Source organism: Pyrgilauda ruficollis, unplaced genomic scaffold (genome assembly GCF_017590135.1).
Source record: "Pyrgilauda ruficollis isolate IOZ18807 unplaced genomic scaffold, ASM1759013v1 scaffold56, whole genome shotgun sequence".
Classification (NCBI taxonomy): domain Eukaryota; kingdom Metazoa; phylum Chordata; class Aves; order Passeriformes; family Passeridae; genus Pyrgilauda; species Pyrgilauda ruficollis.
In genome coordinates, this window is record NW_024527266.1 from 3,350,645 (window position 1) to 3,416,278 (window position 65,634).

Sequence of the window (65,634 nt, forward strand, 5' to 3'; positions counted from 1 at the left end):
ACAGTTTAGTTTACAATAATGACACTGTATTTCAATACTCATCCTCATACAATTACAATACTCATCCTGCTCAGCACAAGGAGAACTCAAGCAACAACTGTGCTGAAACATACAGGTTTCTTCTAGGAAGGTGAACATCACAGAAAAAACCACCCCCACCAAACTGAGCTCAGTCCCTCACTATTCTGTATGGTTCTTGGCTCTTATAAGCACCCAGGTGAGCTGCCTTTATGTTCTCATTTCAAAATTGTAATTCTACATGCTCTCAGCTTTCCTTCCAAAGTTCTTGCCCTCATTTGTCTGGACCTTCCTTTCACCTTTCTTACCCAATATATGCACACACGTGTGGGTATTAAATGGTGATAGAAGCCACAACTACTTCACAAAGGCCTTGCTCTGAACAGCGAGTTTTTATTCCACCTTTAAGGGTGTCGACTTCCCACCCCACACTCCATTATTATCACTTTTCTTATTGCAAAAATCACTGCTTTCCAGTGCACAGACTCTGCTTTACTGAGTCTGAAAGCAACTGTTTTTATAGCATGTGTCCTGCAAGAAACAGATATTGGTTAGCTGGACTACCAAAAGATACAGCAGCACCAGAAATTTTTCTTGTCTCAAGTCACCAGATTTAACTGTGCTATTTTTCCAATTCTCATTCCAAGTGAGCAATTTTCTGGTTCACTTAAGGCAGGGTACCAGTTAAGCACTCTGGGAATGAAGTCTGTTAGATTTTTTTTTTTTCCTGGAGTACTAATACATGTACAAACAAAATCAAAATGTAGGTGATTCTCTTCTTTTCTTCTCCTTTTATCTGCCTGCCCCCCCCCCCCCTTTTTTTTTTCCTTGTCTCTATTTTTCCCTTTTAACTAAAGTCAGCATCTTAGTACATCATTAATCCAAAATTTTTCAGGAAAGCCCCAGGAAGTCCTCAACATAAGCTTTTTTAACAATGAAGCAAGTAACTTCAGATTGCTATTCTAACATGTTGGAGAATTATTTTATAGTTTAGGAGTGGCATTTTGCCTCTGTAACAGAAAAAGTGCTGGTGATACATGTTACATACCCATGCCATTCATTCAAAATACCCAAACCAACTGCCACTGCCATCTCCCATGGAATACAAGCCAGCAAGTAACACAGGGAATCTAAATTTATTCCACCATGTGCTGAAAGGGAGGGCTTTGCAATGTGCACAGAGAATCAGGATGCTGGGACTGCTACAAAGGAAGGTTTGTGAGGAGCTGCTGCTGCTGCGGAGTCAGTCCACTGTCCCTGGAGGTGTTTGAGGAAAGACTGGACATGGCACTTTAGTGTCACAGTCACGTCCACATGGTGGTGTTTGGCCAAAGACAGGACTTGAAGACCTCAGAGAGCTTTTCCAACCGAACTGACTCTGTGATTCTGTACCATTCTGCTCTCTCCAGCTCCTCAGCCATCATCCCCTGAACCCGAGCAGTCCAGGACTCCAGACCTCCTCCACTTCTTCTCCAGCGTTCAAAGCACGGAAGGGTTCTCTGCCTAATGGAGTTTAGTTATTTATCTGAAAAAAATAAACAAACAATCCCCACCAAAAACATTTTTAACAACTCTTCCAGGCGATTCGAGCATTTTAGGGAAGGTGTTAAGGAAAGCGGCGTCAATACTGCCCGAGTCTGACGCAGCCCGCGAGCAAGGCCGACCCCCAAGCCCGCCGCCCGGCACTCCGCCCCCGTCTCCCTCCAGCACAGGAGGCGGAGCGGAGCCGCGGATCCCATCGCCACGGCAACGCGGCGGCCGCAAACCGCTCCCGGGACACGCGGCGGATCCCACCGGCGGCGGACACGAGCGCCGGGAGCGGGCGCGGCCCGACGGAGAGGTGCGGCCCCCCGGAATTAAGGCGAAGCTCGATGGAACAGCCCGGCCCAACCGCCCCCGCACCGCGGGGCTGACCCTACCACTGCGGCGCGGGGGGGATGGGGGCTGGGGGGCATTCTTCATCGGCTCCGCTCTTGCCGAGCCCGCTGCTTTGGCCAGTGAGATGCCGGGAGGGAAAACAGAACAAAGGAGCATCCCGGTGGTGGCCCGTGCGGGGCATGCCGCTCCGCGGGGCCCCCTTTCCAGCTCCTCGGCGTGCCCGTGGGGTGGTACGGCCCGTGCCCCCCCGAGGTGCCGGGCCGCGCGGCGCCGGCGGTACCGGCCGGGGGCGGGGGGCGGGGGTGACACCTCGCACCGTCGTCCTCCGTCCCCGCCCGGCTCGGTCACGTGGCGCTGGAGGTGCGAGGGACGCGGCCGTGGAGGGCCGGTGCTGCCTGGTGGCGGTGGCGGGGTGGCGGCCTGGACCCCCCCAGATCGCTGTCTTGGCCTGAGAGCTGGGGGGCTCTGCCTGGGGAGAAGCTCAGTGGAGCGAATGCAGGGCTCTGCCCGGGGAGAATATGCCTGGGGAGAACAATGCTGCTCTCGGCCCACAGGCTCAGACCTGTTGTGTCTCTCCTGCTCCTTCAGGAGCCCGCCTTAGGCCTGGCCAGCAGCGTGCAATGCCTCTCTTTGGGAACTCCTTCAGCCCGAAGAAGACCCCCCCCAGGAAATGGGCCTCGCTGTCCAACCTGCACCTGGTGAGTGCCAGCACCTGCGGTTTGCTGCAGGAGCCATGTCTTGGTGGCAGGGGTGGGTGGCTCCTGCTGTGAGTGCCGTGGTCCTTACAAGGGCTCCCAGCTGCTCCTGGGGCAGGAAAAAGTTCTTCACCCAGAGGGTGATTGGGCTCTGGAACAGACTTCCCAGGGCAGTGGTCACAGCACCAAGCCTGACAGTTCAGGAAGTGTTCGCACAATACTCTCAGGCACATGGTGCAGCTCTTGGGGACTGTTCTCTGCAGGGCAAGGAGCTGGACTCAATAATCCTTGTGGGTTCTTTCCAACTCAGTATATTCTATTATTCCAACTGTGCTGCTTTCTTCCTGCAGTGCAGCACCATTCCTGATCACTGTGACTGTACATGAAGCTAGAAATGGAATAGCTCAGGGAAGAATCATCATCACCCCACCTGCAGTCCAGAACTGTGTCACTGAAAACTTCTCACCAGTGGTCTCCAAGTGCAGGGAGATGAGTGTGTAGGTGGGAGAAAGTGCAGGGATGGCAGTGAGAGGAACCAGTCCTCAACTGCAGCAGTACGTGACCAAAGTAGGGTTCCAGGCTCCAGGGCCATTTGGACCAGCATCTTCCACTGGAATGCCAGTTACTAAGAAGTGGGAGAGCAGGGGGTGGCTCTGGAATTCTGTGAAACTCTGAATGTGATCTTCTCCCTGCAGCTGGATAGATCCACCCGTGAGGTTGAGCTGGGCCTGGAATACGGCACCCCCTCAATGAACCTCGCTGGCCAGAGCCTGAAGTTCGAAAATGGCCACTGGGTTTCAGGTAGAGTACAGCTCAGCTTGCTCTGGTCTGAAGTAGCCACGGTTGGCTGACAATCTGTATTTTGACCTCCTTCTTTCCTCCAAGAATCAGGAGGCTTCGTGGGGGATCGCAGGGAACTGCAGCGCTTGCGCAAACGAAACCAGCAGCTAGAGGAAGAAAACAACCTACTTCGGCTGAAAGTGGACATCCTGCTGGACATGGTGAGCCTTTGCCCAACTCCTGCCTGCCCATAGCAGTGGGGATACCCAAGCAAAGGGTGCTGGGTCCCCTGAAAAAGGCTGTTCTCCATGCATCCACTTTCTGCTTTACCCTGTCGTGCAACACGGGTGTAATGGCCAAGTGACTGTGGGAGTAAAGCCTGATCCCCTCTGTGAAAACAGGGGAAGGTCCCCCCACATCAGAGCTTGTTGTGAACACTGTGGCTGAGGAGAGAGAAGCCCCTGCAGGTGCCATGTCTCCTGTTTCCCTTTCTGCACAGAATATGGCATTTTTCTTGCCACTCTGTCCTCTGCCCTAACTATGAAACTGAGTTACAGCCACTGTTTCTGGTCACAGAAGATTAAAGCTTCCAACTGCTGTCATGAGGGATGATACATCTATCCTATGTGTAAAACTCTGGATGAAAGAATTTCCAGGAAAATTCAGAATTTCCAGAAATTCAACCTTACCCAAAGATCACAGCTTTCATGCTTAAGATCTGGAGAGACATTCAGGGAAATAGAACACACGTCTATTCACAGTTAATAAGTGATTCGGCCTTTATGTCACTCTAAACAAATATTTTATTTCCTTACTCTTCATGTGTTTTAAAACTGGAAAATGGCTTTTGTGGCTGGAACACTTAGCAGAAGCACTAGCTGCTCTCCAGGTTTTTCACGGGATCTCAGTGAAACGTGACATGGCAGCTTCCCCTTGCTCAACAGGAACAAATTGCCTTGTGCAGGACCTTTCTTGTGGCTGTAAATCTCGGTTGTGCTGTGAAGCTGGAAAAGCCTCACAAGCTTTTAACTCCCTCCTGTTGTTGTTTGCTGTGCGTTCCAGCTCTCTGAGACCACCGCCGAGTCCCACCTCATGGAGAAGGAGCTGGAGGAGCTGAAGCAGCACAGCCGGAGGAAGAAGTGAACAAGAGATGGCCAGGCTGGTTCTGGGTCTTGGCCCACAGGATGCTGGGGCTGGCTTGGGCCTCCCAGCCATGTTGGTACGGTGTGGAGGTACTTTGTTTCACGGGACCACGAGCGCCGAGATGCCTCCAGCGTTGTGCGGTGCCGTGGGTACTTCTAATGGCTGCTTTGGCACGGCAGCGCTGTTATTAACACGAGTTTCCTCAGAGCACTTTACCTTGCTAGGTTTCCTCACCGCAGCCCAGCACGGGCGGGGCACGTCGGTCTCCTGAGGGCTCCTCCTCGCCTTCTCTGCTTACCGGAGCGGGGAGAGCCCTGCCCGCCCCCCCGGGAGCCCGCGGGTGCTTCTGCAAGCCTCACCGTCTCTGCCTTGGGCGAGCAGGATGCTGGAGTTGCTCGTTCTCGAGAGTTTTGCATATTTTATATAAAACCTTGCAATTAAAACCCGCTTTCTGAGGGTGTTTGTGACGCGTCGCGCTCTGCTGCGGGGGCCGGGGCGGAGGGCGGCCGCTGCTCCTCCGGGCCGCCAGGGGCCGCTGCCTCGCACGGGCTGGCTGGCGGGAGGGCGGCCGCGCTTCCGGCGGCGCTCTGGCCGCCGCTCCTTCCGTCCTGTCTGGTGGCGATGGCGGCCGCGGCGTCCCTGTCCCCGGAGGAGCTGCTGCCCAAGGGCGGCGCGGGCAAGGCCGAGGAGCTGGAGGACGAGCTCGACGAGGAGGAGGAGGACGACGAGGAGGTATCGGGGCAGGCGGCGGGGAAGGCCGGGCGGGCGCGGTGACCCCGCGGGGCGCGCAGGGCCGTGCGGCGGGGCCTGACGTGGTTGGTGTCGCCCGCAGCTGGACGAGACGCTGGCGGAGCGGCTGTGGGGACTCACGGAGATGTTCCCCGAGAGCGTCCGATCGGCGGCCGGGGCTACGTTCGACCTGTCGCTGACGATAGCGCAGAAGATGTACAGGTGAGGGGGCGGCGGGCCGGGCCGGAGCCCCTCGCAGCGGGCCCGGCGGGCGGAGCGGGGGCGCGGGCGGCTCCGCCGGCTTTCGCCGTGGCTTTGGCCGCTGGTAGCGCAGTGCGGGGCCTGCGGGGAGCGGCAGAATCACGGTTTTTGTTTATGGGCGGCTTGGGAAGGGCGGGGATAAGGGGACACCCCGGAGCTCGGGGTTGAATTTGGAGGCAAGCTTATGGCTGAGGCACGGAAGGGAAACGCGAGATTGTGCCAGTAAGAACTGATTCCTAGGGTTCTTTGTCCTTGACAGATTCTCTAGGGCAGCTCTGTGGATTGGGACCACCTCCTTCATGATTCTGGTTCTTCCTGTCGTCTTTGAAACCGAAAAACTGCAGATGGAGCAACAGCAGCAGCTGCAGCAGCGACAGGTGAGGCAGGAAGGCGCAGCCTGTCCCTGCGGAGCTGGCTGGCAGTGCCTGCACCTCCCGCTGGGAGCAGCGCTGGGCAGCCGGGCAGAGCGGTGCACTCTCCTAGACGCTGTGGCCTCGCTCATCCCACCAGCTTCTCTGGCTGGGTGTTCCAATTAGACAGTCCTGCTGATTCCCAGTGTTAGGCGGGTGGCAATGCCTGGCAAGCACAACCTGGCTTTTACCAGCCAAAATATGCTGTGAGGGGCTGAAACAGGCTGTGGTCGGGCACTGGCCTCGGCTGTTGCAGCAGGCGCGGGAATGGTGCTGCAAAGTGCCACCAATACCTGTGGGAGGGGGACAGCATGGCAAGAGATTTGTGTCCTTGAAACCCCTCAATCAATGGTTTTCTTTCCAGATCCTCCTCGGACCCAACACAGGGCTCTCAGGGGGAATGCCAGGGGCCCTGCCTCCGCTGTCTGGAAAAATCTAATTTGCGGAAGCTGAGTTGGATTCATATCAAGTGGGAAGACCTTGCGATTATGATATATTGAACTGTTGATTTGTTGGGCCAGGGCATTTTTTCTTTTTATTTTTGGTTCTCCTTTGGGACATTGACCTGTTCGTAACGAGGGAGGGAAGCCCCCCTATGGACCTGATGATGGCTCCTGTCTGCCCCTCTCCTTTAGAAATCATGAGTATTTCCTTTTATTCAATCACTTGCCATAACCAGTTACAGACTTGGACCGGGGGAGCTCCTCTGCCAGCTTCTTGTCCCCACAAAACACCCTGGGGCACAGGTCAGGCTTTGAAAAGCAGCAGGCAGACACAACAAATGCTTTCCTGCCTGATTTGGAGCTGAAGGACAGTGGTGGCAGGAAGTGTGACTTTCCCAGCAGAGGAAGGAGGGGTGCCGGTGGCAATCAATACCCCACGGAAAATACTCTTTGGGAAGATGCGTCTGCAGAAACACTTTCACTGCAGCTGTGTGTGTGTGAGAACCGAGGGAGCAGCAGGCCAGGTTTGAGACGATCACATCCACGCAGATTCTCTGCCTCATAAAGTAGAACAGACATCAGCTGCGTATTTTTTTGTATGGAATATTAAATAAATCCAACCTGAGCAGTGTGGTTTTAATAGATGTCCTTGAGGGAGGCTCAGTTCTTTCCGAGCTGCTGGGGATTTCTGGGTAGGGATCTCTCCATTTCATGCACAGCCTGGCAGTGCGTAAGGGACTGACATGGCCTTGTCACCTTCAGAGGGGTGGGGAAGCCGCGTTTGGCTTAAGGGAATTCTCCGGGAGGTGATCCTACCTCAGCACCGGTGTCCACCGTTCAAGGTTCTTAAGGCACAGAAACGTGGTGGTTTTATAACCAAAGAAAAAAAAATTTATTTATCCTTTACATACTTTGTTACAGAACAATTCAATTGAACATACAGAAGTGATAGGACATTTAAATGGAAACTTTTTTTTCCCATTTTTAATATTTGGTTAAACAAAATACATCTCTGTAAACAAACCCAAGACAAGGCTCTAACAAAAACCAAACAAGCAAGAAAACAAAGAGGGGCTTCCCCGCTCCCGAGCAGTGGGACTGGACCAGCTCACCCACTCCCGGGCACAGCAGCCTCACCTCCCACAGGGATGTGATCATACACTTTCCCTTTACCTGAGCAGCTGGATCACACTGTTTCTCCCCCGGGAAAGCAGCTGACGTACAAGGAGAGGAAAGCAGCCCCAAAGTATTTTAAAACATCTTTGCATATTGTGCACTGATCCATTGGCTTGCAGTTCCCATGCAAACAGGGTTTTTCTCCAAAGTGCAACTTCAATCAGCATAGAAAATGTTGCTGTTGAGATTTATATTTTCCCCTCTTGAAGAAATGGCTTCAAGTCAGGAGCAGAATGCCTGCAGGCTGAACATCCTGCCTGGAAAATGTTTAAAAACTCTGCCAGCTGGTATTGGTCATTGGAATGTGTTACGAAATAGGACTTTTTAAAACGTAAGAGCCATTTGCTCTTGACTGTGGGAGGCTGTGCTCAAAGGACTGCGAAAGTGCTTGCCAGATGTCCAGGGGTCAGCAAACACCATCGTCCTGTCGTCGTGTGGCCTGTGTTCTCTGTTGGGACGGTGCCACTTGGGTGGTCTCTGAGGTTCGAGCACCTGCTCATGCGTTTGCAGAGCTCTGAAGAGAAAAATAACTGAGAAAAGGTCATTACAATCCCTCCTTTCACCAGCTCAAACATCAGTAATGAGTTTCCTGCATGATGGAACAGGATCCTTCGAGCTCCATCAGGTCCCAGAGGTTGCTGTTCAACCAAGACATGTAAAGATGGAAGCAAACAGCAGCTCAGCCAGGAAGTGCTAAACACAACGAAGTGAGTTCCAGATTCAGCATTTCCTCCTCCTGCCATGGAAGGCATGGCTGAGCTACAGCTCTCCTGGGAGACTGGGAAACAGCTGGTGGAGATTCCTCTTAGTGTCTCTGTGTCTAGTCTCTCTTCCCCATGGAAAGCAGAAAAAAGCAATTCACCCATTAATGGAATGTTTGTTGGCCAATGCTAAAGGAGAGGTTGGTTCAGCTACCAAGCCAGGGTGTCTCCAATGCCTGGAAGTTCTGGTGGACCCTCTGCAGCTCCCACACCAGCAGATGGTAGCAATAAAAGGGCAAAACTGACTGCTATAAAGGCTTCCCTCCTCAGCCCATTTTTATTTTATAACTTGACCTCTTTCATTTCACATTACATCTGTGACTGTGGGCTGGACTTCTGGAGAGAGGAAAATAAAAGGGAATTATTTTCTTTGGAAACCTCTTCAGCTTTATTCCTCTCTCCAAGGAGCCCCGAAACTACTGAATGACCATGCAGAAAACTAAAATAACTGTTAAAAAAGAGTAAAAAAACCCCCCACCATAGCACGAAGAAACCCAAGCAGACTGTGGCCTCTCTCCAGTCCAGAAACTTGATACTCCTCCGTCATCCTGTGTTTGCTGTTTCCATGTCACCTTAGCCAGACACACGCTGCCAAACAACCACTCATCACATACATAAATCCTTGCAGACCCTGGGGAAGAATCCTCTAGCTACTACCCAAAGAATTTCTTGGAAGATGACTCTGGTTTTATTATTGTTTCCTAATTCCTGGCACAAACCAGCCCTAAGAAGCAGAGGGTCGTGCTGAGCACCGTACCATTCCTAGTGTTTTGAGTGTCCTGAGAGACCCTTAGGAATTGCAAATGTCTTCACAACAACTTGTTTTGGAGGGAGAGAACTGTAAAGAGGTGGCAGCGTGCTCAGTCCCTGCTCCTTCCTGACAATCCCTGGAGGGAGCAGCATCCCACCACACACAGCCTTGAACCACGTGGGGAAATGGAGACCCAGGGTTTCCAGGCACTCTTTCTCCCCAGCCCAGTTTTTCAAGAGTGTGATGCCTTCCAGCTGGCCAAAGGGCACTGCAGCTCATCCACCTTGCAATTAAAGTGATTGGCTTCCAGTTTCCTCTGCTCTGCCCGCAGTTCTTCCCCACCCACCACCCCCAATGTCCTGTGCCATTGCCCTATTGCACCAAGGAAGGAAGAGAAGAGCCTAACAAAGGGAATTCCAGACAAAGAGAGTTGGGGCACCCATTATCCAGGTTTTAGGACATCAGGAATTTGGTAAAGGGGAAGAACTGTAGTGGGAGGACAGAGATGACCCAGGTCACACGTCAGCTCTCCAGGTCTGATGTGCTTCCACCTCCTCTGGCACCACCAATAGGAGTTCACAGTTCTTTCCTCTCAGCTGGTGTTTCAAAAATTTCCTGTCATAAAGAGAAATAGAAACAAATGCTACTGAATGTAGAACTTTATCATCTACAACAACAATTAAATATTATCTTAATCTCAGCAGAGATGAGTCTATATAGATGCCACTTTCTTACTTTCCAAGGTAAGAAAAACAGAATTAAAACCAAATTTAGTTTCTTCATATTTCCAAGATCAAGAATCCCACCTTAACTTTAAATAATTCCAACAAATCTGAGGGGGAAAAAAAAAAAAATTATTCTAAAAACAGAACACCCCATCATACAGATGTCCTTAGCAGCAGTGTACCACTTGATCATTTGACATGTTTTTTTAGCCCTTTTCTGCATGTAAGCTTTTTCTAATACCAGACTTGGATTACTTATAATAAATATGAAAAAAATCAACATTTTCTTCAATATATTTTGGTCCAATTTCCAAAACTCCCAGCAAAGACAGCCCTAATTTATTGCTGAAGAATGATACACTTAGGATAAAATCCACCAGAACCTCTGCACCGTAGTTTCACAACTACTTTACCCTGGAAATTTACCAAAACTTCAATGGCACGGCTGGCTCTGCAAACACTGCACATGTGCAATCCCTATCTCAGAACAAGACTAGTCAAGGAAGCAAAGCTGCTAGGAGGATTTACAGCACGATGGAATGGAAGCTAAACAGCAATCAAGAGCAGGTGAAACTTTTACAAAGTAATGACCTTCTTGTGTTAAGACTGAAGAGGGAAGGGGAGCCAAGCCAGAAGGGCAGGATATGCTTACATAGGAAACGTGATTCCTAACAAACAGCTCTTACTGCTCTTAGGGATAAGGCTGCACTTTTAGTCTGGAAAGCCTTTTGTTGGAGACATACAGACTGTTACTAAAGAGGCAAAGAATGCTGGTGCTGCCATGTTCGAGGAGGGAGCGGGGCACAGCACATGGTGTTGCAGGTGTCACCCACTAATACCAGAGATAACCTCTACCTTTGCCACAGACAGAGCCAGACACGTAAGAGGCCAAGTTCAGCTCTCCTGAGCTGATAGAGACACCACTGCCAAAAGCACTTCCCTAGCTTTGCACAAACGGGGCATATATCCAAGTGGAGGCAGAAGAACCTTATTATTCTCCAATTTTTACAACTGAAAGTCAGCCATACATGTTTCAATCACCTACTGTTTAAGGACAGACTTCTTACCTCCAACAGGGACAGATTAGAGGAAATCCTACCTGAGCTCACTTTCACCTCCAATCCACTCGGGCACCTTGAGCTTGGAATCGAGGTTGTAGTAGGTGCCTCCCACCTCCCGGACACAGATCCAGTGCTGTCGCTTGAGGGGGAGCTTCAAGGGGCCCCAGCAAAGGCTGGAGGGCAGATTCATGATGAAGCCCATCACGTTAGACAGGGCAATGGCGTTAACATCTCTGAAAGAATGCAGAACATCAACCAGATTATGTTCTGGTGCTTTCACTTCAATCTCTTTCTCATTTTTACAAAGAGTAGCCACCTCCAGAATTACACAACTTCTCAGTACCTGCGCTTATCCCACCAAACCGCCTCATAGCCTTTGGTCTGAAGTGCTGCCATAATCACGTTCACATCATAGTTCCCATTCCCCAGCATGCTCTTCTTGTGGGGGGTCACCATGGTGTTGGGAGACAGCCTGCAAACAGAAGAGGAGACTGCTCTAGCAGATGTTTGCTGAACCTGTATTCCACAACCTGCTATATAACTTGAAGTCCATTTCCAGGGGTTTTGTGTTTAAACACAAACTATTCCATCGCCCCCTTATCCCTCATCAAATGGGCTGAGGGAACTAAGTAATGCATTAAGAATAACTTTGATGTACAAAGCCTACAAAAATCCTGCCTTTGATGCAAAAGAAATCACAAAGATCTTCCTCCCTGACCCCTTGAACTGGTACTTCTGAAGGATGCCTCAATTATGATTCTTCCTCAATTTACAGCTGGAGTAAATGCCACTTTGCTATTTAGGACAGCGGCTATTACAATTTCAAGAGTCCAACAGTCAACACCAGTCTTGAAGACCGGATGAGAAGAAGAGGCACGGGAGGTTGGCTGCAGGAAAGGTTGTTTTTCCTCCTCCTCCACTGGTAAGTTTGCTTAGACATCAACTGCACTACTACAGCATCTAAAAATACAGAACCACAGTCCATTACATTCATACAGTCGCAGAATATCCTGAGTTGGAAGGGATCCACATGGAGTCCACTCCTGGTCCCAGAAAGGACAGCCCCAAGGATCACATCATGATCTTGACAGCATTGTCCAAACTCCTCTTTAACTCTGTCAGTCTTGGTGCTGTGACCACTTCCCTGGGGAGCTTGTTCCAGTGCCCAACCACCTTTTCACCAAAAACCTTTTCCTAATATCCAAACTAAACCTCCTCTGACAGTGCCTCATGTCATTCCTTCAGGTCCTGTTACTGGTCACCAGAGAGGAGAGATCAATGCCTGCCCCTCCACCTCCTCTTGTGAGGAAGCTGTGGGCTGCTATGAGGTTACATGCCAAAAATATATAACAGACTTTGCACAAGTTCAGATAACGGATGGGACACAACATGGAGATGTGTGGTAAAAAAGCCTGTTAGCCACTTTTATGGCTTTATGTTTCCCCCCTCTGCCTAAGAAATTTTGTAAGGAGGGAAAACAGCAGGATGTACTATTATGAAGATGACAGCGGGAAAAGCAAGCATGGCGGAAACTGGGAGCAGAAAACAACAAAGTCACGTAATGCCAATCCAAAGAAAGTCAAGCCTCAGATGAGTTCTGTTGTGATGAGTTATCTTTCCATTGGTAAGGACTCTATTAATTCTGCTGGTGCAAAGTTCAGATTTCATATCATCCAAACATCTGTATTGTACCTGCCTCCTCCTCTTGTCAACTCATCCCCAAAATCCTAATGATCCTGCAAATTTTTCGCTCAGCCTTTACCACACTGCATATTTTGCAGGCATATTTCACCACTGGAAATCCCTCAGCCCTGCTGCATTCCTGCCCATCTTACCCAACAAATTATATTTCTTTAAAAAGGCGTCTGTGCAGCAGTGGCAGAAGATGTGGAAAATTCTTTTTAACTTTAGTACAATAGTGTTTGATCCCCATATCTGTGATTAATGCTCAGTTTTGTACCCTATAGTACCTTGTACAAATGCCAGAGATTAATGTGGCTTTGTGTTAATTCCATACATCCGTGACTAATAGTCTTGTATCAGCTAGCGCTTCCTTATTTACCTATATCAGCCATTGGGATGTACTAGCAGATGTCTTAGTTTTGAGAACAAAGATAGAGTGCCAGGGCAAAGAATGATAAGAGAAGTGCATCGTGACCTGACATCATACTTGAGATAGTCTCAAGGTGAAAAGATTCATTAGAGGATCCAGAACAATAAAGGGAAAGTTTGGGGAATGGGATGTTCCCAAATGACCCTCAAAAGATCCTTACTGACATCCAAATAAATCCATGGAAACAATTAACATATATGCATGTATTCAGGAAATATAATGCATTTGTAATAGAAGTGCAGTGAATATATACTGCTTTCATGCATATAGCCTGGTCTGGTTATATGACTACTAGACTGCTGGGTGCACATGTTAGGTGGAGTGATCCCCATGCACCCAGCATGCTGAATAAAGGAATCTCAGCTTTCTTACTTAACCAGCTGTGGAGAGTTTATTTCCCCGTTTTCAGTGACACCATGACAGCGTAAGGCATTTGACAAGAAAGCAGTGGACTGAGCAGGGAGTTTCAGAGCAACCAAGGCTGGAGAGGCTACAGGCAGGTAGCCTTTGTCTTCAGATGTGAGTTTTTCTGCAGTGGAGCAGTCTGCAGCAGAACAGTCTGGGAAGCATGTTCACTACAGAAGGGAGAGGAGTCCAGTACCATGGTAAGAGGAAAAGCTGTTAATACCCACCATGGGGGTGTATTTTACTAATCACAGAGACAGAACCTGCAGCTTGTCACAGCTCTCCCAGCATCTCCATAAAGCAAGATCACTTGGCTATCCCTAATTCCTCAAGATCATTGCTTCAACCTACCAACTCTCCTAAGTGCCAGCGAGCAAGGAAAACCTTACAATGCAGAGAGCCCTTTGGGCTGCAGAAGCACCCTCTCATGGCACCATTTTCCAGACAAGTTTATTCAAGAGCTGAAAGAACACATTTATCTTTGTTCTTTCACATAACTTCCAGAGCCCCAAAAATGCAATGAGGTGACCAGCGCGGGCAACAAAAAACTGGCTTCTGTGAACAAACTTTCCCCAAGAGCCACCTCAACATCTTGACCCACACATACCTAAGCAGGGTCCACAATCATCAGCTGAAGGATTCTGACCAGGCAAGGAATTAAATTGTTGTTTTGGTATTTTTTATGTAGCCACTGAGCTGAGGAAGACTGACAAAGCTGGACAGAAATCCAGGTAAATAATCCTCCTGATCCTTCTATCAGAAACTTTCATCAACATGTTGTCTTAACACAAGGGGCTCCAAGATTCCTGCATGCAGTTGTCTTTCCTAATCAGGTCTCAATATGCAGACTCCAGTGAAGCAAAGAGATTTTGTTTGTATCTCCATGCAACATTTGAAACATGCAATCATACTTCCTGCAACAAAAGCCAGGGGAACACCAAGAAGGTATTTCTCGCTTTAGAGGAAAGAAGAGGGAAAGACTACACAATCAGAGGGGTGCCCAGACCAAGTTTCAGCATATGCTTGAGATGTTACCCTGGCCTTACACAACAGGATGCAGCAAAAGGGAAGCTAATGATTAAGCAATGTGGTTCAATCATTTTCCAAGGAATGTGGTAAAAGCTAGAGAGCTTAAGTTTATTTGTGATTTTGTTACCTTGTCAATACCAGGTTTAAAAATCAGACCTCAACATTTTTGCAGGTTATTAAAAATATTCATCCATCCTTTATCAATACATAGAATGTGAGTAGACACAGAAAAAGACAAGTGACATAAAAAGGGGAACTAAATTCACGCTTCTTAAAGGCAAGTCAAAGAGCTACACACAAGTAGGCACTCAACAGAAATAGAAAGGTAGTGGCAATTCTTTTGTATAACTTATAGCTCATCCCTTTCCAAGAGCAATATCCATGTGTATTTCCATACTATCATGGGGATGAATCAATCTCTGTATCTTGATCTGAATATTAGGATGGAACAACTCCAGGTTGGAATAAAAGACAAACTCTCCTTTCTAGGGAAAGAGGTCCAACAAGATTAATATCCAGTCTTTTTCTGAGAAGTTTCATGCTGCACACTAATTCTGTCTCACCAAACACAATGAAAGCCAACTAATTAGATCATCACACTCCTTCTACCACATGAACTGCCTTTGTTTGCTTCAGGCCAAGAGCAATCCAGCTGTGATTAAGATTCTGACAATTGCTGCTCTGGAACAAAACCACAGTGTGTTTACGCCGGACAAAGAGTGCCTTGAGCCTGCCATGGGCCATCTCCACTCCACCAGCAGGAGTTTCACCTACAATGCTATATAATAAATAGCATTTCAATCTGATACTTGTTATTGTCCTTCACCACATTCTTTTGCCAAAGACAGGCATGAGTTTGATGAGTCAAGCACCAGTTTCATAAATTTGCCAGTTTTCAGGAGAGCAGCAACAGCTCCCTACTCATCAGCACAGGGTACCACAACAGCCTCATCCCACAGCACGTGCTGCCATGATGTGCGATCTCCTGCTTGTCACAAACACGAGATGCTGGCAACTGCTGGTAACAGGCATTCAACCATAACTTGCAGCATCTTTACAACATCTGCAGGTTGAGTATCACAGGAGAGCCCTTTTCCATAATTTCCTTTATCATCACTTAGATTCATCAGTGGTGGGTCACCAGAATTATAAAGGCCCACACAGGAGAATTTCCATAAAGCATCAAAACACAATAAAATAAACACTGAGCAAAATATGAGCTATTGCATAGGCCACGTTAATAATTTATATTCATCCCTGTAAAACTCAAACCCACTTTATTAATCATCTGAAGCTCCTGGGAAACATTTAGCAATGCCACAGGAAACAGGCATCCAGCTACTGAAATTAAATCTAGTTTGAGAGAGTACAGAGAGTCTTGCTGCATGGAAAAAAAAAGCCCATAATATTTGAAGAACTTCACTGAACCTTTTGAATATGGAATCACTCATTTGGCAAAACTCCTAATTTCTAAAAAACTTACAAGTGTTGCAGTAATAAGTCAAGAAGTCATTCCTGCTACCTTCATTCTCCCAAGGCAATCCCCAAATATATTATTAACATCTAGGTAATTTATCTACACAAGTCAGGGGCAAAAATATGGAAGACATGTAGAAGAGGCTTTAAGGTGAGAAGAGAGGAAGACAGCAGTCCAACCACAACAGCATCTACAATAAAACCCTTGGACCCAAAGCTGGCAGTCAGAACAGGTTAAGAAACAAGTAAAATGAGAAAGAATTTCTGCATGTAGGGGAAAAAAAAAAAGGCTGGGGTTAAAAAAACCAAGATACATTCAGTTCAAAGCAGTGGCACAGTCTGAATCCCTCCTTTTCTTTCTACTTCCCCCCAGATAACACCCCAAAATTCCTCCAGTTAGCAGAGGACAAGGGGAAGCTAATGCCAGTACAGAGAGCATCCTACCTCTGGAAAATCTCCTGCAGGGTTTCCCTAGTGAAGGCGTTGCTGTCCTGGAAGACATTGTTGAGGGCATGGAGGGCGCACAGCTCCCTGCGCTGTTTCTCATGGTAAATGTGCTGTGGCGGTAGCTGGGATGGCTCGGGAGATTCCGATTTGGTCTTGTCACCTTTCCATGGCACACAACTCATTTTCTCGACGGGTGGATGGGGAGTAGGTGGTGAAAAATGAAGGAGGCTGAAGTTTCTGCCTCCACAGTCACAACAACAGCCCACTGCCCCTTCCTTTTGTGGGCTAGCGCTGCTTCCAGCTTGCGAATCCTCCTCTTGTGCTTCAGTCTATTCAGTAATTGCCTCTGACAGCTGGCTTTAAAAACCACATGAAGATCTGCAACCTCCCTCCTCCCATACCCCACAAAATGTAGTATTTCCCTCCCCTCCACAGGAAAAAAAAACAACAAAAAAAGTCAAAATATAGGATTCTCCTTAGTGTCAAGGTACCAGCTGGAATTTATCACATCGCTCCTTTTCTTCCATCTCCTTTGGTCTACAGTGCCACTAAAAAAGTACCCAGACCAGGTATCAAGGAGAGGTCCACCCCCAAAGTGCCAAAAGGAAGAAGATGAAGCAAGTGCCTGGTACTGCCTATAGAGTACAGGGTGGTTAAGCACTCATCAGCTGCATTCCTCCATTCCTTTGGGAACGACTGAATCCTGGCAGAAAGATGCCAACAGCTCGGGAAAGGAAACCACTTCTTGCTAGGCCACGAGAAACCCAAGTCCAGGCTGCGGGGAAGGCGATTCCTCACAGGTCACCCTGCGCTCCGACAAAGGGAAGTCTCCGTTAGCAACCACAGGCAGCTCAAAGCCCGTGGGAGCGAGGGTAGGGCAGGCGGGACCAGCCCCACGGCCTGCCTCGCACCTTTCCACCCCGCCCTTCCCCACCCCACGCCCTCACAACCACCACCACCACCACCAAAACAACAACAACAACAGCAACCCAGGCGGGAGCCGCTTCCCACGACCAAGGCCCAGCGACCCCCGCAGCCCACCGCGCTGAGGAGAGGCCCCCGTCTAACCCCCACCCAGCCCTTCGGGGCTCGCTGCTGGGCCGAGGCGCCCGCCCTTGCCCTCGGGAGGGTCGGAGGGGCCCCGCCGGGCCGGGCCGGGCCGGGCCGGGCCAGGCCGGTCGGGTCTCGCGCACGCACGCACACACACACGCGCGCGCGCGGCCCCCCGCCCCCCGCACGCGCCGACGTCGGCCCCGCCCCCTCTGACGTCAGCGGCAAAACGAGCAGGGACAGAAGCGAAAGCGGTCTGGCCGCCCGCTGAATAAACAAACGTCATTCCTCCCCCGGCTGCCTTCTGTGCCACAGGTTGGCGCCTGTGGCGGTGGTGCCGCAGGCGTGCGTGGGGCTGGGCAGAGGAGCAGGACAGGCAGCTTTCCCCGCCGCTCTGCAGGGGTCACCTGCCGTCCGCAGAGCCCCTCAGCCAGAGGGGTTTCCTCCTTGGCGCTGGCGGCCCCTGCCGGCGGTCTGAACACTGTGGGCTCGCATGGCGAGCAGGCGTAGGGGTTTTCTGTAGGGAGCCCGAGGCGGTAGGAGCGGCGGGGTGCTCTGCGAACCCCGGGAGCTGGCGGCACGACGCGCCGGGACAGGAGGACCCGCGGACTGCAGGGACACCAGGCGCCCTCCCACCCTGCTCCATTGGCTGACACAGTTATCAGTAAAAAAATCCCCTCTTTCTCATTGGCTAATCCTAGAGAATGCCCTCCCACCAGGGCGGGCTCTGTTGCAGCACTTAGTCCCACCCATACCTTTGGGATCGCTTAGTCGATTGGCTGTCAAGGTTGTTTGTCAGGAAGCCCAGCTCTCCTATTGGACAGTCGACCCCGGACACGTCGAGCGGCTCTGTTGTGTGTGTGTATGTGTAGAAAACAAGCCGAGCTGGCAGTGCGTCTCCCATTGGCTTCGCGCGCTTCGAGAGGGCGTGGCCTCTCCTCATGAATAACCACTACGCCACCCACTGTCGCCATGGCAACATGCAAATTTAGCCGCTGCGCCGCCGGTGATTGGCGGGCGCCGCCTTGGCGGGCCCGGGGGCGGCGACGGGGCGGAGAGCCGGGCAGGGAAGGGAAGATGGCGGCGGCGGAGCGGAGCAGATCCCCGGTTCCCGGGGGGTCCCCGGTGCCGGCCTGTATGTTCGCCCCGGAGCCCGGCTCCCCGGGCGGACGGCCTCGCGTGGCGGCGGCCGCCTGTCCCCTCCGCGCAGCCTTCGACGGCGAGGACGGCGAGGCGCTCAACGGCGAGCCCGAGATCGACCTCACCAGTAAGGTAGGCCCGGCGGGGGGGCGGGCGGCGGCGAGCGCCATCACCCCGCCAGGCCCCGCTGCTCTCCTCCCTGCCGGTCGGCCGTGCGCGGGGGGCTGCCCCGAAGCTGACCGCTCCCCCGCACCTGTCGCAGGAGAGCGAAAGGCTGGGGCCCGCCTGCCTCCGCCGGGACGGGAGGCTCCCCTGAGCGCTCCCCCGGCCCCAGCATCACCTGTGCGGGCGGCAGAGCCAGAGGTGCCGTGTGGAGGCGGTCGGGAGAGGCGCAGTCAAGTTGTCCCGTAGGCCGGCCGGGACAGGAGGTGCTGGCGGGCTGCTCCGCCCTGCGCCTTCCCCGGCTCGGCTGCTCGGGGGGAACGCCGGCCCGGCGCCGGTGTGGCAGCTCAGGAAGCGCAGGGTTTGGAGCTGTCAGCTGCTGCAACGTCCCGCTGACGTTTGCTCTCCGCGCTGGGGCTCTGTAGTTATCTCTGCTGCCAGTTGTACTAGTTCCTGGGACTTTCTCCACAATCTTAAAAGGAGGTCAGAGCTTGTGACTTTTGAGCACAAGAGCCCAGTGACGAGGGTGCTCTGCTCTTGCAAACAGGGTTAAGTCAACGCAGAAAGGGCTTGTTTACCTTGTGCAGCTCCTTTCTAGGATCCCAGTGACAAAACTATGTGGTGGTCTTATTTCTGTCAGAACCAGTTCTCGCTTCCATCCTGCAGGAAGGTACATTGTAGTAATATGTGTGTACCAGAGCCTGCCACAGACTTAGTTGCCTTCTGTCACTGTCTTCTATTTTTTTTTCCCAATTGACTGATCTCTTTAACTGTATGCCTTTTGCTGCCACGGCTTTGGTGTACTGTGGTGCTATCTCCCACTCTAAAGTCTCCTGAAAACTTCATTCAGTCCACTTGTATTTATGTGATCCAGAAGTTAGCATAGCTGTTGTTTCCTCCTAGTTTTCTGTCATCCCCCCTCTTCATGCTTCGAGCTTAAGCTGTTCCAGAGTCCTGGACTTTCTTGCCCTCTCTGTGCAGAGAAGGAAAGAGGAATTGTGTCTGTGGACATGGAAACCTTTTCCTTTTTAATGGATTTTTTTTTACAATGTGGTACTGTATTAAAACAAATGTTACAAAGATGTCTTGTAAGGTAGTAAAGAACAGAAATCAAACCTGTAGTATCTATTGATTGTGCCTTAATGAGCTGGACAAGATTTTTATACAGGATGCCAATATTGATCTGTCCTTTGTCTTGGACGTGACTGCTGTGGAAGAGAGCCAAGGAGGATGCCAAGGACTGCATCACTGATTCTTGACAGCCAGGAACCTGACCAAAACTCCGACAAAGAGAGAAGAGTGCTTTTCTTCCACAAACTCCCATTTGTAGTGTCAGTCTGTCTTCCATTCCTGGAAATCTGGAGGTGCTGTGGAGGTGGTAGGTAAGCATTTTTTTGACCTTTATTACAATTTACTTTTCCATACAGCATTGTGCACCTGCTGTCTTTTCCCTGGACTTTTCATTCATCCCCACCTTGGATGAGAGCTGAAATTGTGAGCTCTGCTCCATCTTTCTGAGTTAATCTCCCACTGTGTGCTCAAAAGAGCAGTCTCATATGGTGAGAATGCAGTAGCTAACCTGTGCTTCCCTCACCTCCCCACCCCCGCAACTTTTCTCCAGTTGAATTGTTCCACTCCAATCCCTACTTAAAATGGGGGTTCCCACTGCAATCAGTTTGTTTGATAGTTGCTGGTTCTGTCCTGGTCCCTCTGACCCACCCCTTGGCTGTGTTAATACTTTCCCCTGATCATTTCCCTCTGCGTAAGGTGAGCTCTTTTTAGAGAGGAACACTTTGGGATTCTGTTATCAAGTGCACCTTGTCTGCTGGTCAGGGAAACAGTTCCTTTCATCAGCACAAATTCATTACCATGTTGATCTTAATGGGTGTTTGTTTTCCCTTCAGTGCCAGCACACGGCAGCAGTAATCAACTTTCAGGTCAAAAACCATAGCACACAAGGCTGCTAGTGAAGCTGATACTCATATTAGATCTACATTGACAACAGAACATAATAGCACCTGAACAATGTATGTCTACAGGGCATAGAAAACAAAATGTGACACTACAGAAGGTGCCTTTCCGCCAGCTCCTCGATGGCTGATGGTGGCTTTCCAGCTGTGCAAAATGGCAGGCTCTGTTTTTCCAGCAAAGAGCTGCACTGTGTACCACATAGTATTTGGTTTGCCCCTAATACTTACAGTTTGTCTGCCTCATGGAGGCAGGCAAAGCCACCTCTCCTCCCCAGAGACTGGGAAGGGACTTGAGAGATGGTATTTTGAACCTGTGAGATGTTTCCTTTTGCTGTCTTAAGAATAAAACAATAACTGGTTGTCACTTTTTTTTCCTATAGGAAACCTGAGGTTGCTAGACCTGCATGGCTCCTACTGATAACTGCTCAGTGCCTGACAAAGTGGAAAGGACAAAAGTGAACATTTTTGACTTTGTGAAAGCCTCTTAAAAACATGCATTTGCAGTGCAGCCATGGAGGGGTTGCTCGAAGGTGAAGAGCAAAAAAAGCAGAGGAGCCAAAACGGAGCGCTTGTCTTTGACCAAGGAGATAGCAGAGGACAGGAAACTAAAGAGATCTTCAAAACAGCACATCACATCTTGCAATGATCCAGGAAACCACACAACTGGCTGGGGCTGTGACTGCAGAAGTAGTTATCAGAAACGCTGAGTGGCATTGGAAGGTGTGATCTGTGAACGCTGCTGTTTTATCTACAGATACTTCTCTTGATGTCCTGCTGTGTCATATGAGCTGTAAGCTCCATCGGCCACGGAGTAAACTTTGGAAGCAGTCTGCTACTGGAACACCCTTCAGGAGTGCCTTTGCATGGCAGTGAAAGCAGCAGTGTGGGGGAACAGTGTTGTGGGCTGATGTGAGCCTGTGCTGTTTGAGGCCCCCAGCCCTCCTGCTGGCAGCGTGAGGAAAGGGTACAATGAGCTGCTGAGTGCCTTGGTGCTTGTTACAGCACCCTGCCTGCTCACACTGCTGAAGCACTTGGACTCAGAAGAACAAAGCTGGTGATGAGACTTGAAGAAACTGAAGTTAGTTTGCCCTGTACTGGTGGCCCCTGCTATGTTATTGATCTTTGTGTGTGTTACAGCCTGTGTTACAGCCTGTTACAGCTCAGATCTTCTTGAGTCCCTGGCTTGTGCTGGTGCACTGGCCTAAAGAATGAGCTTGTCTGCTGTGCATCTGGGTATTCCTGAAAGTATTTGCAGGGCAAAATGAGCCCTACACATCAAAACACAGCCTTCCATTCCTGCCCAGATTGAGCCTCTCAACAGCTGTTGATTTCACTCTCAGTGCATTTACATCCAGTGGTTTCCCTCAAGAAGAAAATGAAACTAAAAGTAAAACAGAACTGAAAGAAAAACTAATAAAAGCAAAACTCATTCTTTTATGGCATGAAATAGAAAGACTGTGACCTTGCAGAGCAGAGTGCTTTGGTACACTTTGCAGACCACTTTGCCAAGTAGTTGAAAGGCTTAGGTAGGGCATGTGTCCAAAAGGGGCATGTGAGGGTGATTGTATCTCTTGTAGCTGTCTGGCCCTTGCAGACACATCCCTGCTGCCTGGGACCCTTAACATCTGTGGAAAAAGTTGCTTTGGCAGCCTTAATCCTTCTAACTAGCACCTGCTGTCTGTGCTTCAGTGTCCCAGCATGCATCTCTATGGTTTTGAAAGCTGCTTAAACATTGTTTGTGGGGGTTTGGGTTCCTTTACATTCTAGATTTCCAAAAAAGGCCTTCATCAAGTGTGTAATAGTGGTAGTAATAGTAGTGCTAAAGGTAGTTTCTCCTTGAAAACACATTGTGTTGACTGTGCTGAGCAAGTCAGGCTGTGGTAGAGAATGCTGGGCAGACTGGAGGATGTTATTGTCAACGGCTCTAAACCATATGTTTTAGGCAAACATCTAATTTAGCACAGTTTTCAGTCTCAGTGCATAGTGAAGGAAAGTGCTTCTTTCTGGGTGTGATTTTTGTGTATGTAGGGACAACTGTGGATGTCACTGAGTGTTGGCACAGGTGTGCCTACCCTTAGGTGGGTGTCAACCTTTAATAACTGTTACTTAAAGTGCCTTTTTCACAGAAATGGGTATCAATTGCTACAGCTATCAGGCTGCTGTACAGGGATGCTCAGCCACCAACAGATTTGTAACCATGGAGGCAGCCAGAGAGCAGGTAGAGTGCTGATGGAGGTCTCCTTGGTCTGTCACTGCCATGCCACCATTGTGGCTGCCCTGTGCAGGTGTCTTCAGCTCTGCTGTGTGAGCAGTGCAGGTTTCTGCCAGAAATGGTGCTATTTCATTCTAGGAAAAATCATTCCTGACGCATTCTCTTCTCCTCATTTCCTGCTTTGTTTTTGTTTTATTTTTTCATTCTCTTGATGTTCCTGCAGGGAAGGGCAAAGGAAGTTTGATTATTGCAATTGCTGCAGTCAAAGTTTGTTGGTGGAACAGCTGCTGGCCTACAAAACTGCAGCTCTCCACTGCTGAAACCTCTAGATGTGCTTATATAAATTGCTTTGCATGTCTGCCCCTCGGCACCATTGTTTAAAGTACCTAAAATTTGAAAATAATGCTTATTTGTGTTCTCTCCTTTCCTTCTGCCCCCTCAGAAAACAGAAGGGACATCAAATACGTGAAAGACTTAAAAGATGCTCTGGATTTTGGTGCCCAGATGCTCTCTGCAGTGAGGTCTGGTTGGCTTTCTCTGGCTGTCCAGTCATGTTTCAGGGGAGCAGCAGCACTCTTTGCAGCAGAGACTGTGGAGTACCCAGCTAAGGAATTTCTGTGGAGAAAAATCTGCCCTTTCTGTTTTCCTTGAATGAAAACATATTGGAGTGTTCACTTAAATGTGGCTTTTAAACATTGGTTACATCAAAATAAGATGCTTGGTATTCTTACTTGCTTTGAAGTGTATTTTCTTGCATAAATGAACTCTGAGCTCAGACAAACAACCTTGTGCTGTGTCACAAGGAAGTAGCTGTCAGCAGAACTGGTTTAAAAAACAAAACAAAACCACCACAAAGCGGTCCTGGAAAAAGAGTCCTTCTCTTTCAATAAAGCACATAGATTGATTGTGCTTGTAACTGAAGCTGGTTTTGGAATTGTTTGCCTGACATCTGCAAATAGGTATTCAATCTTTTTTCCAGCTGGTGATGGTGAGTCCAACTTCAGAGCAGTATGACAGTTTGCTCCAGCAGATGTCAGAGAGGATTGATGAGGGATGTGGAGAGACCATCTATGTCATTGGACAAGGATCAGGTGAGTATAGCTTCTCCAGCAAAACAACAACAAATTATTAAAATTATAAGAAAAACCTCGTTCGTCTAACTAGACTGCTGCTGAAGTTAATGCTTACTTTTCCAGAATGACTTGAAAATGTCCATAAAATATAACAGAATATGTGGGACAGATTCTTTTGTTTTATTCCTGCCAACAACTGTTTCATGTAATGGAGCTAAATACATTTTTTTAATAAAATCATGCAAGTTCTTATATGGAAATAAGGCATATCTTGTCTAAGCACACCAAGAAAAGACAAAGAATCTAAAATGATAACAGCTTTAGTACAGATGTCCTCGATGTCTGTGAAGGTCTTGTTCTCTTTGATTTGGTTCACTGCTCCATTGGAAATAACATATTTTTACCCACAGGAATTTATTATAGATACTTGACATAGCCAAAATATATGCTGCTTTGACTTGACTTTCTGTGGTAGTATGTTTCTGCTAGGAAGGGAAAGGTTTTCCTTTGCTCAGCATGAGACCTTTATTGTCACATTAATTTGCTTGTGATTGCAGTCATTTGCCTTTGCAGATTTTAGCAGTTAGCATGGATTACATTTTTGTTCTTTTTGACAATTTGAGTATTTGCATCTGATGCTGGTAAATGCTGGTAAAGGGCAAAGCATGCCCTTGCTTTGAAATAGAAATTTCTGGATATAAAATAATTGTCTATGGTTATCAACAGGTGAAATGCATATTTCAGGTATGCTGGATATCTGCTGAATATGAAGTTGTCATGATGAGGCATTTGCTGTGTTTGAGGAGGAAAATTGAAACCCTGCCAGGACTGGCTAAAATAATGGAGGGAGGGAGCTGTGTGCTTTTTGGGTTTTTTTTTTTGGTTTTTTTTGGTTTTTTTGGAGTTTTGTGAAGCAGCCAACATAGAGGAGAAGCCAGAATTAGATGGGCAGTGTCCATGCAGCCAGGGATCATGCTCTTGCCTCCAAGCAAGCTTCCCAGTGTAGTCTGTATCCTTGGTGTTTGGGATAAGCACATCTGCAGTGGAGATCTAGCTAGTCAGGCTAGTACCTGCTTTCTCTTCTAGGGTACCTTGTGAGAGTGTTAACTGGTAGTTGTTGCAGTGATTTACTTAGAAATAGGCGTTTGTTTCTTAAAATATGAGGTTAAACTTTTGACTTCATTTTGGGTTGCAGTGTAGTCGAGGAGGATGGGGATATTTTCAACAGAGAAAGGATCTTGCTGTCCCTGCCACTGTCTCTCCTTCTCATTCCCTTTCAAGCATGTGTGATTTTGATCATCCCAGATACCCAACTCAGCTGACTGAGAAGCAATTGAAGACTGCCACAGGAAGATTATTAGTTCACCAGTAGTGACCTTTCCCTTTCTCCCTTGGGTCTTGCCATCTCCTGTCCCCTACTTCTCGTTCCCCTCCTGTAACCCAAGGCTTGTTTTAGTATTCCTCAGTCTCAGCCAGCTTATGAGCAAGGTTGGAAATTGCCCAGTAACTCTGCTAGTTTTAGAGCTGGGCAGTAATTAAAATGCTGATAAGTTCATGCAAACTGCAGTTCCTGCTTAGCAGCCGATGAGTCAGCCATGCATACGAACATGTACACATGGCAATAACTTTGGTCATCTGGGTGCAGTGTGGCTCTCCACCTTTGTTTGTTGTTTTGTGGGCTTTTTTTATCCACGGAGGAGATTCTGGGGTCAAATCTGTGCGTCTTCACAGCACCTGGTTTGGGAAAGAGACAGTGGTGGCCTTGACCCTGTCTAGATAGTTGCCACTGTCAGCTCTTTTGCTTGGGTGAGCTGCTCAGAGGAAGCAGTACCACATTTACTGGCTAATTGTGATGATGCTTTACTCAGAGCTTCCCTTTTGTTAATGCTTTACCTCTTCTTGCAATATGAGAGGAGATACTTTATCTCACTAAAGGACACAAAGTACCTTCAGCAGGTGAAGTAAGGGAATTAGAAATGTGTCTTTGTTGCCAATCCCTATGTATTTGCTTGTAAAGATTGTGAAGAAAACTCCTCTAGATGAAAGATGGTGGTTTTCTAGTGTCTCTTAAGACTTAGAGCGAAGACCATCCCTTTTTATTTTGGGCCAAGGGTGTTTATTCTGTGTACACGGCTGACACCTCCAGTCCACATATAAATCCTGATGTGTGTGAAGGTCCCAGGCAGGATGACAATGCTGCTGCCTGTTGCGAGGTGGTGCTCACTGACTGCCCTTTGTCTCCTCCACACCACACCAGATGGGACTGAGTACGGGCTGAGTGAGGCAGACATGGAGGCGTCCTACGCCACGTTGAAGAGCATGGCAGAGCAGATCGAGGCCGACGTGATCCTCCTGAGGGAGCACCAGGAGGCCGGGGGCAAGGTGCGCGACTACCTGGTTCGGAAACGTGTGGGTGACAACGACTTCCTGGAGGTCAGGTGAGGAGCCGGGTGGAGACAGGGTTAGTCAGCAGCTCAGCTGCATTTTTACCGTGTGAGCAGTGCGTGGTGCTGAGCCAGCAACGCCGCTTCGGGTCGGGGTGTTGGAGCTGCCCAACAAAGGGAGTCGAGCTTCACCCCTCCTTGCTGATGAAATTGCCTTTTTGTTGTTGTTGCTGTCTCTTTTGTGAGCGAACTGTTGGTGGAAATTTGCCTGTGTTTAGCAGAGGGCTGTTGCTCTCTGGGTGACAGCCTCACAGCTGGGGGCATCTTTTTGTATGCTGGGTTGCTAGAGGGGAGTCACCTGTGCACATGTGGCTGTGTGTGTGTGTATATGTGCACACTGCTGGAACACAATACTTTTGACAAAGGATCCGGTTCTGTTCCGAGACTGTGATGATCCAAGTCACCTTTTAATGGACTTATATACTTGCTTATATAACATGACTTGAGAGTCTGCCCAGACCTGGATGGAGAGGATTTCCAACATTTGCCAACAGCCATAATAGCCACATTGATCAAAGAAGGAACTTGCTGTAGGACATGGCTTTCTCCTAAAAGATTTCACTTTTTTTTTAGCTTATCCTTTTCTAGGAACAACAGTTTTAATTTTTGTGCTCTTCTTAGCGCTTGGTGCTGTTGCAACATAAGAAATGTGAGAAAGGCAGAGGTGTTCTAGACCAGCTTGGGATTTAGTCTTCTTTTTGAGTTGCCACAGTGTTTATGTTGGATTGTGGAGACAAGGAGTTGGAATAGAGACACTCTGTGTGGCATCAAGCAGCGTCAGGTTCAGTTGACTATGTTATGGACACCCGTGACAGTGTTTCCAGTCTTCCACATCCCAGTCCACAGAGTCTGAGATCTCCTCTCTTAATTAATAACTATAAAAGAATCTCCGCTTTGCTTGTGAAGCTCTAACATTTTTTAATCTCTGTTTGAAGGATAGGGATCAAAAGCCAGTTATTTGCAGGAGCAGTGATATTTTGGGTTTTTTTGATCACTTGCTCATTTCTTCAGGTACCATATTTTACCAGGCTCCTTTTCCTTTCCCCTGCAGGGTAGCAGTGGTTGGCAATGTGGACGCAGGGAAGAGCACCTTGCTGGGCGTCTTGACTCACGGCGAGTTAGACAATGGCCGGGGCTTTGCTCGGCAAAAGCTCTTCCGCCACAAGCACGAGATTGAGTCAGGCCGCACCAGCAGTGTGGGCAATGACATTCTGGGCTTCGACAGCGAGGGCAACGTGGTGAACAAACCTGACAGCCACGGTGGCAGCTTGGAATGGACAAAGATCTGCGAGAAATCCACCAAGGTCATTACTTTCATTGACCTGGCTGGTCACGAAAAATACCTGAAAACCACCGTCTTTGGCATGACCGGCCACTTGCCTGACTTCTGCATGCTTATGGTAGGTAGCAAGAAAGATGGGCCATACCAGCTGGAGTGGAGCTCTTCACAGCTTTAACAGCCTCGGCTTCTTTTCTGTTGCAAAGTGTCTGTGGGGTTTTGGAGGGAGGCAGCATCTCATAGTGCAGGAGAGCAGAAGCCTCTGTGGCTGTCTGTCCTGTATTGTGAGGCAAGTGCCCCAGGACTGTCCGTGTCAGACAGGCCCAAGGTTTGTGATTCTTGAAAATGGAAGGATTTCTGCATTTTAGGAAACCTTGTTAAAACTGGGGAGAAATGAGTCGGTCCTTTGCCAGTGTGCAGCGACATCTGAGATGAGCTGGGTCTGGTCATATGGTCCCAGTGGCACATCTACAACTTAACCACAGTCTACTGTATGTCTGATACAAGTCCTTCTCTGTAATCCAGCTTACTGCAGAAGAAGCATTGACATCCCTGTATTTTATATCTCTGATGTAGGTTGGGAGTAATGCTGGGATTGTTGGAATGACCAAGGAGCACTTAGGCCTGGCGCTTGCACTTAACGTTCCTGTCTTTGTTGTGGTGACCAAGATTGACATGTGCCCTGCCAACATCCTGCAAGGTGAGTCTTACAGGCTCTCTCCAGGGCTGTTTCTTACCTCTGTATGTGTTGCTGTCCTCTGCTTGGGTTCAGGAATTACTGCTGGAAGAAAGCTGCTTAATCTGGTTCTGACTGCCTCCTAAACACCTTCCAGAAATCTATCCTTTTCTCTTGCTCATTTTGACTTATACTCACCATGTCGAACTTACCCATGCTGGGGACTCAGCTTAGCAGCCCAAAAGTGTTTGCTACAGGGTTCTGCTTAATTGAGCTCTAAGAGGAGCAGCATACAGTTGATGTTTGGGCTTTGCTTTCTCTCTGGCTATTTAAACCTGGAGGAAAAGACTGGAAGTTCTTTTGGAACCTGCTTTCCTCCCTGCCCACAGTTTGAGTGTGATCTTAAGCTGTGATTGGACTTGATCTCCCCCTGCTGTTAGTGAAGGGGCAGCTGCTTGTTACCTCCTGCTCACCTGGGCACTTCTCAGATATGCTGGCATAACTACAGCAACCCCTTCCTATTGTCTAAACAACCAACCAGCACTTAATAAATCATGGTTTAAAGCAGCTACATATGTAGGCTATGGTAGCAGGATGGGAGGCAGGACTAGACACAAGCAGGGATGGCAATAAGTAGCATGGGCTAGTGATTTTTTTCTCAGCAGAGTTAAAGAAGCACCTCTAACCCCAGCAGTGTCCCATTAACCCATGCATGATGTTTTTTCAGGCTGTGACCTATTCTCACTTTTAAAATTGTCTTTAAGCATTTCTCAGGCCTTCAGAAACGTGCTGTGGTTGATTGGAGCAATGGGGTTTTTTGGTAATCAGTCCTAAGAATCAGAGAAATGAATGCTCCTGGTACTGTCTGTAGTTCAGTGCATTACTACAAAAATCCTAAATATGTTTCAGACAAATAGATGCATGTGATCAGAAGATAATCTGTATACCTCTATACTAGATGTTTGGCAAATAAATGTAAGGCCTGACCATAAGATAATAACTGGGAAGGAAGGAGAACCTTTGGCTCAGCATGAGGAGAGAAGAGCTGCTCTAGGGAGAAGCTACTCCTGTGACATGCTCTGTTTAAAGTAAATAGACTCAAGATTTGACTCAAGTATTTCTGTGAAGAGCAGATGGCCTGATTAGATGTTTGTGTTTCTGTATCCAAAATGTTACTTTCCCATAGGCAACCATTTGTTTACAAAAACCTGTCTAATTGGATGACAATTGTAGAACATAAATTATTTGCTCTTTTAAGCCCTTAGTATCCTTTTCTGTTTTTTCTTTATTTATTGTCAGGCACTTTGTAGGAGGTTGATACTGGTGCATCAGGTAATGTCCCTACTGGCTGCTGGATATGAGGCTTAAAAAAATAAGTTGAAAAGAAGCAAAAGCTGAAAATTGGGAGTCATGAGATTTGTCCCAAAATATTGATTTCTGAATATGGTCCACCCACATTGTCCTAGTCTGTGATGATAATCGTTACCTCTTTCATGCTTCTCCAGCTTCCTATGGCAAGTTGACTGCCAGGGAAAATATATTGAGGTTTGTTTGGTCAAAATTGCTTTGCAATTAGCATATTCTCAAATATTTCTGTCACTGAGTCCTGATTTTCAATTAATTCACTAGGAAAAATACTTTCTAGAAAGAGGAAATACCTTGTAACTGCTTAAAGCTACTAATAGACAGCTACAAAATGTCTACTTCACAGCATTGCAAACTTGTCTGTCCATGTATGGTGTGGCTTGGCAGCAGGCTAGCTGGCATGAAATGGAAGATGGAATGGCTCCTAAGTCCTACCTGGGCTGCAGCAAACTCACAGTCTCATCTTTAGCCATCTTCTCCTGTCTTATCTGTGGCCAGAGCACCCATCTCCCTGTGGGGAAGAGACCCCACAAAAGTGATTTGTGAAGAGGGGAGATGCTGCCCTAACAATATTCATTTCACCCTTTAAGAAACCCTGAAGCTGTTACAGCGACTGCTGAAGTCCCCAGGGTGCAGGAAGATTCCCGTGCTGGTTCAGAGCAAGGATGATGTCATTGTAACAGCCTCCAACTTCAGCTCAGAGAGGTAACGGGACTAGAGGAGAATCATTTCTCTTTCAATCCTATGTGGAGACTGGGTGAGGAGATTCAGAGAGTCCCATTGTCTAGATGTGTGAAGGTTGCATCTGCCATGTGGAGTGTGTTCCATAAGAGTGTGTTGATTTTGAGGTTGACCTGCTTGTGTTCCCCTCTCTGAGGCAGAAATGAGAGGCTGCTTCTGGGCAGTCTGCAGAATACTGCAGGGCATTCGGCTTTCTTCAGTCCTTTCTTCAGAACCTTACACCTTTTCCCAAATGTCATTGGAAGGCAGAGGCAATGTTGCAGGTTTTCAAACGTGGGGTGTTGTGCATCTGACTGCTTGCCAGGCTCTCCCTTCAGTATATTGAATTAGTCCCAAGATTTTGGATGTCTCCCTACATGTGGAAGGCCAGGTAGGAAGGTGAACTAACTCCATTTTCATCAATTTCCCTTTACAGGATGTGCCCAATTTTCCAGATTTCAAATGTTACTGGGGAGAATCTAGATTTGCTGAAGATGTTTCTTAATCTCTTGTCTCCACGGACCAGTTACAGGGAAGAAGAACCAGCAGAATTCCAGATAGATGATACTTACTCTGTCCCGGTAAGGGGTCTGGTATTTGGAAGAATATTGTGTTCCCTCTTTTAGGCTGAAGAAGGTATCTTCTCTAGAGAGGAGAGTTCTAGAGCTCTTCCGCTGGCCTGGTAGAGTAACCACAATTACTGTTTTTTCATTTTTGGCGTAGGGTGTAGGAACAGTTGTCTCTGGGACGACACTGAGAGGCCTAATCAAGCTAAATGACACCCTGCTGCTGGGGCCAGATCCCCTTGGCAACTTCCTCCCTATTGCTGTCAAGTCCATCCACCGCAAGAGGATGCCCGTCAAGGAGGTGCGGGGAGGCCAGACTGCCTCCTTTGCCTTGAAGAAGGTGAGATGATCTCTTCCTGTTCCTCCAGGACAGAAACTGCCCTCTTTCAAGTGTTCTCGGAGTTCAGCTGCAGTCAGGCTGTTTCTACAAGCATCAGCTGCCTCACGTTGCAGTGGAATGGAATCCCATGGAACCTCTCTGATTCACATCCTGGTTTTTCCTCCTAGGAGCATAGCCAGGGGATAGCAATGCCACTAGATAATGATGTTGGAGATATATAATAAAGTGGAGGCATTGCAAGAAAAGTCTCCTTTTGTGCTGGAACTGCATTAGTAGCCTGGACAGTGTATTTACACTACTCCTCTTGGCTTGTAGGACCAGCTGCATGATTTGGGATTTAAAAATCAGCAAAATTTGATATGACTTCTCTTGCAAAAGATTGCTGTCAAAAGAAGCTGCACTGATTTTAAGGGAATATAGTTTAAGCTACACCATACTTCATGTCTTCAGGCTTATCAAGTTATATTAACAGACATCATGATTTAGGAGAGGTCATTTTCTTGGATAATGTGCAACCAGGATGTATGTTTTGCTTTTGAAGGATCAGTGAGGTAAATGTGTCAAGTGCCCAGCATTTCCAGTACTCTAAAGCTTCCTTATAAACTTCAGCTGAATTTGATTTTTACAACCTTTACATAATATCCTATACATAACATACAACTATGCAGCTCTTGCTTTGCCTTTTGCTGGGCGTGAGGTAGTATCTGTTAAATTCCTTAGGATTCTGCTGGGTGCAGTCAGCCAGAGCAGCAGATTTCTTCCCTGGAGAATCACGCTAAGGTTTTTTGTGTCTCTGCTTTTCAGATCAAGCGTTCTTCCATCCGGAAAGGCATGGTAATGGTGTCACCCCGCCTGAATCCACAAGCGTCGTGGGAGTTCGAAGCAGAGATTCTGGTGCTCCATCACCCCACCACCATCAGCCCACGATACCAGGCCATGGGTATGTGTGTCAGTGCTGGATTGTCTTTGTTTCCCAGTGGTGGCATTTTGTATCAGATCTAGCCTAAGATAATTTTGCTCCTGATGTCTCTGCCAACCTGAATATACGCCATAGTTCTTGGTTTTGCCTTTCCCAGCATTGTGGAAGAGAGTGGAAGGGAGGGAGAGGGAAGGGAGCTTATGGAGGAGAGTTATGCTTATGGGAGAGTTATGCTTATAAGTTATAGTTATGGGGGGCCTATAAGGCATAAAGGAGATGTGTGCTTGGAACCTGCCTGTGCTATGTCTCTGTAGTGCAAAGATTCTCCACTTTCAAATGCTGATGGAAATACTCATTTTGGGTCCTGCCCTCTAGCCCAGCTGCTTGGTGTGTAGGATTCTGTTGAGGGTGCTTCAGGACAGGCAGGATTTGAAGGCATCTGTTCTAGCTTATGTGCATGTTCTTTTTGGGATGGAACAAAGGCAGCTGCGTGACCCGTACGACCCTTGCTGTAGGGTGAGGAGCTGCCTAGATGTGTCGCTGAAGCTCGTTCCACTAATGGGCCTGGCTGCTGAAAGCCTCTGTGCTTTACATTCACAGTGCATTGTGGCAGCATCCGTCAGACAGCCACGATTCTCAGCATGGACAAGGACTGCCTGCGGACAGGGGACAAAGCCACGGTGCACTTCCGCTTCATCAAAACCCCGGAATATTTACACATAGACCAGCGGCTGGTCTTCCGGGAAGGCCGCACCAAAGCTGTGGGTACCATCACTAAGGTAAAGGCTGCCGAGTCCCACTTGCTTTTGCCCATTAGCTACTTCTTGCACTGAGAAGCCAGCAGGAGAATCAAGATAGCTTTGGAAGATGGAGGGAAGAGGCTGTGCTTCAACCATATGCATCAGGCCTGACATGGGTCGAGGATGACTGATGTGCTTTGTCGTGTGGTGGGTCTTTAGCTGGTGTGAATGAGGGAATGTAAAGGGAGGGGCTGAGCCATATGCTGCTGGTTCTTAAGGCTCGGTCTCTTTCTGACATCTTGTAGCTGCTCCGTTTGAGTCATGTTGTGGAGTTTAGAGTGTCACCTCAGCCAAGTGGCCCTTTCCAAGGCTGGAAGATCAGAGGTCTAGGTTTCTTTGAACAGCTGCTGCTGCTGCATTCTTCTCCTTATGGTTATTTTTACAAATTCTCCTGAGGCTTTTTGTTAAAAAGCAGCATTAAACCTCGCCAGATCATCCTGGCTATTTTAATGCTGAGTTTGGCCTCTCCCTTTGCAATTTGCAGCTGCTCCAGACCACCAATAACTCACCAATGAACTCCAAGCCACAGCAGATCAAGATGCAGTCAACGAAGAAGGGAGCTGTTACGAAACGAGAGGATGGTGTTCCTGCCGCTGGGGCGGCAGCTGGAGGCCCAGCAGCTGGGGATGAGGCCCCCTCAACAGCTGCAGCACCACTGACACCTACTGCCCTGCAACCATTGGTAAGTGAGGAAAATACCATGTCTGTCCTAGCTGTTTGTGTCATGGTTTCACCTGTTGGAGGAAGGGCACTCTAAAGCACAAGTATTATCCCCTCATACCTTGAACGCACCTTGCCACAGAAACAAATCGAAATATAAGTAGTCTTGCATCAGGAATCATAATTCTCTGATGACTGGATGACTCCATGGCTGACCTTCGAGCAGACAGCAGCTCAGGGTACTGGAACAATTCAAGTTGGACCTCAGGAAGTGTCTAGTCTAACCTTCTGCTCTAAATAGGATTAGCTGTGAGGTCAGACCAGGTTGCTCAGGGTTTTATCCAGTCATGTCTTAAAAACCTCTCAAGGAGGAAGACTGCACAACCTCCCTTGGCAACCTGTTTCACTGCTTTGACCATGTGCACAGTGAAGAAGTGTCTCTATATACCCAACAGATGAACTAGTGAAACATATAACAACCAGTCACAGGACAAGTCTTCAGTGTCTGAATGAAAGGTAGAATATCGCTACCCTAGAGAAATTACAACTTGAGTATTAGGCTCAGGTCATCTACCCTGTTGAAAAGTAAAGATGGGGACATCCAAGGAGAAGGAAAGGCTTTAAATTTCTCTTTAGGGAAATTTATCCAGGTTGTTTTGTTGGTTAGGACTTCTCAGTTCAGCTTGTCCATGGAGGATGCCTGGTCTTTCTGGCCTGAAAGGAATGGAAACTCAATTCTCACTGGAGACCAACTGATCAGTTTTATTACTGATAGAAGAAAGGTCTTCTCTTTGTAGGGTACCTCCTCAGGAAGTGAAGGGTTCAGGAACTAACTCTGTCAAGTGACAAGGTGTTCCCCTTCTTAATGCTAGCTACATTAGTTGCCATGGTCAAATCTCACCCTTTTGAGCCAGACTGCTCATCAAACGAGGCCCTCTCGCAGGGGTTCTCTGCCTCTGCATGTGCCTGGGGCTTCACACCAGTCCTCCATATCGTCCTTGTCTTTTTGTAGCGTCAGTGTGGTTGTAAGTAGTGGTCCCAGCTTGCTCTTTGTTTCATCCCTCCCCCTGAGGCTCTGGGGTTGCTTTTGTTCTTGCTTACGTCTTCCTCTCTCTCCTTGCTGCGTCCCCTCAGCCTGCACTGGATGAAGAGCCCCACATCCGTGAGGGCAATAAGGTATTTGGCTGCTCTCAAAGAGAAACAGTGGGTTTGCTGAGGTTGGGAAAAGTCAGGTGAGCCTGAGAGCCGTGGTGGGAAGTGGGAGGTTCTCCTTCAATCCAAAAATACAAAGTCAAGGGAACCTGAGGCTTGGATTTCCTGTATGCTGAGCCCCATGGCACTTGCTGGCTCTCATGGGAGTGAAGCATTTAGAAACTTGGGAAATCAAAGTCTTCCCAGCTTGAAGGGCAAAACTTCCTGGTGCATCTGTCTCTCCTCCTTCCCTCATGGTGTGTCTGTCTCCCTCCTGCCTTATCTCCTTCCTGCAGTGGTAGAAAGCTGATCAGTCACAACTGCCCTGCTGCTGTCTGAATGTGTGTGTGATCCATCTGAATTCCTGCTGTGTTGATATCCCAGCTGAGGGGCTGCTTTGTACTAAAGTCAGTCTTGTTTTTCAGTCAAAAGTCGGAGGAGGAGGCCGTCGACGTGGGGGTCAGCGCCATAAAGTGAAATCTCAGGGAGCCTGTGTGACTCCTGCCAGTGGCTGCTGAATTTCTTATTCCTCCTCTCTCTGAAGAATTCCTCCCCATCCCTTCATTTCTTATCCAAAAGATCCAGAGCAGCGTAAACCAAAACCCATCCCAGCTGATTGGCTGCAGAAGAATCGTCCCTCCTCCCTGCAGAAAGCGATGGAGAGGAGCATAATTTATAAGCTAATGAAGGTGATAAGACAGAGAACTGAGTAACTGACACCTTCCTCCTCCCCCTGTCGACACATTTTTGTACATCATGGGCTTAGTTTTTATTCTTATTAGTTTTTATTATATTTTGTGTGCATGAAGATGAGAGGAGTCTGGATAGAGCTGCAAAGAGCCAGTTAGTTGCCTCCCTCCTCCCTCACCCCTTTCTGTCCACAGGACTTGCTGCTCTCCCCTATTTGCTGTCTCAGATCCAGGGGTTATCAGATGCCTGAAATTTCAGACTTGCAAAGGTTAAAACAGGTTGTTTAGGATGGCTCCATGGAGCATCGTTTCATCACCACTGTGGCCTTGTGCCAAATATGTTTTGGATTCCCTCCCTCTTAAACTATTTCTAAGTGGATTTAATTTAATGTTGTAATGACTGAAGTTTGAAGGAGATGGTGAGAAAGTTCCTTAGTTGGAGATCTAAGAGGGAAACAAATTGGAAAGCAGTTGTAGATGTTAAGTTCAGGGATCCTATGCTCAATATCCTCAAATAATGTTGAAAGCACTTAAAATTTTAACTGGCGACAGAGTTAAATGGGCAGACATTTACCCACCCAATTCCCCTTCCCATCGTGCTGCTTTTCCCAGTGTTTGTTCAGTGCACATTGGAGCAAATCTAAGGTGCCTCCCAAGGCTGCAGCAGCTCCACTGACAGTATTAAGAACAGTGCAGGAGCACTCAGTCCGTCCCTTGAGCCAGAGAAAGCCTTCTCACCTCGACGGACAGAGGTCACAGGTGGTAAGATACCTTTGGAACAGAGACACCAAGCTAACATGACCTCCCCTTGATTTTGTTTACTCCAAGATTTCCAAAACCTTTTTGGAACTCACTGGCCAAACTTTGCCATGGCAGAAGCAGGATTTGTCTTCTCCCCTCTTGGCCAAAGAGGGCAGTGACAAATTGGTACCAAATTTACAGGTGTGCTTTCAAGGTTGGAAGTACATGGTAATTTTTCTGACTTAAACTGATTTTTTTTTTTAAGATTTTATTTTTCTTAATGAGAAATTGTGGCTTCTCCAAGAAGGCCCTGCAAGGACAGTTTACAAATTACTGTTAGAATGGGTTTTTTAACCATTTAATGAGTTTTTAAAGTGATTGATACCCTGCTTATTTTGATCTCTTTTCTTCTAACCCTGCCTCTTCCCTTGGCTCCGGTGAGGACAGGAATTATCCTCTGCCAGCTTGTGGTGAGCTCTGGGAGCATGGTGGCATTTTGAGGAGGAGGTGGCATCCTCAGCAAATCATGGCTCCCCCCAGCAGGCACGGTCAGGCTCGGTTTCTCTGAGGGCTTCTTCCTCCAATGAAGGACTTTTATTTTAATCAGAGAGAGACTGCAAAGTTTCTGTCCCTCCTTAGCGGGTTGTTCCTGTTCCTCACTCTGTGTCACCTGTGTGGAGTTCATTCCAGCTCACCTTGTGACTCGGGGTAGGTCTCCAGGCCGGCTGAGAGGCAAAGCGCATCTCCCGCTGCCAACACCAGCACTCCAAGAGCATTAAGTGGCACGGGAGAGGCAAGAAACGTGGTTTGGAGACCAGGGCTCTTTGCCTTAGAGACTGCAGTGGGTGGAAGGGGGAGGTCAGACGGTCCTTTTCCAAGCTTTGTGCCTAAATACCAGCACTCTCCTGGCCAGGGAGGAACTATAGGCGGCTACAACACTAATAGCACCCGCATTGTGAGGGGGTGTGAGGTGTGGCTAAGCAGGGCACGAGGGCTTGGCTTGTTTGTCTTCTGGCCCTGTAGCAGCATCAAACTGCATCTGATTTCACTGCCCTCTGCTTCTGAGGGGAGCAGGGAGCTCCAGGCGGTTTTCTCTTTCTCCATTCCTTGTGCTCCAAATGAAGGAGACTGCCGAGACTGAAAGAAGGTTCACTTCAATTTGTGCAAAGGAGGTGGTGTGATCTCTCTTTTGTGACCAGCATTTACAGATCACTCAGGCTGGTGTGATCTATAAAATAAATTTTAAAAAAGTTTGTTCCAAGTAAAAGTGTGTCTTCTTGATTTTTGTCCTTCTGGAAAACCAGGCTGAAAGCCAGAGGAAGCAGGTTTGCCTGGCACCAGGCTCCTTTGCTGGCTACAAGAGGGGGCTGTGCTCATAGTGACAGCAGGACAGGGCATGGCAGCACAGGAGAGCTGCTGCTGAGCCTCTGCACAGCCCTGACAGCTTTTACTCTGGCCAAAATGAAGTGCACCTCGGTGGCAGAGTGGTAAAATGAGAACACGGGCGTGGTGCGAGCTGTGTGCGATGTGAGTGGGTGTAGAGCAGCCCTAGCAAAACACTTGGGGCCGGCCCCACGAGAGAAACTCTGCTAGAGGATGCAGCATTAGCACAGCACTTGCAGTGCCTGCCTGCTGTGCTTCCTGGGACATGCACCTCACCTGTTTCTGCAAATACAGTGGGACTCTCCAGGGTTTGCAAGGAGCCTTTTTCTGTCTCCTCAGTTGATCTCAGAGGTTCACAAAGGCTTTTTCTGCTCTGCACAGCCCTTTCATAGGTAAGTGTTGGGCTGTGGTAGCTGGAGTTGAGGCCCACACAGCCCTTCTCCTCCTGGAGAGGGATGGTCCAGGGCCAGCAGAGAGCAAGCCTGGCCCTAGCGTGGTCTTCCGGGAGGAGCTGCATGGCTATTCCTCAACAGAAGCCTTCCTCCAAGCCCAGGTTAAGCAGACAAAGTTGTGACTCTCCTCAAGCCAGTTCAGTTTCCCATTTTCAGCCTTTTTTTAATGTATTAACTTCCTCACGCTAAGGAAAATTAAGTATCTCCTTTCTGCTAGCTTTGTAGCTGATGAGTAGTTAACAGCCTATGTGAAGGAAAAGAGGAGCAAGCAGATCCCCTGCACTGGGCTTTGTGTCAGGCTTTGCCCCCGCTAACCCAGCCTCCCTTGCTGCTCTTGGGGCCAAGCTGGGCTCTGCTCATGGTAAGGCAGAGGATGGGAAGGCGTGGGAGGTGACTGCAGAAGGAGGACAGCCATGATATCAGACTTAAATCTAGTAGAAGTTTTTAGTCCCAAGGAATTAGAGGTTTTAGGAGTAAGTCTTGTTCTCAGCATTGTTTCAAGCAGTTTTTGCATCCTCAAGCCTGCCCAACGACAAGGTGATAACTTTGTTAACTGGCCCTAGAGTTAGTACATCAGGCTGGAAAATAAGGATTTGCCATAAAACTACATAGAAGAAGAGCTCCAAGAATAGCTTTGTCTATCTACTAGCTGTGCATGATTCCCAACAGCAAATTCAGTTACAAAACATCCAAACCACTCTGGGCAGTTTTGATATAATTTATGTCTTGGTCTTTTTTTTTTTCTCTTGCATAGGCATAAATTACAATCTGTTGATTAAAAAACAAAAGGAACAAAACAGTGCAGCATTTGCAACAGGCTACAGCATCAAACACAAACTCCTGTCTGTAACCATCTGTTTCTGCAGGGCTAATTCGTAACACGTGTGTAGGGCAAACTGAGAAGGAGGGAGAATAGAGGAGGGAAATGGAGTAAATAAGAGAAATCTGCTCCCACAGCTGTTCTGCATTTCTCCTGCCTCACCAGGCTCATCTTCGGCATCAGCTCTAGGATTAAATACCCCTGGGCAGAGAAGCACATGCTGAAGCAGCAGTTTTCTGTGCCCTCTTCTTTGGCAGCTCTGGGAAGCGCTGCAGAATTGCTGCAGGCTACAATCTCGAGAGCCAGCGGCTTCTGGCACTTGGCACAGGGGCTCGGGCTGCAGCCCAGCACTGATGCTGAATTTGGGGGCTGAAAACCCACACGTAGCCTCAGCATATGTTCCTGGGAATCCTCACACAGATGGCATGGTGAGGCCTCTAAAGCCAGCGAGAAAAGAGCATGAAGCCCCAGGATGAGCTCTCACTGGTGGCTCCAGGGAGTTTTACTTCAAGCAGCAAAGATTTTCATGTCCAAAGGACAGGGAAAGCTTCCACTGTAAAGCCAAATGCTCCCTAACCCAGACACAGCAGTTAACACCCATGAGGAAGGAGCAGAGATCCCACTACAACTCCATTTTCAGGGGAAGAGGTCACCTTTCCTGCCTCTCACCAGCATGCCTGATTTACCACAAAACCATTTCTTTCTTGGGCAAAGACCTTGTCTGTTCTTACAGTCCAAGCCAGAAAGCAGGGAGCCAGAAGGAACGTAAGGAAAGGGGTTTTCCCAGGCTCATGGTTATAGCTCTTGCTCCAGGAACCAGAGAAAGGTGAGAAAAAGGGAGAGCTTCATCTCTGCTTTCTCTTTATGATTCAAATAAATACAGGAGCTGGTCTGCCAAGCCCAGAACAGGTCTAGGCATTCATAAAAGCACAGCTCCATGTGCTCAGTGCACTCATGGACAGGACTCCAAGGCAAACGGGCAGCTGTAGACAAGTTTAAAATAACTTTGGCTGTGGATGCCAAGAATTAAGACTACGCTCAATATAGGAGAGAATTTATAGTCCCTGGCTCTGGCTCCAGGTCAGCTTTCTCCCTGCAGCAGGGCCTCCCAGCTCTGCAAGAGGCTCCACAGGGTAATTTTAACCTGGACACAGGACTGTGCCCTCTGAGCTCGGCTCTGCCTGATGCCCAGCAGGGGATGCTGAAAGGAGACACTTCTTCAGCCCCTCGTCCTCCTCTGTGCCTACAGTGCTTCAAGCAGAGACCAGCAGAGTGGGAATCAATACATGGTGCTCTCATGGTGTCAGGGAAAGGATGGACAGGGCTGCAGGATGACAGCATTGGACAGGGCTGAAACACTGACCCATGAGCCCTTAAGCTTTTCTTTCAATGAAACACACCACAAACCTGGAGGCTGGTAACACCATCCAATACCATAAGCCAAGCTGTGTGACGCAGGCAGCCAGGAGGTGGAAGGGCCACATGGCCCTAGCACCCCTCAGCCGGGGGAAGGTCCCTGTGCATCCTTCCTGCAAACCCCTGCTGTGCCTCCACCCATCCCAGCAGTACAGGCAAGATGTACATGCCCACTGCAGGCAGAACTCCCCCTCCTGCTCCAGCCCAGTCCTCCCACAGCCAGGGCTCAGAGAACAGTGCAATGCCAGTAAGGAGAGGTAGGAGGAAAAGGGAGCCCTTCCAAGAGAAAGGAGGTCAGCCTGCACCAGCCATCTGCCATCGAGGACCCGAGAGCTGAGGGAGCCCTGCAGGCGGGGTGGCTCTGCATGCTGGCACCTGCCAGCCCCCCGGCGCCCTGCAGAGCGGGGACAGCAGCTCCACTTGCTGCTAACAGTCAAGTATACACAGATGCAGCTCGGGCCAGAGGCCACAGCCACGCATTGCAGTCTCAGAGCACATCCAGAGCAAGGAGGGCAGGAATGCCTCCAGCACCCCACCAGCAGCAGTGCACAGAGGACCCAAGCTACCAAGTCTAGCTTCCAAGTCTAGCTACCAAGCCACCAACAACGTGAGGCCTGTATTTTAAACAGCTCTGCTCATCTTATTCTAGCTTATCCTACTGTGTATGCTATTCTACTAAACAAAGCTCTAGCCCTCTCTAAGCCACTCATCCAAGTGGCACCGTGTAACATTCTCTGGTTAAGTACAAATTGCATGGAAAAAGTATTTTTTCCCTTTGTTACTACAAACCCCCCCACACACAAAAAAAACCAACCCCAACTGGAAAATAGCTCCCCTCCCCACCCCTCTTTAAAAAAAAATATCAGAACAAACCCCAAAGGAAAAGCAGGCAACAGGAATTTTCAATAGCATCATCAAGCTTAACACTGGGGAGGCAGCCAGCCAGGGAGGCCAACAGCATTGGTGTGACCCAACTCAGCTCCTGTCAGCAGGAGGGCTTGAGTGGATGGATGGCAGCACCAAGGTGGGCTCTGCCACCAACATGTGCCACGCTCCTCTTCTCCTGCTGCCTCAAACCGTTAGTTTTATGTTAATACTTCATTAATACTGTCTTATTTCCTCTCTGCCGGCCCAGCGTTGGACGGCTGGAGATCTTTACCCAAACCAACACCAAGGCAAGAGAAGTGACCCTGTGTGGAGGGGACTTGGTGGCCACGACCAGTGGCTCCCAGCTACTCCGGCAGCACCGAGTCAGGCACCGTGGTCCCACACGCCGATCTCCTGCACCCAAGCCCGCATGAAGCACATCACAAAATGACACACCCCTTCCCCAAGCCCTGGCCATGCTAGAAAGGAGTGGGACAACAGGGAAGAGGGGCAGCGCAAACCCGATACAAAGTTAGCTTAAAAAGTTAAAATGTCCCATACGCACTGAAAACAAGCCAGGCTGCGCTAGGACCCACGTGGGATGCTCTCGCCTCACCACCCCAGTCCTTGGAAGAGTGAAAGCCTCACCCCTTCAACACCAGCTCTTCTCCTCCCCCCAGGGGAGCAGCTTCCAGGGGCGGCTGCTGGCACGTGCCAGGATTTGTAGGTGCGAAGCAGTGAACCAGACGCGTCCCCTCCCGCCGGCAGCATCCTCGCGGGGCCGGGGGTCAGTGCGCCGGCTCCCCGTGCACACGGAAGCGGTAGATGCAGGTGTATTCGGGGTGGCCCCAGTTGCTCAGCACCCGGAGCTCCACCAGCTGGTATGTGCCCATGGAGTCACCCTTGGGGGAGGAAGGAAAAGAAAAACCCGAGACCTTGAGGGCTCTCTACGGCTCAGAAACCCCAGAGGCCCCATTTTCTTCTCAGGGGTCAGGTGCTCCAGGGGCAAAGCATTTACCTCCAAGTAAAATGTTTGGATGGGGTCACCATCATGGTTGTAGGTGAACTGTCCAAGGAGAAGGCCCTCCTCCTCTCCTTCTTCCTTTAAGCCCTATGGACGGGTAGGGAGGCAGAAAGGGAGAATCAGGGGTCACCAGAGAGGGAGACCAGAGGTGATGCACACATCCAGGGCAGAAGAGGGAGAGGGAGACGCAAGTGTGCTCGGCCCCCGCTCCTGCTCTTCCAGGTCAAAATAGACAAATGGGAACAGGGACCAGTGAGGAAGGATGAAGGGGGAGAAGACCAAAAGTTACACCTACTCAAGCCCCTTTGTCCCTGTGTCTCCCACAAACTCTTTCTGACACCCGGTGCTGCCCCTCTCCCCACCAGTATTGCTTCTTCACCTTCTTCAGGGTAAGATCACCCCCCCAGAGCACCCCACAGCCAGGTATGGGGTTTGTTAGCCATCCCTTCCAGTGCCCTCCCTCCGTGCTCCCCACTCCCCTCAGGTCTGGGTGAGGGCACTCACATAGACAGCAAAGTCCCTGGGGGCACTGGGGATGGTCCCCTGCGGTGAGAGGGCTTTTGGGATGTGCTCCAGCGTCACGGCCGTGGGGCGGATAATGCCAGAGAGGCGGATGACAGCAAAGCCCTGGGAGCCACGAAATGCCCAGCAGTTCCCAGGGTTGACATCTGGCTACGAGCATGGAAGTGAAAGACAGCAATGTTACCACCATCAGAGTAATTTTTCCTCCCACCAGCCTGGCTGCTGGCTTGGAGCAACAGGCAAAGCCCAAAAAAAGCCCCATGAGGACCAGCCCAGCCCTCCCACCCGGCGCCCACCTGCAGGATGGCACGGGGGGACTGCGAGTGGTACCACAGGGGGATGCCGAACAAGCTCAGCAGCGCCGTCCGCGTCTCGTAGGTCTCTGAGCAGCGAGTGTTGATGACGCTGGCCCCTGGCAGGAGGGGATGGCAGCAGGTGAGCTGCAGCCAGCCCCTGTGGTCACCTCCCCAGGACAGCTGGCTCGTCCTGACCACCTACCTGCTGACTCCAGGGCATAGTCAACCATCCCCACACGGTCCTCGCTGTAGCGCTTCAGGGCCTGGCCCACGATGAGATGCACTTGCTGCAGAGGGAGCAGAGGGCACAGGAGGGTGACAAACTGGGCCAGGCATTCTGCCCCCCACCTGCCTGCCCCTGCAGGGACAGAGGGTGCAAGGACCTTCCCACAAAACAGCCACGGGATAGAACAGCCAGGGGATGAATCACCGTGGCAAAAATAAGAGGACACGCATTTGGCTGGGAAACCTCATTAGAGGTTGCTAAAAATACCCCAGGGGAGAGGAGCTGTGCATTGAAGGGGCAGCACCCAGGCATGCTGCACTTGCCTGTCCCCAGGAGGGGCTGGCACAGAGGGAGGAGAGGTGGCACCAGACACAACTCGACAGACCACCCAGAATCATCTGCTCGTCCCTCCTGCCCTGTCCCACAGGACTGATGGGAGCTCTCCCTCTCCAGAAAAGGAGGAGATGGCTGGAGCATCCATCTGGAGCCAAAGCCAGCCTCAGGAGCTAGGACCCTGCAGCACCACTTTGGGTCTAAACTTTATGGAGTGCATAAAGCTCACACAGACTATAGGGACTGCTAATCCCAGCTTGATCCCTCCCTCCACAGGGAATTGCCAGCAACTCTTTCCAAAGCAAGCAGGCTCATTTTTTCCCCTTGGTGTCATTCTGCTGAAATGCTTTGCACCAAACAACTCCGCAGCACTGCGGAAGAATGGGGATAAGCAAGATGCTCCACCCACGGAAGCCTTGATGGCACCTCTCCCACGTTCTGGGTGAAGGATGCACGAGCAGAAGCTTGGATTTTAAGACAGTACGTGTGAATGCTGAGAACCGGTCAGAGAAGAAATCAGATAAACTTTGCCAGACATTCCTCTGGGAAGTTTTGAGAAAGTTCAGAGAAAGAATTAAAACAATCCTGCAGCTGATGTTTTGAACTTGTTAATTGTAAGAGCTTTACAAGAAGGGTGTTGTTCCTAATTACTCAGGGGTGTGAGGGATATTGATTAAGGACCAACCAGGTCCACCTTTATCATAACTGTCTATAAAAGGAACTTGTGGTTTCTAAAAACTCGGCTTTTGCCTTCTGAGAAGTCTGAGGAGTCGTGTTGCTTTATTCACCCGTCCTCAATACAACAGGGACAAGTAAGAGCCTTACAGGGCTGCAGGTAGTAGCACCTGTGACCCCTTCCAGAGCACAGAGCAAGCACAAACTGAGAAGGGAGTGACAGAGAAGGAGTTTCAAGTTGCATCCTCTGTGCCCAGGATCTATCCCAGCTGTGGGGCTGTCCCAATGCCTCTGCCATCTGCCAGGCACACATGCCAGCCCCCTGCACACACGAAGCGGGGCACAGTCCCCAACCCTGTGGTCACCTCATGTCCCTGGGGCTCAGGCCAGTACTCACCTCCTCTGTCACTCCTGCAGCCCCTCCTTGCCGCAGGGCCACTCCAATACCAGCCTGAGCATCCCGTGCTGACAGTCTCCGGTCCTCCAGGACTTTTGCAAGGATCTTGCGCTCCAGAGCCTGGAGCTCTGCTTGCAAGTCTTCCCGCTGGAGGATGAAGGCAGCAGCACCATCCTGCTGGGACTGTGACAGGAACCTGTTGATCCACACTGGGAACTGTGCTTCCACCTGGAATGGTGCAGACAGAGCTCAGCCCCGGAGCAGGGACCCTTACTTGCCCTTCTGCCAAACAGGCTGGGGACCAGGGACTCACATCAGCCCTCACTGTCTTCAGCTGCTCCAGTATCCCCTTCACGTGCTTCCCCATCACCTCCTGGTCTGACTTGAGGCTTGCCAGCTCCCTCCTCAGCACTGCCACCTCCTGCTCCAGCTTGCCCACCTCCTGCTGGAAGGTCCCTCGCAGGCTCTCCTGTACCGAGCTGTGCGAAAGAAAGGTAACAAAACCTTGTGTCACTGTGATATTGTTATGAAAAATCCCTTTGACGGGATTTCTTCTCCTGAGAAGCTGAGAAGCCTCAGAAAAGAAATGTAAACAATAATTATCTGATGCTTTGGAATGTGGCAGGGGCATTTTTGATTGCTTCCATGTGAACTGTTTTTACTTAATGACTAATCCCAGTCCAGCTGTGTCAGGACTCTGGTCTTTATCACTCATTTCTTTCCTAGCCTTCTGATGTATTCTCTCTATAGTTTAGTATAGCTTTAGTATAGCACTTTGTAATATAATAAATCAGCCTTCTAAGAAATATGGAGTCAGATTCATCTCTTCCCTCGTCCTGGAACCCGCAAACACAGCAACAATCTCGTGCCAATAGGCCCAGTTCCCCTCTGCAAACTGGAGGAAGAGGTTCATCCCACATCACCTATGCTCAACCCCATCTCCAGACCCAGTTTTAATTCCAGTGGCAGTGACCTCTTCTACTGCATCCCATGGGAAAGCATCCTCAGCTCACCCCTCGGCTGAAGGACCACATTCACAGTGATGCAGGACAGTGCAAAGGTGATTTCCTGCCATTGCTCTTGGAGCCCTGCTACCAGCCACAGAACAGGTCAGGTTGGAACAGACCACAGTGGGTCATTTGGTCCAACCTCCCTGCTCTAGCAGGATCATCCCAGAGCACATGGCACAGGACTTCATCCGGACAGTTCTGGAATATCTCCAGTGAGGGAGACTCCACAACCTCTCTGGGTAATCTGCTCCAGTGTGTGGTCACTGCACAGTAAAGAAGTTCTTCCTCAATTTCAGGTGGAACTTCCTGTGCATCAGTTTCAGCCCATTGCCTCTCATCCTATTGCTTGGCACCACTGAGAAGAGCCTGGATCCAACCTCTTGCCACTTCCCTTCAGCCACTGTCACTGATGAGGTTCCCTCTCAGTTGTCTCTTTTCAAGGCTGAACAGGCCCAGCTCCTTCAGCCCTTCATAAGAGAGATTCCCCAGTCCCTTCATCACCTCCACAGCCCCCTGCTGGACCCACCCCAGGAGCTCCATGGCTCCCTTGTACTGCTGAGGAGCCCAGAATTGGACACAGCACACCAGAGGTGGCCTCACTAGGGCTGGGTAGAGGGACAAGATCACGTCCCTCAACCTACTGACAATGCCCTTCCTAATGCCACCCTAGGACACCACTGGCCATTTTGGCCAGAAGGGCACAGTGGTGGCTCCCACAGGCACCCACATATGTATCCTTCCTTCCTTTCCCCCCCAGACTATGCCTCTTGATCTCTCCTTTGTCCCCAGCCAGGCCTGCAAATCCCTCCTAAGCCTGGCTGAGGGAATTCACCCAGCTACCTGCCTGCCCCTGACAGAGCAATGGCCCTGCCCCACAGCCAGTGTTACCTCTGCCACTCCGAGTTCAGCTCCAGCAAGCGCGCTTCCATCTCCTGCCAGGAAAAGGGGAAGGGGTGAGACCCGTGGCACCACTGCTGAGGGTGTCCTGTCCAGGTCCCACCACACCCTCGCCACTTACCTGGGAAGCTTTTGCCATCTTGCCCAGGCGCCCGTCTAAATCCCTCTGCACCTGGGCTCGGAGCACATCCAGCTCACCCTGCAGGATGAGGAACAGGGTGGAATATCAGAGCCTGGCCCTGCCCACGCCCACCTTCCTGCACTGCCCGTGTCACTCACCTGGAGGTGGTTGGCCATGTCGGTGCGGAGATGCTCCTTCAGCCCCGCGTCCCGGCGGCTCACCAGCCCCTCCAGCAGCGCAAGGATGTCCCCCGGGGGTGGTTCTCCCCCTGCTGTCACTGCTGCCGCCCCCCGACGCAGCTCCCACCGCGACAGCTCGGCCTCCAGTGCCTCAAAGCGCTTCTCCAGGGACTGGAAGCGAGCCAGGAGTCGGTGTCCCCCCTGCAGTGACAAAAACAGGGTGTGATGCAGCCCCCCAGGGAAGTGTCTGCTCCACAGGACCCCTGTGAAAGGGGACCCTGACCACCCATTCCCCAGGATCAGTAGCATCTTATTCATCTGCTGCTTCCCAGGAGAAGGCAGATGTTCCCCCTGCTCCATCCCAGGGACACCCCAAGAGTGAGATGGCCACAAGCTGGGGGAGCCAGTGTGGAGCCATCATCTGCCCTGTCCTCCACCATTCCTCACACCCTGGAAGCAATTGTTCAGCCACAGATCACACCATCCCAGCTCTCCCTGCAAGGCACTCATCCCACCTGGGCCACCATCATGCTTTTGCTGAAGCTTACCTGGTCCAGCGTGGTCAGGTCCCCGGCCCCAGGAACGTCAGAGGAGGAGGAAAGCTTTCCAGCTCCCCACCACGGGAAGGAAGGCAGGCTGAGTGTCGACAGCCCATACGGGTAGAAGTACCAAGCTCCTGAACACAGAAGGAGGAGATGGTCAAAACCACAGGCTGGTAATGGCCACAGTAGTGGACAGGGTGGACTTGCAGAAGCTCAGCCATCAGCATCTCCAGGGATTACCAGGAGACACTGGCACAAGGATGCTGATGGAGCAGGTTACCAGAAGCCATGAGCTCTGAGCTCCAGGCCAGCCCAGCCCCCAGCTACGGCAGTGGGATGCTCTGCACTGCCCCAGATCTCAGGGCGGCACATCAAGGGAGGTGGCTCACCGTAGGCGGCAGCAGCGAGGAGCAGCAGGAGCAGCAGCAGCAGCAGGGACCTCTTCAGACGTGGGTAGCGCCTGGAGCACGGAGAAGAGAGAGGGCCTGAAGGACTGCAGCCACCTTCCATCACCTTTGGATGGGGCCAGAGGGAAAGCAAAGACACCCACCATCCCAAATGAGCCTTCCCTTTCCAGGGTCTGCAGGTTTTCCCCACGCCTCCCCCACCCTGGTGTCCCCCCCCAGCACACTCACCTGGAGAAAGGGACATTGTCCAGGTGGGAAGCTGTGCCGGTGAGGCGGCGCCAGGCCCCTGCCAGCCCTGAGAACAGCCAACCCATGAACTGAACTGCCAGGAGAAAAAACAAGCCTCAGGAGGGGTCCTGACAGAGATGTCCCCTCCATGCCCAAGGGTGGCACCACAAGGGGGTAAAACCCCTCCACCCAAACAGGGGACAGCACACACACCACCTGGAGAGCAGAGGTGCTGCTAGAAGTGCCAGGCCTCCACTCACCTGGGGAGGTGAACACCTGCCAGAGGAAGGAGCCCACCCGGGAGGCTGCAGTTCTCAGACCTGACCCGGAGCTACTCTGGCCTGAGTAATAGTGACCTGGAAAGGAAGCAGTGAGTCACCAATGCAGACAGCACTTCAGTGCATTGCCCACAGCAAAGGAACTGGGGGTGGCATTTAGTGGGGACTGGCAGCACACTGGGTACAGCCAGGCCCTGGGCTGGTCCCCCCAGGGATGCTTCCCCTGCATTCCTGCCACTACAGACAGACCAGTGCATCCCTACCAGCGTAGTCGTCCTCCGAGGAGTACCCAGATGAAGATGTGTAGGTGTCGTACGTCTTGCTCTCTAGCACCCCATTGATCTTACTGGACTCGGTGTCCCCTGTGCCTCTTCTCCTCCTGGTGGAGAGCTCTCCACCTGCCCCAAAACACAGAGTTCCACTGAAAAATCACCCACCATCACTTCCACAAGAGGCACCCCAGTCAGCCAGCCTGGGCAGTTGCCCCAACACTCTCCAGCAGCCAGGGAGGTCCCCAGCTGCCCTAGGAGAGTGGGAGAGCTCACCCCAGTAGGTGCTGCTGTCCAGGTCATCATCCAGCATGGAGCTACCCAGGGCAGCAAGGCCCCGGCTGCCCCCCAGGTAGGACTCGCTCATCATGGACTCGCTATAGTAGGAGGTTTGGGTGCTGGGGGCAGGAGAGAGGCGCTTTGTGCTACTCGATTTCCTCCGGATCGTCCTGCGGGAGGCGAGAACAGGCTCATCAGACACGTGTGGTTACAGGGTGGGGGGTCACAGTGCACTCATGGGGGGAAATGGGGAATTCACCCCAATCCCTCGGCCAGCATCACTTCCCTGCACACCGGATGGCGGCAGCTTTCGGAGGCTGCAGCCGCTGCTTTGCAGAGGCCTCCCGCCCGTCCCGGGCATCGCTTCCGCTCGCACCGCTGCGGTTTTCCGGCCGGCTCTCGCGGCGCACCTCCCTCCCTCCTCCCTCCCTCCCTCCTCCCTGTCGCCATCCAGCTGCAGCTGGGAGCTGGCACCGGGCCACCCACGGCAGGCTCCTGTGCCGGGCCCGCGGGGCCGCAGGGGTGCCTGCGCTGGGAGCGCGGCGCTTCGGCTGCGGCAGGGGCACAGCCGGTGCCAAGGCGGCCATGCCGGAACGCGCCGGGCTCACCCTCGTGCTCCTTCTGCAAGCTATCCCCACACCCCACGCAGGAAGGTGCCCGCTCCCTGGTGTGGGATGGAATGCCCCGCCCGTGTCAGATTTGGGCAGGGGGAAGCCCCAGTGGTGCCCCCGCTAACCTGCCGGTGGTCTCCTTGAAGGGGAGCTGCGTCCCGCCCAGCAGAGATGTGCTGCTGCTGCTGGTCGTGGCATCATCGTCCCCGGGGTAATAGCGGCTGGTGACAAGGCGCTGGCTGCGGCGGGACATGGCGGCAGCACGGAGGGGAGCTGGGCTCACCTGGGGGTGGGGAGAGGGCGGGGGAGAGAGGGAAGTGTCAGTGGCAGGATCCCTGCAGAGACGCACCCAGCGGGATCCCCCTGGCGGGGACCCCGCCCCTGTGGCAGGGGTCCGGGCCCACACCGAGCCCCGTCCCGAGCTGGCGGCCGTGGGGTGCCCCGGGATGGAGCCGCCCCCCGTACAGGCCGATGAACCCTTCTCTTTTCCCTCCGCGGACCGCCCGCGCCTGGAGCGGCTGCCCCCGGCCCCTCCGGCCCCACACATTCTCCCCCAGGCCCGGTACGGAGCCGGCCGGCCGGCCCGCAAGCCCCCGGCTTTGCCCCCGGCTTTGCCCCCGGCGTCCCCCTCGCAAACCCACCAGCAAGTGCCGCGCAGCGGGGAACGATCCCCTCCGTCCTGCCCGGCCGCTCTCGCCGCCGCCGCTCCCTTTTGTTTTGCGGGGGAAGGCGGCACCCGCCTCCCGCCCTCCCCCCGGACGCCGCCGCCCCGCCCCGCCGCCGTCGGCAGAGGGGGGCAGCCCCCGCTCCCCCGGCCTCTGGGGACCTCTTCTTTATCATCACAATTATTGCTATTTATTATTATCACCGCCACAAGCATATTCTTTTTATTTCGTTTTCTTTTATTTTCATCATTTGGGGGGGGGGGCCGACGACGAGGGCCCATCCGCACTGCCCACCGGGACCGGTCCCCAAACACCTCAGCCCTGGGGTTCGGCCGCCATGCCCAGCACGGGCAGCAGCCAGCCCACGCTGCCAGCCAAGGGCGTGGGTGATGCCAGCCCCAAATGGGAGCTCCCAGGTGCAGGGCTGCACCCCAGCCCCGCGTTTGGGCTTTTTTTGGGGCGGCTGTTTTGCTGGTCCTGCTGGGGTGAGAAATCCCCGCACCCCACGCCACGGCGACACGGCCGAACCGATCCCTGGATCGACACCCGTGTGCCCACGGCGCCGGGAGCGGGCGGGCGTGTTCTGCTGCTCCCGGGCCGCTGGCACCGGCACCCGCGGCCACCGCTCTGCCCCACGGGCGGCTGGGCAGGCTCCTCAGCGCCGGGTGAGCCAAAGCGGGCTGCTCCCCTGGGACCTTGAACGGACCTTGTGCAAACTCACCAGGCTGAAAAAAAACAGCCACCACCCCCACACCTCGCGTTTCAAATCTGACGGCGCCTCGGAAAAAGATTTGCCTGGGGGAGCTCCGAGACTCAGAGCAACCGGCCACCTGTGTCTGGATGCGATTGTTTAGGCTGTTTCTGTGGGCAGGAATGGTCCCCCTGGCTTTGCATATAGGGCAAAAAGGTATTTATATAAAGAGTCAAAAAAACTACGAGGCTGGCAGAAGGGAAGGAACCTATTGCAAAACAGCCGTGAAACCTCTTCCTCCGTGTGCTGGGCTTTGGGGCGCAAGCCAGGGCAGTGGCAGGAGGACGTGCTGTCAGCATTGGGGGGGCACGCCACAACAAACCCCGATTCAGCATCCCCAGCCCCGTTGTGTAACGCAGACAGATCCTCTTTGTCTCCCTTTTCTTTTTTTTTTTTTTTCCTGCCTTTTGAGCCCATTTTTTGTTTCAGCCAAAATCTCTGCCTAGCTTTTCCAGCTCCATCTCCCACTGTGCCAGCTGCCCTTTTTCACCCTTTCCCGTGGCTTCCCATCCCTTTGCAAGTGTCTGGCTGGGACAGAGGACATCTCCCCTCCCCAGTGGCACCTTTAACTCTGGCCGTGCAGACGGCAATCCCGTGTCCCAACCTGGGTACGCTGGCAGTGGCTGTCACAATGGCACCTGCTCCAGCTGACGTAACCCTGCGTGGATTAACCCCCCCGGGAGGCTCAGGGGATAAGCTGGGTGCTGAGCCACCAGGCACTAAGCAGGGTACACAGCCCCAGGTCAATCCAGCCCCTCCTCAGGAGACACTTTTTTGGGTGTGAAGGGAGTCAGTGGCAGTTCCTGGAGAATTTGGGAAGATGTTCTCAAGGGAGTGGGGTTTGTCCTTGCTGCATCCCTGGTCCTGTGGAGGAGGTGGTGATGTCAGAGCCATGGGAGTTTTTGAGTGGGTGTGGGAAGATTGGGGCAAAGATAAGCGGTGTGTAGCTGGGAGCCTCTGCCTCATTTTCCCCACACCAGCAGTGGGGAGTCTCAGCTCTCTTTTTGGGGGTCAGCAGGGCATCACTGTGCTGGGGGTGGGGGTGGGGAAGAAGGGGTGGGCCAGCTATTCCAGTTTGGCAGTTCTTGCTGGGGAAAGGCAGGAAAAATCCCTACCCTTTCCTAAAAGGCTTTGGAGGGCTGAAGTGACACGTCCGGGCATGCAAGGACAGGCCAGGGCTAGGAAAGCAGCCTTGGTGGGGAAGATCACAGCTTGGGTCCTCTCCACTAGGCCAACCTTTTTATTTAAATTCCCTCCCTGTCCCACCTATCCTTACAACTTGCTTTCCTGGTTCATCACACCACCAGCTCGGGCACCACCAAAAGCTGACGCTACACGGAATCAGAGCTGCACATCGATCCCCACATCACCCTCAGCAGCACGCCACAACAGCCCAATCCAGCAGGGTACCCAGCCCCCATCACACCCACGACCCCACATCGTCCACCAGCACCTTTTCCTGGTGGGCTGCCCTGGCCAGGCAGTGTCCCACCGCCACCAGCACCTTCCCCAGGCGCCGGTCCAGTGCCTGCAGGTGGGGCTCAGCCAGCACAGGGGCCAGTGGATCTGCGGCCAGCGCCTCCCGCAGCACGTCACTCAGGCGGTAGGGCTGCGTGGCCAGCAGCTGCAGCCGCAGGTAAGTCGACTTCTTGATGCTGGATGAGGAGGGAGAGGTCTCAGTAGGAGGAGCCTCTCCCCAGCAGCAGATGCGGGGTGGGGGCAGCCCCTCACCTGCAGCATTGCTGGAGAGGGGCCAGGATGGACGGTTCATCGCGCGAGTGTGTGCCGAAGCTGGGGGCGGGAAGAAGCCCTTAAGGATGTGTCAGGGTGGCATTTTGGCATGACTGGAGGTCTCCCCCCACCCCTTTGCTGTGATTGCTCCCCCCTACTCCCCAACTTTACCCGCGACCGTTGTCCAGGTGGAGCAGGAAAGTGTCATTCCCAAATTTCTCAAAGGTCTCATAGTGGTGCCGGTCCATGTTGCCTGTGGGGCCAACAAATTTGGCATCAGGCTGTGGGCTGGAAAGTGGGAGCAAAGACACAGAGCACTCTTCTGGTGTGAGACTGAAACCCAGAGCCTGGGGAAAAGGGTTGGAGGCACCTCTAAGTTGTCCATCTGGAGGCCATGGCCGTGCAGGGGAACTGAGCAGACCCCACGGCCTCCCCTTCTCATCCCAGCAGCCTCACAGAGGGACAACAGTGGCAAATGGAGCAGAAGTAATGGCAAAGGCATGGCTGGGTGGTCAGGAATGAGGAGATGGGAAATTCTCCCAGTCAGATGCCGGTGAGGGGACAGTGCAGGGAGGAAGAAGTGGCCCAGGGACAGGAGAGGCAGCAAGAGCCCTGGGCAGCATCATCTCCACCTCTGGCTCTGCAGGGACTGCATGTGAGAGCGTGCTGGAAGGCGTTCCCCATGTCCAGGGTATTGAGCTGGGATCTCCCTGGAATCTCTTGACCTTCAACTTCTGCCTGGGAAATGCCCTAGTGGCACAGCCCTGTGCTCTCATTGTGAGTAAGACTGTGGCTCACTGCAGCCTGAACAACAGTCTGGCCAACAAATCTCGCAGGGCATAGTACCACGGAGCCATTTGGGCCTCCAGGTCCTAGGGACCTGCACAGCCCTCAGCACGGGCACGGGGAGGCTCACCCATGAGGAAGTCGAGGATGGCCATGTCGATGAGGTCGAGGAGCCGATGGCCCCTGTCGTAGGGCGGCGTCTCTCGCACCTGAGCGCAGTAGTTGGGGTTCAGCTCCCACCTGGTGGCAGAGGCCGGGGAGGGCAATGGGGCCATGAGGGCGGCTGTGGAGAAGCCCCCTCCCATCCCATGGCTCTGCTGGCCCATGTCCCCACACCCCCCATGCCCCGTCTCACTCAGCCTTCTTGCTCTTGTGGTAGGAGCGGCGCCAGGGGCTGCGCCAGGAGCGGCGCTTGGCCAGGGTCTTGTCAGGGAGCAGGGCAGCCATGGAGCCCTCCAGCTGGTCCGGTTTGCCGCAGAGGGCGTGCTCGGTGGAGCAGTAGTAGGAGCACTCCCCGTAGAAGCAGACGTTACCCGCTGGCCAGGTGACAAAACAAAGGTTGACAAAGAGAAGGAAGGCACCCCCAGGCAGAGCGGTCCAGCAAACTGCCAGGGAAGGATGCTCCATGCACTCTGGCCATGTGCCACCAGCAAAGCAATGGCAAGGGAGGCTGTGAGGAGCAAAGGCCTGTGGCAGGGTACCCTTGGGAGCTGGAACAGCCCCCAGCGGGATAGTTTGTCTGAGTGCGGGGGGAGCCAGGGAGCAGCAGCCAGCACCAGGTGAGCTCCATCCAGGTCGCCACAGGAGAGGACGGAGAGCATGAAAGCTCACCTGGGGAGATGAAGAAAGTCTTGGCCAGTTTCTTGTCTGTGGTGATATCCCGAATTTCCTTTGTTATGTTGACCAAACGGCCAGAAACGGGGGGGATTCGCCGGAAATCCAGGATCCTGAAACACAGAACTTGGAACGATTTCTTACTGACCTCAGCTGGTTTAATAACAGTGAGTTATTAAAACTGACAGGAGACACAGGTATCCTCACAACAGGGAGCGAGAGGTGGGATGAAGGAGGAGTTTCTCTGGTGCTTTGCCAGTATGGCAAGGGCAAGCTTGGATGCAAAGCTTATGCTCACCTGTCCAGGTGGAAGGCTGCAATCTCTGCATTGTGCCGCTCAAAGTCTGAGAAGTAGAAGAAATCAATGGGGGTCTCCTGCTCCCGGGTCTGCCTGGAACGAGAGGGGACAGTAGGGGCAAGCATCATGGATGGGGTCACTCCAAACGTGGGATTAGTTCCAAACCACCACTCACCTTGTGTCCCCTTGTGACACTGGAGACACAGCCAGACCCATCTCCTCCAGTCACTTCCTGACGGGTGGGTGGCTCCAAGCCCCCTACCCAGGCTCCCAACTCAAGGGGTGGGGAAGCCCTCATGGACTGGAGGTTCCTGGATGGGCCTCATGGACCACCTTCTTCTTTCCACCACTGGAGGTCACTACCCCATCACAAGCTGCATCCAGTTTGCAGCAAGCACCACCAGAGAAGGCAAGGGAAACAGGACCATTCTGCTCCTCTCAGTTTTGGGATGGAGGTGCTGGAGCGAGGCAGCACATGAAGCATTGCTCCATTTTTCCCTGCATGGTCCCCTCTGGCCACTCCATGCTACCTAACAGGACCGTGTGGGTGAGGTATAGGGTTGTCCCAGGCTCTACTCACTTCATGGGCTTGAAGAGGGCCTGCCCGTAGTTTGGGAACGTCATGATGAGCTTGAGCTGGGTCCCGCCGGACTTCTGGACTGAAAGGAGGCACATGGGGATCAGGGAGGCAGGCAGCAGGTAGCAGGGTGAGCAGGGCTACAGGCAGGGAGGTGGTACCTGAGCTGATGATCCTTTGCGTGGCCAGGTCCCGGAGGAGCACGGGCAACAAGGGGTCCCGGCGGGGGTACAGCTCATAGCGGTTGATGCCGATGTGGAATTTGAGCCAGGTGGGATAGGTGTCATAGGCTGTCTTCCCTGTCGGGAGGAGCGTCTCGGCTTTACTGCTGCTGACCCTGCAGCCCGAGAGCCACCACCGCCCCAACAACAATGACAGCTTTTAGTTGGGACAGGATGGGTCCCGTGTCCCCGGGCCCTTCCTGGGAGCCAGTGCATGGAGGGTGAGGTGGGGAGAAAGGCCAGAGCAAGCCCTGGATTGGTTCCAGGTTTCATGGTGGCAGAACTGCCTGCCCCATACGGCCTCCATGGGGCTCTTGGCACCTGGCAGATCCCACCCAAAGCTGGTGGCCAGGAAGACCCACCAGCATGGCTGGTTGGACACAGTGTTTTCCCTCCATCCCCCATGGAAAAACCCTGGGTTGATCTTGTTTCTCTCATCCATGCATTTATTTCCCTGCTGGAACAGATTATCTCACTGTTTTTCCCTAAGGGATTGGCTCCCAGGAGTACAGTCTGCTACACTCCTCCATGTGCCTACTGGGGACACACGTGTGTACACTGAACAAGGGTGAGAAGCATGGGCTTCCCAGCCATCCCCAGCACTGACCTGAACTCCCATCCTCCACAACCTATTCCCCTTGGGTGGGTTTCCCCAGGGAGGTAAGTTTGGGTTAGCACTATCCCTGCCTCTGTGCATCCTGCAAATTTGCAGTTTGCTGGCATTCAAGGGAGCCCCTGGGGGTATCTGCCCCACCTCTGTGCTAGCACACACTGGCACTGCAATGGGACAGTTAGCCCAAGGCACCTGTAACCCAAATCCACGTCTCTCTCTAGGAAAACACAGACTGTGCACTGATTTAATAAAACCAGACCCAAGGTGGTCCTCAGAGATAAGGCAAATACCCAATTGTGGAAACCAGCTCTTAAGCCAGCTTTTATTTTCTCCCAGTTCTAGCAGGCACCACTTTGGAAGGTGTGCTTTCTGTAAGGAAGCTGCTATGTGTTACAATGCTAAAGCTTCTAATATCTTCCCTTCTAATTAGAGGTTAGTAGTCCAAAGATAAAAATAGACAGCTGTCAGCAGTGAGCTCACCATATGGGCAAGCCTAACAAGGTCAGGCAATATCCTGCAAAATGCAGGACAGGAATGGTCTCATGGTTAGAGGCAGCCTAAACTGCAAGCTTTGCATCTCCAACATACCGAGAGAGGGGGATAAAACTGGTTAGAAATCTGGAGTGGGGACTTGTCATATACAGAGATACTAAGGTCTAGTCTGCATTGGGGAAGGGAAGGAGCTGAGGAGATCACCTAATAGATATCCATAATGCAATGAATAATTCAAGAGTCTCCTTTAACTTTGCTGTATGCTACAACCTTATGGGTAGCAGCCCAAAAATTCAGGGCTAGGAGAGGATTTGAGATATGAGAAGAGCATGCTCAGTAATGGGGGCCCCTCTGGGGAAGGATACTGATCTACAGAAGGGAGCTACATTTGGTCCCTGCTGCTTGTTCCCTCTAATCCACACATCCCCCAAATGCAAGCTAGGGTCGAGCTGGCTCCTCACCATTCATCACTCCCGCTGCTGCGCAGGCTGAACTTCTCCATGGGGTTGACGATAAACAGCTTGTCTTTCTCTGTCACCTCTGGGACTGGGATGTTGTAAAGAGGGTGCTCGAAGAGTGCTGCCAGCTTTGATCCCTTGGTCCACCCTGCATTCGCCTCTTCATGCTGCTGCTGGACCCCTGGCTCTCCAGCCCTTAAGTGCAGCCCCGCTCTCTCTGGCTGGGAACTTTTCTCCAAGGAGCCGTTGCTTCCACTGAAATCCTGAAGGATTCGCAGGCTCAGCTTTTTGATGCTGCCCGGCATGGGGCTGCCTGACGGGACACCCACAGCTTCTGATGCTTTAGTATTGCAGCCACAGGACCTGCGGGTTGTGGGGAGAGCAAAATCCACCACCAGGTGCACGAGAAGGGCCAAGAACAGAAGAAAGAGAAAGCTGATTTTAAATTTCCTCTGGAAGAGCATTTGCAGCCGGCACCGCATCCTTCCTCACACAAAACACTCAGCAAGGGATGGGCACGAACACAGGGTTAAAAATGTTGGTGTGGCTGCAGCCTCTGTGCAAAAATAGGAGAGAGGTTTCCTGGATTTAGAGCATCGCAGCAAAAGACCAATTGGTGCACGGGCAGAGTGGCAGGAAAGATCTGTCACCACAGCACCTCACAGTGTGACACCACCAGGATGGGACAGGAGGTTGTGGCAGGGTTTATCAGGGCTGATTAGGGTCAAGCTGGCATTGCCAAGGTTAGAGTGAACGGGGCAAGTTCCAAATCAATAGCTGCAATGCTGGCTCAGGGACAGCAATGGCTGCAGGTGACTCCCCACTGTCCTGTCACCTGCACAGGGCTGCAGAACATTTCTTTGAATACAGGGCATTAAAATGGTTGGGCCCCTCTGCAGCACACACCCTGCCAAGCACTACGTAGCCCCATTCCCCATGTTCATCATAGCTGCACTCTCAGAATCCAGAGGAATTTTTTTCCCATTGCTTGGCCATATCAATTTTATCACCCTCCCTGATCAACTGAAAATCAGTTGTACTCAAGCCCCCTTTCAAAAGTCACTGAAACTGGATAAAATGAAGGTGATGTGAATATCAGCATTGCTGTGAGGGGAAATGCTGGGCTGGCAGTGTAAGGAAGGGCTACCAGGCAGGTGAGTTTCAGGGGCAAGGATGTTCCCAGGGCCTCTAAAGCAGGTAGGGGAGGCAGGCAGTCAGGAGTGGGGATACTGCCTTGGGCATTGGCACAGAGGGGCAGTGGGACCCACCAAGTCCTGGGGAGGACTGGCAGTTTGTGGAAGGGAAGAACATTTCTTTTTACAAAAAATTCATTTTTGCAGTGACACCATGGACACAGAGCTGGGATGCATGTACAAAAATAGTTCATGACTTGTAGGGATGGACCTTTGTATTTGATAAGGGACAGACAAGCACAGGACCACCTGCAATACGTCTGGGGGCTGTGGTACAGTCTGGCACAATGTTTATTTTCTCTTTGCTCTTCCAAAGGATGCAGAAGGCATGTGAAATCCCATACATCATCTAGTTCTTCCTTGTTGCAAGATGCACCAGCAGCCAGCTTGGGAATGCTCGCTCCCAGCCAGGGAGGGTATGATGATCAGTGGGCAGGGGGGCCATTCTGGAGACCCCCTCCTCTGCTGCCATCCCTGCGCTGCCCGCTCTCACCGTCCTGTGCCGGCTCCTTCCGTGTGTGCTCGGTCCCCTCCCAGGCGGCGCGCTGGGAACGCGCTGTCCCGGTGTTCTTGGCTCGCGTGTCCCACGGCGCGACAGTTGCCTGGAAACCGCCTCCGGCTGACACCATCACCGCCCCAGATTCAGCCGGCCCCGCGTTCCCGAGCCTTCTGCTGGCAAGATGGCCGAGGAGAGCCGGGGCAAGCGAGGAGGAGGAGGAGAGCTTTCCAGCCCGGCTGGCGAGCTCGAAGCCCCGCAGAAGGAGCTGGTGGAGGGGAGCAGATGGCTTCCCTGGGTGGAGGAACACGGCGTCCTGCTCCGGGAAGTTTGCTGAATTCAGTCCGGACACAGGTTTCAGACAGAAGGCCTCTAGGAGGGGCTGTAGCTGGAACATGGGATCATTAGGTCATGGCTCAGAAAAACAGCAACCAACCAACCAAAACACCAACTCTGTGTACTAACTGATAACATCAAAGGAGCTGGGCTCGGCTCCCGGAGCACGGTCATAGGTTTCATTAATCCAGAGCCAGCCCTGAAGAGAGGGACGCCTCCTCATTCCAGTGCCCCAAACCTGCTCCAAATAGGGCTGGAGGGGATAGAAACCTCTTTCTCCTGTCCTGGAGTCAGATGGGCACAGGGACCCTGTGGGCTGAAGCCACCCTGCTGACTGTTAGTCCCATTCCCAGATAATGAAACTTGCAATCCTACCTGCTCACCCTGATTCAGCATCCCATTGCAAAGCAAAGGCAGGGGGCTTAGGTGAGGCATTTGCCACCCTTAGCACTTCAATGCTGGCATTAAATATTAACCAAAAGGTATTTCAGCGAGTCAGACGTGAGCCTGCCGCGACAGAGAAGGGCTGGAGACCTTCAAAGTCTGCCCTGATCACCTGACTTGTTGCCATGACATCATCATAGAGACAGGGTTGAATTTGCACCTCTTTCTTCTCATGTCCCCCCTCCAGCTCTTCCTCCGTCTTCCCAGCAGGTTCAAGTCACCCTTGGGGCGGAGGAGGAGCCCTACATCCGAGGACATTTTCACTGCTGGCTCCAAATCAGGACTCATCAGCAGCCGATAATGATGTTCCCATCTCCCCTCAGCAGGGAGGGATGAAGTCATGAGGCACAGCCTCTGAGCTAATATCGCAGCTTTAGGGGACGGGTGGATAGAAAGAGTCATTTTGGCTGCCACCCATCCATCACCCTGCGTTTTCCATCTCATTTTCTACATCTGACTCAGCCTGATGCTTTGATGGGTAATGGCAGCAATATGCAGGGGGGCAAGAAATGAGAGGGAAACACAATAGCAAGCAAACTGTTGCCAAATTTCCCAGCTTTCCACTGAAAATCCATAAGGAAAAATCCTCCAGCAACTGAGAGCAGTTTTATAGTAAAAAGTAGAGAGGCCTTAGAGGTTCTAAAGCCTCACAGAATCATAGTTTGGGTTGGAAGGGACCTTTAGGGGTCACCCAGTCCAATGTCCTTGCAATGACCAGGGGCACGTTGAACTAGATTGTATTGCTCAGAGCCTCATCCAACCTATCCCTGAATACTTCCAGGGGTCTGGCACCCACCACCTCTAGGCAGCCTGTTCCAGTGTTTCACACCCTCATCCTAAAACACTTCCCTTCCCTTATATCCAATCTAGAACAAACCTCCTTTAGTCTAACCCTTGTCCTATCACAACAGGCCCTGCCAAAAAGTCCCTCTCCAGCTTTCCTGTTGGCATCCTTTAGGTACTGTATAAGGTCTCTCCAGAGCCTTCTCTTCTCCAGGCTGGACAACTACAAACCTCTCAGCCTGTCTTCATCACAGAGGTGCTTCAGCCCTCTCATCATCTTCGTGGCCTCCTTTGGACTGGATCCAGCAGGTTAATCAGCCACAGAGGTGTCTCTTGTGGGAAAAGACAGGACAAGGTTCCACCTCTGATCCATAAACCTTAATCCTCTGAAAATTACAGGTATGTCCAAAGATGTTCCAGTTGCATGGCAAAAGGAGGGTGAAGTCTTTTTTCTAACACACAGAGGCCAGCAAAGGATGGCTCAACATGCAACAGGCAGGACAATGGATCTGACACACAGCCACATTTTGGGAGGCTGAGGCTTGTACTTTCAGGTACAATGCCAATGACAGGAATGCAAACCAGCTAACAAGGGTTTGCCTCAAGGTGACTTCCTGTAGGAAAGCTGTTACCCTTGTGAATAAAAATAGCCTGCCACTCTCCTGTGAGCACCTTGCACTTACCTGGTGAGAACGGCAGTGTGGGAGCTGACTTGCTGCACATTCACACCTAGCTCACCTCAATCTGTTTGCACACTCAGGCTTTGAGAAGGCTGGGGAGCACTCACCCTTCCCTTGCTGCCGGTGCAGGTCACAGAGACATCAGCTTTGATCAGCTGGTGGCCAAGAAGATAAACAGGCAGCAAGTCCAAGAGACTGTGTGCTGATGTCAGCAGCTCCCTGTGGTCATCTGCAGGTCACCCCAACCTTGCAGAGATGCCCATGACCAGCGTGTCTGTGCATATGCACAGAGCAGTTAATTATTCATTAGTGTGAAAGAGGCACAATTAAAGTGACCGTGGTATTGCTGAAGGGATCATCCCACTCCAGCTTGGGGCATTTCAAAGACTTTACCTCTTGCTCTGAATTTAGAAGAGACAGGAAGTTGCAGAAGAGGAAATAATCTTTTCCACCTGCCAGCTGTAGAAAGTGTTGTCAATAGCACTATCTTCACATAAAGGCAGCAGCTGGAGGGACACAGAGCAACTGCACAATGAGAGCTCAGAGGATTGGGCTCTTACACACAGCACAGCAATCCTGATCATGGGGCAGGAATCATGGTACCAACCTACCCTGGCCCAGCCAAGCACCGATGGTCCAAATTTGAAATAATTCTTAGTTATCTTCATATTGCTCCAACTCCTGGCTCCCTGACACAATGAAATTGAGAAAGGACATCTCTAGCATAACACTTGAGGTTCAGAAAAAGGAACAAAAGGAATTGTAAGACCAGGTTGATCCACCACAGGCATTAATGCAGAAAGATCCTTCAGATTTAACTATGGACTAGAAGTGTCAGCTGGCAACATTCTGAGAGCAAATCTGAAAATTAAGGAAGGCACAAATACAAGACTCCAACAGTCAGAGCTGAGGCACACTGGTGAAGCAGCAGACAGTTACATTCCCTCGCTACTGCTGCTGCTTAGGCAGCTGCCTGTCAGACAGGACAGAGGGATGTGGTCAGCAGCACCATGGGCCTGGCAACCCTCCTCACCACCGTGGCTTGCACTGGTAAATGGAACTGAACAGGGAGGATGAGAGTCACACAGGAAACCAGCAGGATGGAACTCTGTCACTGGCCTCTGCCTGTGCCACACCATGGCTTACTTATTTGCATGTTTCTTGAACTACTCTGCCTACATAAACACACGCAAAGACATTTTACGAAACTTTTATTGTAAAAACACAGTTCCCCAGGTTTTATAAATAAGCCATACATGTAACATAGTTACGCTCATTCGATCCTCCAACAGCAACAGCTTTAAAAAATGAAACAGGCTAAAAGAATGCAAGTCCAGAAAGACATTAGGTTTCTGATGACCAAGTTATATTTCACATGGAGCCTCCTTTCTCTGTCAGCCTCCAAACAAGATGCTGAAAGTACACAGCACTTGCAACACCCCCAGGAACTGACAGGGAGGCATTTGAGCCTTAAAAAGAGCTCTCACCCACTCCCTAGGCATCGTCAGCCGCCTGTGTTTTCATGCTGTCTCAGTGTGCTGTGGGTGAGAAAGGAGGGGGCAGTTTGCATAGCAACCTCCTACACCCAGGCAGCTCAGCTGTTGTACCCTCCCAAAACAGCAGGGAAGGGCAAGCTGGGACTGCTTCCCTGTGGCTCACACCTCCACAGACAGCCTGAAGGGAGACCCTTGGTGCTGTCAGGTCTGCACAGACATCTTAGAAGAAAGGAAGAACGTATAAGCAGCATTCAGAGAGAGGAAAGACAGGTGCTGGTCAGAGCCATACTGCATGGTAGCAGAGAAAGCAGAGGAGAGAGGAAAACTATGTGGAATAAAGGGGAGTTAAGAAAAACCATAGGGCTAGATGGCACCTTTTTGCTTTCACTCTCCCCTGCTGGCACTGCTGTGCAGTGTGTTGTGAGATTACCTATTCCTCACTTCCCTCCTGCTCCAGCTCAAACACCAAGGAAAGAGCCACAGAGAGATGAGAAATCCCACAAGCAAGGACAGGACAGTTTAGCAAATTTATACACACACACACACACCAACTTTATGTATCCCACAGAACTGTTACATCAGTATGAAAAAAAGAAATCTTGACATTTAAGTATTAAAAATAAAGCCCCACCTCCAGATCATACAAAACTTGTCAAAAGCAGGAAGAAATCTCTTGTATTCAGCAAGTCTGGGACCCAGCCAGGGGTCAGGAGCACTTCCAGACACACACGGCCAGGCTGCCACCAAAGAACATGTACAGCAGGTTCTTCACCTCATGAGTGATCTCAAAGCCAAAGCCTTCCCCAATCACCACATGCCAGGAGGACCCAAATCTCTTGTCCATCGTCTCTTTGATCATCTTGGCAGCGCTCTGGAGAACATTAAGGAAGACAGCATAGGGTGAGACAAAGCAACCAGAGAGGTTTTATGCAAACATTACCCTAATATCCTCCTCCCTTTAAGACTATTCAAGCCATGGGCAACAGGTGTAACAGCTGCACCTCAGGAATTGGGAGCTCCCCAGAGGTAAACCCAAGGGTAGCACTCGTCTCAGCAGCCTCCAGCACAACAGCAAGGAAAAATTAAAGAACTGCATCACTTCTGTTATTCACACAGTCTGAAGCAAGAGTTCTGCTTTAGATGCTGCTGGAGTTATAATGGTTGCGGTGACCATGAGAGCAGATTCAGGTCACTAAGCTGCAGCTATTTTTACAGGAGTCCATTTTTTTTTCTCCAGCTAATTACCAAAACACTGAAAGTAGGCTGACTTTTAAAAGGCTTGCTTCTCCCAGATCACACCCTGCTTGATCCTAAAAAAGGCAAGAGGAATATTTTTCAGTGACAGGCAGTGCCCTGCCCACGAAGCAAGGTATGTCTTCCCTTGATCGTTAGTCCTAAAGCCAAGAGGGAATATTTAACAGACTTTCATGTACTCATCCCCAAAACAAGATACTCCATGCCGTTCTGAGCCAAGCCCTCAGGACACAAGGCATTTTATGAACAGAGTGGAAGCATGTCTCAGGAAGGCAGGATAAGCAAAGAGGTAAGGTCTGGAAGCCAGCACCTCTGCTAATCTCTGCAAAGTGCTATTACAGATCTTGCAGACCAAGGGAACTGAATCTGAGATCTAGCCAAGCTCTTTGCCTCCTTCTACCCTAGCTTAGTGCAGAGAGTAATGGGATGTGAGGACCTGGCTCTGCTGGGCCCTACACCCTTATCCGTGCTGCTGAGGCTCCCTGGGGTGTGTACCTCGTTGTTGGTGGCGTGCTTCTCACAGGCCGTGACGCACAGCTCCATGGTCTCCACGCGCATCTCCTCCGGCATGTCCGAGTGCTGCACGGGGCAATCGCACAAGACAAGGAAGCAGAAAAATAAGAGCTGCACACAGGACAACAGTAAATTGCTCTAACTTCTGCACTGGCTCTATCAGGGGCTTAGATGTAGTAAACATGAAAAGGCTTATTGTATTATAAGTGAACTCCTCCTCCAGCCAATGAGGAATTCTTCTCTACCTACATGAAAACTAGCACTGTGTAAGCACAGCTTAAAGAAGGAAATCAAGACATCTGCCAGTTTTTCTGCTGTAACTAACAGCACTGCTGTAACACTAACACTGTTTCCACCACAACCCTTAATTATTGCTACATGAGTAACAAAGAAGTCTAAATTACACAGCCTTTTCTTCTGCTGCCGCTATCTGGCTGGCCAGCAAGATCTTTTGCTCCAGCTTCTCCAGGACAAAAAGCAAGCTGCATCCAAAACACAAGAGAGGGCTCCAAAGGCAGCGTGCTCTCAATCTGTTTGATGGATCACTTTGCCCCAGGCTTCCTCTGGCTGTCATAGGGAACACCAGAGCTATTAGATTTCCCCAGGAGAGGTCAAGGACAAGGAGAAAGCAGCAGTGACAACCAGCATCTCTCCACAGGACCAGCAGTACTCATGTTCTCACAGCAGCTACGCAGCAGGAGAAGGACAGTAAGAATGAAGGCAGATTTTCATATCTCTCACATTACACTGGTAAATGTGTAATCCATCTCCCTCCATACCCTAATCAGAGGAAAACTGTGAAGCCTTTTATAATCAGCCTCGTCCTTTTTTTCCTCCTCAGTTTCTTCCATGGTCCGTCCACAGAGACTCCAGGAAGGGGCAGAGGGGCTACCTGGAGTTCAGCAAAGTGCTGCAGCACAGCCAGCTGAGAGGAACAGGGCTCTGTGTTCCTCTCTTCAGCAGGAGGAGTCGCTTCTTGGCCTAGAGGACACTGCTTCAACAAAAACAAACATGGGCAAGAGACAGACGGCTTTCAATGAAAACAAAAGGCAAATGAAACTGTTACGAGAATATCATGCTATCTCACTCACTTGCCATTTCCTCAACAGCACCTTCACACCCCCCTGAGAGTCTTAGCTCACAGACCATTAATGCAAACAAATTATTAAACCGTATCTTTCTCCTTAAGTGAGGAGCACAGCACTTCCCAGAAGCACCAGTGGAGCTTGAGGGAAGAGCTGAGCCAAGTCACAGCTTTCAGGAGAGGACAAGAGAACAATATATCAGCTGCCACCACTCTTGATTAATTCCAAAAGGATTTTCCCAGGACACTATTATCTGCAATAGTTTCAAGCTGCACATGACAAGGGAAGGGCAGGAGTATTTTAGGCACAGAATCTGCGTACTCGTCTGGACGGAAATGTTTAACAGGAACATCTTGGTGTCGTTTGTGCACTTGCTCCTCAGATCCCCGAGCATTTGT

The 65,634-nt window shown here is 51.0% G+C and overlaps 7 protein-coding genes across 23 annotated transcripts in view; 3 read left to right on the forward strand and 4 right to left on the reverse strand.

Annotated features, from left to right (window-relative positions):
- The first annotated feature begins 1,483 nt into the window (after positions 1 to 1,483).
- On the forward strand, positions 1,484 to 5,090 carry CBY1 (chibby family member 1, beta catenin antagonist). Of its 3 annotated transcripts, XM_041481430.1 has the most exons (5): positions 1,484 to 1,858; positions 2,485 to 2,594; positions 3,287 to 3,392; positions 3,477 to 3,592; positions 4,434 to 5,090. In XM_041481430.1, exons 2-5 carry the CDS (start codon positions 2,517 to 2,519, stop codon positions 4,512 to 4,514), a joined length of 381 nt encoding a protein of 126 aa, XP_041337364.1. In that variant the 5' UTR covers positions 1,484 to 1,858; positions 2,485 to 2,516; the 3' UTR covers positions 4,515 to 5,090. The 3 variants fall into 3 exon arrangements, with proteins under 3 accessions (XP_041337364.1, XP_041337361.1, XP_041337363.1); XM_041481427.1 differs by lacking the exon at positions 1,484 to 1,858 and having other exon boundaries at positions 1,976 to 2,594; positions 4,434 to 4,950; XM_041481429.1 differs by lacking the exon at positions 1,484 to 1,858 and having other exon boundaries at positions 1,976 to 2,594; positions 3,483 to 3,592; positions 4,434 to 4,950.
- TOMM22 (translocase of outer mitochondrial membrane 22) lies at positions 5,086 to 6,982 on the forward strand. The gene is made up of 4 exons (XM_041481431.1): positions 5,086 to 5,246; positions 5,347 to 5,465; positions 5,764 to 5,881; positions 6,279 to 6,982. The coding sequence occupies exons 1-4, from the start codon at positions 5,136 to 5,138 to the stop codon at positions 6,351 to 6,353; spliced, it is 423 nt and encodes a 140-aa protein (XP_041337365.1). The 5' UTR covers positions 5,086 to 5,135; the 3' UTR covers positions 6,354 to 6,982.
- Positions 6,983 to 7,225: 243 nt separating this feature from the next.
- JOSD1 (Josephin domain containing 1) lies at positions 7,226 to 18,036 on the reverse strand. Of its 2 annotated transcripts, none has more exons than XM_041481425.1 (5): positions 17,759 to 18,036; positions 16,299 to 17,107; positions 11,175 to 11,303; positions 10,870 to 11,064; positions 7,226 to 9,660 (listed from the first exon to the last, which is right to left on the reverse strand). In XM_041481425.1, the coding sequence occupies exons 2-5, from the start codon at positions 16,481 to 16,483 to the stop codon at positions 9,561 to 9,563; spliced, it is 609 nt and encodes a 202-aa protein (XP_041337359.1). In that variant the 5' UTR covers positions 16,484 to 17,107; positions 17,759 to 18,036; the 3' UTR covers positions 7,226 to 9,560. The 2 variants fall into 2 exon arrangements, with proteins under 2 accessions (XP_041337359.1, XP_041337360.1); XM_041481426.1 differs by lacking the exon at positions 17,759 to 18,036 and adding an exon at positions 17,370 to 17,467.
- Positions 18,037 to 18,156: 120 nt separating this feature from the next.
- GTPBP1 (GTP binding protein 1) lies at positions 18,157 to 37,565 on the forward strand. Of its 5 annotated transcripts, none has more exons than XM_041481422.1 (14): positions 18,157 to 18,623; positions 19,822 to 20,035; positions 21,004 to 23,356; positions 23,815 to 23,926; positions 26,166 to 26,346; positions 27,404 to 27,752; positions 28,208 to 28,331; positions 30,263 to 30,377; positions 30,829 to 30,973; positions 31,116 to 31,298; positions 32,103 to 32,238; positions 32,818 to 32,996; positions 33,502 to 33,699; positions 35,294 to 37,565. In XM_041481422.1, the coding sequence occupies exons 3-14, from the start codon at positions 23,165 to 23,167 to the stop codon at positions 35,384 to 35,386; spliced, it is 2,007 nt and encodes a 668-aa protein (XP_041337356.1). In that variant the 5' UTR covers positions 18,157 to 18,623; positions 19,822 to 20,035; positions 21,004 to 23,164; the 3' UTR covers positions 35,387 to 37,565. The 5 variants fall into 5 exon arrangements, with proteins under 5 accessions (XP_041337356.1, XP_041337355.1, XP_041337357.1 ...); XM_041481421.1 differs by having other exon boundaries at positions 19,871 to 20,035; XM_041481423.1 differs by having other exon boundaries at positions 19,871 to 20,031.
- Positions 37,566 to 38,837: 1,272 nt separating this feature from the next.
- On the reverse strand, positions 38,838 to 50,277 carry SUN2 (Sad1 and UNC84 domain containing 2). Its single transcript, XM_041481419.1, has 18 exons — positions 50,172 to 50,277; positions 49,656 to 49,813; positions 48,917 to 49,089; positions 48,635 to 48,769; positions 48,354 to 48,449; positions 48,094 to 48,187; positions 47,848 to 47,918; positions 47,465 to 47,592; positions 46,896 to 47,117; positions 46,738 to 46,815; positions 46,608 to 46,651; positions 45,023 to 45,188; positions 44,710 to 44,937; positions 43,281 to 43,365; positions 43,079 to 43,194; positions 42,765 to 42,932; positions 42,255 to 42,347; positions 38,838 to 42,138 (listed from the first exon to the last, which is right to left on the reverse strand). The coding sequence occupies exons 2-18, from the start codon at positions 49,781 to 49,783 to the stop codon at positions 42,025 to 42,027; spliced, it is 2,139 nt and encodes a 712-aa protein (XP_041337353.1). The 5' UTR covers positions 49,784 to 49,813; positions 50,172 to 50,277; the 3' UTR covers positions 38,838 to 42,024.
- Positions 50,278 to 50,465: 188 nt separating this feature from the next.
- On the reverse strand, positions 50,466 to 57,839 carry LOC121361117 (extracellular serine/threonine protein kinase FAM20C-like). The gene is made up of 10 exons (XM_041481503.1): positions 56,960 to 57,839; positions 55,334 to 55,509; positions 55,176 to 55,254; positions 54,596 to 54,688; positions 54,295 to 54,410; positions 53,819 to 53,999; positions 53,594 to 53,703; positions 52,849 to 52,930; positions 52,678 to 52,737; positions 50,466 to 52,601 (listed from the first exon to the last, which is right to left on the reverse strand). The coding sequence occupies exons 1-10, from the start codon at positions 57,436 to 57,438 to the stop codon at positions 52,367 to 52,369; spliced, it is 1,611 nt and encodes a 536-aa protein (XP_041337437.1). The 5' UTR covers positions 57,439 to 57,839; the 3' UTR covers positions 50,466 to 52,366.
- A 4,244-nt stretch (positions 57,840 to 62,083) lies between these two features.
- DNAL4 (dynein axonemal light chain 4) overlaps positions 62,084 to 65,634 on the reverse strand; it is a 4,170-nt gene continuing 619 nt past the window's right edge. For 2 of the 10 annotated variants that reach the window (XM_041481671.1, XM_041481670.1), the window contains exons 2-5: positions 64,931 to 65,142; positions 64,556 to 64,838; positions 64,134 to 64,217; positions 62,084 to 63,255 (exon numbers count right to left, since the gene is read on the reverse strand). In XM_041481671.1, coding sequence (XP_041337605.1) covers positions 63,091 to 63,255; positions 64,134 to 64,217; positions 64,556 to 64,639 — 333 coding nt within the window. In that variant the 5' untranslated portion in view covers positions 64,640 to 64,838; positions 64,931 to 65,142 and the 3' untranslated portion in view covers positions 62,084 to 63,090. Of the gene's footprint in view, positions 63,256 to 64,133; positions 64,218 to 64,555; positions 64,839 to 64,930 lie in introns of all 10 variants that reach the window. The other 8 variants (XM_041481675.1, XM_041481676.1, XM_041481677.1 and 5 more) reach the window with 6 other exon arrangements.

What these genes read in the sequence shown, in the direction of transcription:
- TOMM22 (XM_041481431.1), top strand. Translation starts at nt 5,136, where the DNA reads ATGGCGGCCGCGGCGTCCCTGTCCCCGGAGGAGCTGCTGCCCAAGGGC. An exon ending in AGGAGGAGGACGACGAGGAG is followed by an intron (nt 5,247 to 5,346) that starts GTATCGGGGCAG and finishes TGTCGCCCGCAG; the next exon opens with CTGGACGAGACGCTGGCGGA. An exon ending in AGCAGCTGCAGCAGCGACAG is followed by an intron (nt 5,882 to 6,278) that starts GTGAGGCAGGAA and finishes TTTTCTTTCCAG; the next exon opens with ATCCTCCTCGGACCCAACAC.
- JOSD1 (XM_041481425.1), bottom strand. Translation starts at nt 16,483, where the DNA reads ATGAGTTGTGTGCCATGGAAAGGTGACAAGACCAAATCGGAATCTCCC. An exon ending in CTGCAGGAGATTTTCCAGAG is followed by an intron (nt 11,304 to 16,298) that starts GTAGGATGCTCT and finishes TTCTGTTTGCAG; the next exon opens with GCTGTCTCCCAACACCATGG. An exon ending in GTTTGGTGGGATAAGCGCAG is followed by an intron (nt 11,065 to 11,174) that starts GTACTGAGAAGT and finishes GCATTCTTTCAG; the next exon opens with AGATGTTAACGCCATTGCCC.
- LOC121361117 (XM_041481503.1), bottom strand. Translation starts at nt 57,438, where the DNA reads ATGCGGTGCCGGCTGCAAATGCTCTTCCAGAGGAAATTTAAAATCAGC. An exon ending in GCCCTCTTCAAGCCCATGAA is followed by an intron (nt 54,689 to 55,175) that starts GTGAGTAGAGCC and finishes CTCTCGTTCCAG; the next exon opens with GCAGACCCGGGAGCAGGAGA. An exon ending in GACTTTCTTCATCTCCCCAG is followed by an intron (nt 54,000 to 54,294) that starts GTGAGCTTTCAT and finishes TCACCTGGCCAG; the next exon opens with CGGGTAACGTCTGCTTCTAC.
- CBY1 (XM_041481427.1), top strand. Translation starts at nt 2,415, where the DNA reads ATGCCTGGGGAGAACAATGCTGCTCTCGGCCCACAGGCTCAGACCTGT. An exon ending in AAATGGCCACTGGGTTTCAG is followed by an intron (nt 3,393 to 3,476) that starts GTAGAGTACAGC and finishes CTTTCCTCCAAG; the next exon opens with AATCAGGAGGCTTCGTGGGG. An exon ending in TGGACATCCTGCTGGACATG is followed by an intron (nt 3,593 to 4,433) that starts GTGAGCCTTTGC and finishes TGTGCGTTCCAG; the next exon opens with CTCTCTGAGACCACCGCCGA.
- SUN2 (XM_041481419.1), bottom strand. Translation starts at nt 49,783, where the DNA reads ATGTCCCGCCGCAGCCAGCGCCTTGTCACCAGCCGCTATTACCCCGGG. An exon ending in GCAGGTGTTCACCTCCCCAG is followed by an intron (nt 48,188 to 48,353) that starts GTGAGTGGAGGC and finishes TTCTCCTGGCAG; the next exon opens with TTCAGTTCATGGGTTGGCTG. An exon ending in CCCCCCGTGCCATCCTGCAG is followed by an intron (nt 42,933 to 43,078) that starts GTGGGCGCCGGG and finishes CCATGCTCGTAG; the next exon opens with CCAGATGTCAACCCTGGGAA.
- GTPBP1 (XM_041481420.1), top strand. Translation starts at nt 18,324, where the DNA reads ATGGCAACATGCAAATTTAGCCGCTGCGCCGCCGGTGATTGGCGGGCG. An exon ending in TGTCATTGGACAAGGATCAG is followed by an intron (nt 23,927 to 26,165) that starts GTGAGTATAGCT and finishes ACACCACACCAG; the next exon opens with ATGGGACTGAGTACGGGCTG. An exon ending in AACGACTTCCTGGAGGTCAG is followed by an intron (nt 26,347 to 27,403) that starts GTGAGGAGCCGG and finishes TTTCCCCTGCAG; the next exon opens with GGTAGCAGTGGTTGGCAATG.